This window comes from Lagenorhynchus albirostris, chromosome 5 (genome assembly GCF_949774975.1).
Source record: "Lagenorhynchus albirostris chromosome 5, mLagAlb1.1, whole genome shotgun sequence".
NCBI classification, from domain to species: Eukaryota; Metazoa; Chordata; class Mammalia; order Artiodactyla; family Delphinidae; genus Lagenorhynchus; species Lagenorhynchus albirostris.
In genome coordinates this window covers 125,279,510-125,351,598 of record NC_083099.1, presented here as the reverse complement: position 1 = coordinate 125,351,598, position 72,089 = coordinate 125,279,510, and the positions used below count along the sequence as shown (strand labels likewise).

At 34.2% G+C, this 72,089-nt stretch overlaps 1 pseudogene; it reads left to right on the top strand.

Annotated features, from left to right (window-relative positions):
* Window positions 1-41,621: 41,621 nt before the first annotated feature.
* Window positions 41,622-43,208, top strand: LOC132520308 (elongation factor 1-alpha 1-like; annotated as a pseudogene).
* The last annotated feature ends 28,881 nt before the right edge of the window (window positions 43,209-72,089 follow it).

Sequence of the window (72,089 nt, the reverse complement as noted above, 5' to 3'; positions counted from 1 at the left end):
ACAGTATGTATTTGCATTAAAATTTATTATTGTCTTCCTGATCCAATATTTATTTTAGTGAGTTAACTGAATTTTTAGAGTGTCAATTTCACTAGACTCAATATTAGTGTTAAAAATTCAATTCTAACACATATTTGCCTCTGATATTTTCAAATAAGATTAGAAATATATTGTAAACAGTAGATTTTCTCCAGTATTGATCAACAGTTATGTGATACATTTTAACAGAATATAGGTCTTGGACACTCATTTCCATCATATGTTGAAAATAACCTCACAAACTCACAAAAGGAGGCTGATTATTATCCTGATACTATATAGCCAACAATAAATATATATATATATATGTGTGTGTATATATATATATATATATATTTTAATAAAAGCTGCTTTACCAAAGCTCTTGATAACATAGAGGATAATATTGTTTGCAGATACGTGTCCTTGTAAGTCTGAGAAGAAATTAAATGGTTCTATAATGAATTTTTGATGATTCAGAGATTGACAAATACTTCTAGTTATTTTTATCTCAGTTTGTCTTTATCTGGTTTTCTTTTTGATCAATAATATCTTCAATATCACGTGAGGGGAAATTAAAACATTATACTTAATGAGCATCTAACACATTAAAAAATTGTATAAAAGCTTTTGTGAAAGTTTGTTGAGACAATAAAATGAGATGAATTGACTTGACAAGAAAATACGGGCATTACATAGATGGAGTTCTTTATAGATTTACATTACAAATCCTATGTGTTTTTACAACTACAATAAAAAATGTATTTAAGCCAACTTTATTTTACAATTTACCCTATACTGATTTGCTTTGAACTACTCATAATACAACATCATGAAAGCAAAACTCATTACCAGTTTATACATCTTTAGGCATTATAACAATCTATACCAAATCCTATTTGATTGTTTTATTTTAAAACAGTAAAATTTTGGAATAGATCTTTAAATTACTATCCATTTAAAATTTAACTTGTTTAATTCCCCTGAATAAACACTGATTCCCTAATTAGTTAATTAAAAATGAATTATGTTATAGATTATTAATGTGATTAATAACTGAGTCATTATTGCTTATTGGGTAAATTTAGGTAATTTTGTAATCTCTCTGCCTCATTTTTCTCATCTCTAAAATGAAAAACATCACTGGACCTACCTCTGTCAGTTTTTCTAAGTGTTCAATATGATAATCAAGTTAACATGTATAGTGTAGGTTCTGATCTGTAGTAAGCATATCATTTCTTTTTCTCCAGAGATAAAGGTATATAAACACACACACTTTTTTTTAGATATAAAATACACTGGATTTTTTGAAATTCAGTTTCATATTAATTTATGTTGAGTCATTATTTTTACCTTACATTGACTAGAACTAATGATTATTTATGAGGTTTTGGTAGCAATTGAGGGTTTATTCTTTAAAAATCAGTTTGTAGAACATATTTAACCTTCAGTTTTCATAGATGGCAACCCAAACAAGAAATTTTTCTCAGCTAGTAAGTTAGAACAAACAGAGAGGCAGGTAGATATCATAATGTGGATGTTTTATTCTCTGTCCTAATTCAATTATTTTCCTGTGACAGCTTTTCTGACTAAGTACATAAACAAAACTTTAACAGAGTTTGACATTCCTTTATTTCAACTAAAACAGGAGCTAGAAGCACCCTTTCTGAAGGCTATTTTTGCAGCTCTATTTACAATAGCCAGGACATGGAAGCAACCTAACTGTCCATCACCAGATGAATGGATAAAGAAGATGTGGCACATATATACAATGGAGTATTACTCAGCCATAAAAAGAAACAAAACTGAGTTATTTGTAGTGAGGTGGATGGACCCAGAGTCTGTCATACAGAGTGAAGAAAGTCAGAAAGGAAAAACAAATACCATATGCTAACACATATCTATGGAATCTAAAAAAAGAAAAAAATGGTCATGAAGAACCTAGGGGTAAGACAGGAATAAAGACACAGACCTACTAGATAATGGACTTGAGGATACAGGGAGGGGGAAGGGTAAAATGGGACAAAGCGAGAGAGTGACATGGACATATATACACTACCGAATGTAAAATAGATAGCTAGTGGGAAGCAGCCGCATAGAACAGGGAGATCAGCTCGGTGCTTTGTGACCACCTAGAGGGGTGGGATAGGGAGGATGGGAGGGAGATGCAAGAGGGAGGGGATATGGGGACATATGTATATGTATAACTGATTCACTTTGTTATAAAGCAGAAACTAACACACCATTGTAAAGCAATTATGCTCCAATAAAGATGTTTAAAAAATAAATAAAATAAAATAAGTATATGCCATTCATCTTGATTTTTGAATTTATAAATAGATGCCTAGTTAATTTATTATGTTGATACAGCACTATTTAGTGTGTCATGAGATGTAGTGGAAAATGCATGGCAAAATTAGAAAGAGTTAAAGCCAGAAAGGTGATGACTTGTCGAATATGATAAATAAGTAGTTGAGTTAGGAAATAAAAACAGGTGAGCTAAGTTTTCAGTCAACAGCTATATCAAAATTAATATTTCCTCTAATAAACCAGTTGTATTCTATTCTATTCATCTGTCATTCATTTATTCATTCATTTATCAAACATTTACAGAAAACACAGTGGTGAACAAAATACTTGCAATGTCCTCCTCTGGAATTTAAAAAGTAACAAAGAACAAAGAAAATGAACAAAGATGAGAATCCTATGAGAATCAGAAGGTTTCTTAGAGAGAATGTAACAGAGAAACCAAATAGAATCTGTGGGCCCAAGGGAAAGGCCCCCAGTTTTTCTGAACCTCAGTTTGCTGATCTGAATCTGAGAGAGCTGATTCTTTGAGATAATTATTTATAAAATCATTAGCAATCTTGATAATTATAAACATATAAAGAAAACCATGAGATATCTTAGATTTAGAAACATATAGCATTCGGATCTTCCTAATTTGGTGGCAGATTTTAATCTTTTTTCTATTATCATAATTTACTCAAATGCTTCATGTTCCATGTCAAGATTTATTTATTTAAAGTTTATTAAAATTTATTATTAAAGTTTAAATAGCGAACTCACCCTTACCTCAGCAACTCGTGGACTTTTTCTTCTTTACGTGTTTTTAAGTGTTTCTCAACTAGGGAGATTTTATCCCCCAGGAGATATTTGTCAATATCTGGAGATATTTTTGCTTGTCACAACTTGGAGATCAATGCTTTTAGCATCTAATGGGTAGAAGGCAGTGATGTTGCTAAGCATCCTATAATATATAAAATATTGTGTCAGAGCAAAATAATTATCTGCCCCAAATGTTGAAAGTGCCAAGGATAAGAAAACCTGCTTTAGAAAACATAATATTTTTTTGCTCCTTGTTTTACCACTGTATGTTATCAGACTCTAATATATTAATAATTAAATTCATTAATCTGTTTCCTTACTCAGGTCATGCAACTGTATAACCCTGACAAATTCATTTATTTATCCATACATTTATCATAAATTCAACAAATATTTATTGAAGGTTTACTGAGTCTTAGGCATTCTGCTTTTAATACAAAGATAAAAGAAACTTCAGACTCTTCCATCACAATGGAGAAAATTCATTTAAATAATTAGCAATATGTAATGTTTAAACTGTTTCTGGTTTGAATATATTTCAAAGTCTAGTGTTATGGCATTGAGTAAATTTCAGTATATACACATAGATATAAATAACTAGGAAATGTTATCTCAACAATTACATTTAATTTTGTTTATAATCTTAAAAACATTTTAAATTGTTTTTCAATCTCTTATTACCCCTATATATTATGCAACATACCCTACTACAAGTAAATTAAGGTCAATTAAGTTTTAAAAACCATGCCACAAACACAATTGCTAATCCCTGTAGTATTTTCCTCTTAATTGATTTTAAACTACCAATTTTCTTTACTTCGTTTTTTTGTTAAAAAAAAATTAACATCTTTATTGGAGTATAATTGCTTTACAATGCTGCGTTAGTTTAGCTTTATAACAAAGTGAATCAGCTATACGTATACATATGTTCCCATACCCTTTCCCTCTTGTGTCTCCCTCCCTCCCACCCTCCCTATCCCATCCCTCTAGGTGGTCACAAAGCACCAAGCTGATCTCCCTGTGCTATGCGGCTGATTCCCACTAGCTATCTATCTTACGTTTGGTAGTGTATATATGTCCATGTCACTCTCCCACTTTGTCACAGCTTACCCTTCCACCTACCCATATCCTCAAGTCCATTATCTAGTAGGTCTGTGTCTTTATTCCTGTCTTACCCCTAGGTTCTTCATGACATTATTTTTCTTATATTCCATATATATGTGTTAGCATACGGTATTGTCTTTCTCTTTTTGACTTACTTCACTCCGTATGACAGATTCTAGGTCCATCCATCACACTACAAATAACTCAATTTTGTTTCTTTTTATGGCTGAGTAATATTCCATTGTATATATGTGCCACATCTTCTTTATCCATTCATCTGTCTATGGACACGTAGGTTGCTTCCATTTCCTGGTTATTGTAAATAGAGCTGCAATGAACATTTTGGTACATGACTCTTTTTGAATTATGGTTTTCTCAGGGTATATGCCCAGTAGTGGGATTGCTGGGTCATATGGTAGTTCTATTTGTAGTTTTTTAAGGAACCTCCATACTGTTCTCTATAGTGGCTGTACCAATTCACACTCCCACCAGCAGTGCAAGAGTGTTCCCTTTTCCCCACATCCTCTCCAGCATTTATTGTTTCTAGATTTTTTGATGATGGCCATTCTGACCTGTGTGAGATGATATCCCATTGTAGTTTTGATTTGCATTTCTCTAATGATTAATGATGTTGAGCATTCTTTCATATGTTTGTTGGCAATCTGCATATCTTCTTTGTAGGAATGTCTATTTATGTCTTCTGCCCATTTTTGGTTTGGGTTGTTTTTTTGTTATTGAGCTGCATGAGCTGCTTGTAAATTTTGGAGATTAATCCTTTGTCAGTTGCTTCATTTGCAAATATTTTCTCCCATTCTGAGGGTTGTCTTTTGGTTTTGTTTATGATTTCCTTTGCTGTGCAAAAACTGTTAAGTTTCATTAGGTCCCATTTGTTTATTTTTGTTTTTATTTCCATTTCTCTAAGAGGTGGGTCAAAAAGGATCTTGCTGTGATTTATGTCATAGAGTGTTCTGCCTATGTTTTCCTCTAAGAGTTTGATAGTTTCTGGCTTTACATTTAGATCAATATAACAGGATAGAAAGCACAGAGATAAACCCATGCACATATGGTCACCTTATCTTTGATAAAGGAGGCAGGAATGTACAGTGGAGAAAGGACAGCCTCTTCAATTAGTGGTGCTGGGAAAACTGGACAGGTACATGTAAAAGTATGAGATTAGAACACTCCCTAACACCATACACAAAAATAAGCTCAAAATGGATCTTTACTTCTTCTTAGCTCCGAAAACTTACTTAATGTGCCAAGACTAATATAGTACCATTGCTATCATCAAATTAAAAAGAATTTAATTTCTTAAAAATATAAGGAAAGGGGGTCTTCCCTGGTGGCGCAGTGGTTGAGAGTCCGCCTGCCGATGCAGGGGACATGGGTTCATGACCCGGTCCGGGAAGATCCCACATGCCGCGGAGTGGCTAGTCCCGTGCGCCATGGCCACTGAACCTGTGCATCTGGAGCCTGTGCTCCGCAACGGGAGAGACCACAACAGTGAGAGGCCTGTGTACCGCAAAAAAAAAAAAATATATATATATATATAAGGAAGGAAATACATCCAAAACTATTCATTAAAATATATGTGGCTACATTCACAGTAAAGTACAAAGTAGATTAAAACAGTCTACTTTTAAAATAATTTAAAATGATTTCATACATTTTTCCATACACAATGACATTTTTATACTCATTTCAATTATCCTATTCTCCAAGTGCATGTTTAATTTCATTGACTCCTGTTACCTCAGTTTCCACCAAAGGTCTACAGAGGCCTGCAATTTACTGTTTCATATTACCTCATGTTGTTTTCTGAATGTGTAGGTGAATGGAGTCACATACCACGTCTAGAGAACAGTGGATGAAAATGTGCTTCCAGACCCATCATCTACGGAATCATAATAATTTTTCTCATAAGACATAGCCAGTTCCTGACTAATTCTCAATGATGCCCAGGCCCAAATTACTGTCAGGTCTGCCAGGAATCAATGCCAGCAAGAGTAATGTACTATCTTAATTTTATGTTCCTGGTATATACAACACATAGCCCTACTATAGCAGGAATACATGTACCCAGGGGAAGATGAAGGATAGAATTAAAAAACTATAAGCAAAAGAAAAAAAACTATAAGCAAGTAAAAACTTTATAAGCTTTCCTTACCTTTTGTTTTCCCCTAAATTTTCTTTATCCAAGTGTGTAAATTGTATAAACTCATTCAGCATAGAGCATAAAAAATATGACATGACATGGGAATCATATAACAAATAACAAGTGGTCAAGAACTTTTTTTGAAATTGTTTTCAAAATGTCAAGTTTAAACATAGACATATGCTACCATAAACATTTAGTAGCAAATCACACTGAAAATGGAAAACATAATCTCTTCAGAAAAAATGTAAAGAGAAATATTTCACTCTTGGTTAGATTATCATGTGACCCCATTATTATAACTTGTTATTGGATCAAGGACATTTCTGATTGGATCTGCCGAGAAACAAGCTGGAAAAACGAAGTTGGTGAAGTTCTCAGAAGTGAAAAATGACACAGACATTCAAATATCAAGTCATTGGCATTCTGGGAAATTTTCTTCAGATAAAAAGAGAAAATGAGAATCCCATAGAGAAAAAAAATAGTAGGAGTAAGCAGAATTCTGCAGAGCATTTCAATAATTGGAGACAGAGGGCAGAACAGCAGGTATCGTGGAAAAGGAAGAGAGCAGACGTGACTGTATATATTTGGAAGCACGGGAGTTTGCCATTTGAGGTAAGATGGGAGATAGAGGTGGATCTAAAGTACAGAGACAGATTCCTACTGAGTCATGGCCACAGCAAAACAGTGTTAAAATTAAAACTATGCTTTCTGAGACCTATGAAGATGTAGGAAACTGTGTCATGTTTTTGTTGTGGTTAATAACAGGCAATTCTTCAAAGGCTAGAATATTTTCTTTCTTTGGATATCCTTAAAAATCCAAAGGGCAGGGAGGTAACTTTATACACGTGCTACACTTGCTTTTAATGGCTAAAACTGTCCAACTAGAATTTTATTTCTTTGTATATGCACACTGCCCTGCTAAAATGCTAGTAGCCTAGAGAGAGGTAATATACTGATTCATTTTTAGAGAAATAATTTACTCTGAACTAATAAAACAATTTCCATTGTGACGTGTTTGAGAGAAAATTTCTTAGAAACTGTTGGTGGACGGTGATGATAGAAGGAGGGAAATGAGGGTGGGAGAAAAGGTGAGAAAAGAAAAAGGTGGAATTTAGAAAGAACTAAGTCCTAGTATTGAGAGAGTAGACTTGGGTGTTGGGTATGTAAGAGGCAGCATTAAAGCACTATCAGTCATTAGTTGTGGGGAGAAGAGAGGAACAGCAATAAAATAGAAGTTCATCTAAGATAACCATTGTCTGGTTCAAAATCTTAATTAAGGCTCAGTTTATATTTCAGATTATTCTATATCTGTTATGTAGTAAGGTAAAATTTAGTGATCAACTTTATATGAACTTAAGATTTACTAGATTTATCATACTAATTACCTCTATTATGTACTCTAGCATTATGTTTCCTTTCTGAATGCAGATATTAAATAACCCCAGACAATTTTTTTCATAAAGAAATTGTAATAGCTAGTTTGTGCATGTGAAAAAGTGTTATCTCATGATCAGTTCTAAAATGTGATCTACTTTTTGCTATATGTAGTCACAGAATTGACCAGTATTGTCAGTCCTGTTACATGAAATTAATTAACGTGGATGACACTACCTAAGGAATATTTGAAATGTATGAAGACTTTTTTGTTGTCACAAGAACAGAAAGGCTCTACCAGGATAGAATGGGTGGCAATGAAAGATGCTAAACAACAAACAATGGATGGTAGGTTTTGCACAACCAAAATGTTTCCATTCAAAATGCAATATTTCTTACTGAGTTACATTGGATTTGTAACAGATAAACTTTAAGGTAACATAAATAATTAGAAAATGGCAGACATCATTAACTCTCTAATCTAAGCTTTTCTTACAATCTCCTTTTCTCTAGGCACATTGCATGTAGGGCAGGAATGTGTGACATGGCTCCTACTAAGGAGACAGATTGGAAATCAGCTGTCTGGGAATGTTTCATTTTCTTTATAAAAAATAGAAAAAGAGATAAGGCATAGTTTTGATTCTCTCATCCCTTCCACCATCTTCACATCATGAATATGGATACATGGCAACCATCTTAGAAAAATGAGGTCATGAGCATGAGGAAATAAATATGCCATAAATAGCAGGAGATGAAGGTAGAACAAAGTATGGTGACTAATAGCATTGCTTAATGCCTTCTGGGCTCTGGACTTCCCAACTCCAAACTTCTATTTTAAGAAGGGAAAAAGCAATATCTATGTATTTAAACCACTACATCCATGCTTTCTATATTTCAGTATTGCGTGAGTGTGTGTATTCAGTTTAGATTCATCTGTGGTTACAATTTGCTTAAAAATTACTGAAAATTTCTGGAAACACTAAGACATTTCCCTTAAACAACTTTATACTGTTACCCTTTGGCTTTTTCCTTTGAGAAAAATTCATCTAAATTATGATATGAGTGGTCATATTCCTATCAGTTACTGAAATCCACTACTGGAACATCGAAAATAGAAACACAAATGCAAAAAAGGTGCAACATTCCTAAAATATATTAATTCTCATCACTAATTTTCCTTACAAATGAAGAAAAGATGAGAAACAAAGTTTATGCATTACTAATAATTTAAATAAATAATGATTGTTGATTTGAATATAATATTTATGTCACTTCAGTTTATCATTGCCAGCTCTTTAGAAAGACTAGGTTAAGAAATATGTTTCTGGTACAGGAAAAGGCTTTGTAGGAAAATGTTTGAAATAATTATCACATTTTTCTGTGCCTTATATTACTGCATTAAAATTTTAGGGATTTCTTGCAAACTCTTACCACCTAACTAATTTATGTATTAATCATTCTGTATGCAAAATGCTTGAAGGGCCTATTGGCATTTTCTTATGTTTTGCAGCTCAAAATTTAAACAGGTTAGGTCTCTATCTCTTCTAGAGATTCTGTCTTTTCTATAGAACTTTCAGCTGGGCTTTTCAGAATGTCCAGGACACTTGGCTTGAGAAACAGGAAACTATCAGGTTCACTGGAAAATTATGAGGTCTTTTGGAAGTGTCTTAGGGTCTCCAAAGAATATATCATTGTCAATGTGAAAACCTGCAAGAATTTTTTAGAGAATAGTCATCAAAAGGATGCACTGAAATATAATTACAGAAATCAAATATTCCAAATTAGTTTTCATATTTTTCCTCCATCTTAAAAGGTAGAAATCTGATTTTAAAAGCCTTAAAATAAAAGTTTAGAAAATTGTGGAAAACAATTCTATAGATCAGTTATTATTTAAGCATGCAATTTTAAAATTACAAAAATCCCTTTGCTTAAAAAGTTACCTTATACAGAATTTTTAAAATTCAGTCACCATAAATATAAAACTGACTCTGTTTATAAGGATACTTATCAACATAGAAAAGTAAATATTACCTAACTTCTGTTTAAAGTGAGTTTCATTTTTAACAAGTTTCACAGTAAACAATACAGAGTGGTACTTTGACAGCTCAAAGAAAAGTGGCAAATTCTGTCAAACTACTTCATGCATAAGGGCAATCTGTTGGCTTCCTTCAACCCTCACCATACCTCTTGAGTTCCAAGTGCCTCTCTGGCTCTTCAAACTTACTCTATGGTTATCTAAATCCTCTTTCTCTTTGTTGTAGTTCTTTCTAGCTAGTGTTGCTTAAACTCCACGTATACTACTCTTTCTTCCTCAAGTCCAGCTGAGATCCTGATATTCTCAGTGTGACTATTCTCTCTTTTGTGTTCATGATAAAAGCCAACTTCTTTGTTTACTAAAGTAATTCATTCTGAGGTTTGATTTACTAATAATCCTGGCCAGATAACTGCAATTTATGTATACTATTGTATCTAATGTATTGCAATTAATTTATTTTCTTGTTTATCATCTCTCTTCCCCACTGGAATAGAAGCTTGGTGAGAGCAGGTATCTCTGTTATTATGATTCCTCTGTAGTATTTATTTCAGACTCAGCTGTATTCACTCATGTTTCTTAAAGAGTAGCAAATGTTAGTTCATTGAAGAAGCAGAACACTGTGAGTGATGATGGTTGGGGAGAATGAAGAGAAGATCCCTTAAGCTGGATTTTGAAGGATGGACAGGATTTGTATGAATCAAGTAACTAGGTGTAAAAATCAGCCCGAAGTTCCTATGTATGGTTACCTCTCAGTCTATACACAGAAACATTACACATACAGTTAGGTGTCTGATATCAGAGTGGTGCACAAATTCTATGGGCGCTTATCTCATCTGAAGGAAGAAACAGAAAATGGGATACATACTGGGGACACGGACTGAATTTGGAAGAAACACATAACTGCTGGGGGTGGTACAGTGAAATTCTGGCAGAGGGCAGGCAAAGATGGAGCGTTAATGCTGGGAAGCCCAAAGAAATAAGTTAAGTCTGTCTTTCCCATACGTGGTCAATGTCAGGGTCCAACTTACTTACATACAATAGGAATGAATATTGATAGATCATATAATAACAACTATACACTTACACTCAAATCATTTTTTGATTTTTAATAACAGGCTATTAAAGGAAATGTTATTTCCTTTGAAGTATATTTCAACATTCTCAAGTAAGTTCAGTTTGCTGGACAATATCTCAGAAAAGGGAAGTTACACGTTTAAGGCTGCAATACTTAATTATTCTCTTGTGGCCACTATTTTAATAGATTAATTTATTGGTTCCATTTTCTCATACTTAGTGGCTAATTTATCAGCTAAAAGCAATAGTCATGCCAAATTAAAGTAATAGAATATTGGGCATGTTACATAGACAATTTCCCATTATCACACAGAATGAATTCTCAACACTACAATCCATTTAATCAGAATATGATTAAGTAGGGCACCGTCTTTATTGAAACGATTTCTTGAGATAAATTTTTCTCTAAGTATTTCAATACAATACACTTTTTTTCCCCTTGGTTCAGAGCAAAATTATTTCTTGTACTCTGAGATGTCATAGTCATCCAAAACCACTTCAAGATAGATAAAAGTAACAATAAAAACTGAACATCTACCTACATTTTAAAATTGTTTTTTAAAAAATGGCAAGAGAATGATAAGCATAAAGCATGAGAATATTTTTTCAATCTTGCATTAGTACAATATGACATGATTATTTGCAGAATGTTTACATTTGGAAGATTTTATTCTTATTACTTTCTTCTTTTCCATTTATATCTGTAACACTGATTTCATGGTTTGAGTTTGGTTCTAAGTTGCTCAAAACAAATCTTTGATAAAAATATATATGCAATATATAAGTTACACCTAAGGAGTTTTATTAAGAAAAGCAATATCAAGCCAGCATAATTCTGAAAAAATAATTTAATCATAAAACGTTTCAGAAAATTTCTTGTAAAAGAAGAAAATGAACAAATTCTTTTCACAATACCTGTAACAACAAAGCACAAATTAAAATACTTTATTTCATCTTTATGGTTCCAAGAAATTAAGAGTGACAATAAAACATATTTTCCTTATTTATTTTCTGTTTACTCTAAGTGGATTTTTTTCTTTAGAATTTAATGGAAATATGACTTTGAATATAGAACATTGGCTTATAGTTAAATGCATGTCAGACACATTAAAGAATTGTAGCAAAAATTTACCTGCATCCAAACAAGGTTTTTCATATGATAAATTCAAATTCTAATTAAATGAAATTACATTTAATAATAGCATACAGGTTAACTGACCTGGATTTAACAAGAATAAGTACGATTTGTCAAAAGAAAATATACAGTCATGGTAAGTACAGGAAATTCAAAGTCAGCAGGAAAATCTTCACAAAATCATGTCAATGTTTTGCAATATTTTAGAGCTGTGCAGTACTACAAAGAACTATGATATGAGACTTAAATGTGGGTCACATACGTCTTTTAAAATTTTCTAATAAAAATTTAAAAAGAAAGAGGAAATTAATTTTAAAAATAAATATACCCCAAACATAATCATTTCCATATCTAATCAATTTAAAAATCTTAAGAGACACTTTATGGTCTTTTTTTCATACTAAGTCTTTGAAATCTGGTGTGTATTTTACAATTACCACACTTCTTAATTTGGACTAAACCACATTTCAAATGTTTATTAGCCACATGTGGCTAGTGGACACCATTTCGGAAAGTAGGCTCCTAAAGTATTTCAATATACAAAGCCAGCTTTCAAAATATTTCATATTCACAAATTAGTCTTACAGCCATCTCAATTCTGTTGTTTCTTATGTCTCTTCTATTTTGTCAAAGCAAAACAGTGTAAAAGTTTTCTAGTAGTAATGTTACTGGTCTTTGTTGAGCCAGCTATAGGAAATGATATGGTTTTCATTAAACAATCAATTTTAAAGAATCAATTTATATTAGAGTATTAGAAGTAGAAGCTTTAACCAACACACACACACACACACACACACACATATATATATATATATATATAAAATGTGTTACAAAAATTTTATATCTGTAATACTATATAATATTATATAAACAATGTCCCGGTGCATGGGATTAAACTTGGTCTGTATTTTGATTAACGTATATAAATGTATAATATTATCATTACAATATATTATATTATAAATAATCATATTACAGAACAAGTTTAATCATGTGTACAGGGACACATTTGCATGAATAACAAAGTGTAATATATTCAACATTCTGAAATAATTACTTTTTCTAAGGTAAATAATTCTAAATAGATAATTCTAAATAATATTAAATAAATAAATTCTAAAATAATCTATTTCTGATTAGAAAGTATTTTGAAGTATTTTATAAAATAGACTCATGTGGAACAGTATTTCATTCTAGACCATACGATTGTTTTTAAGGAATTCATTTTTATTCTTTCTTTTGTTGTACTTGTTTCCAATATTGACATTTGTGACATTTAGTTAGCTTGTATTGTTACAATTATTTATTTTCCAAAAAATAAAAATCTGCTGGATAGGCTGTAATGTTGTTTTCCTTAGGGTGCAGAATCCAAAAGAACTAAAATATTCAATGCTATATAAATGTTAATGACAATAATATAAGATCTAAAATCTAGATGCCATTTTGATAACATCCATACCTTACTTAATTCAGTACAGATGCTTTAAATCAGCTGGAAATATATACTTTTGATGGGCAAAATGCCTTCTTAGATTTCTCAGTTTTGTTCTCTACTTTGTAAGAAAACTAAACTTTAGTTTTAAGAGTATAATACCAGGCCAAAGCCTCAGATTATAACACAGTGTGAGAGCTAAGTAAGATCAACTGGGAAAAGATTGATTGGCAGAGAAAACTGATTGATTAGAAGCTGCAGGATTTATGGAAAACCAAGGCTTAAATCCAGGGATTTCAGGCAGGCTAACAACCTAGGAGCTTTTTCAGAAAGACCAGACTAAGTTGCTGACCTGGAATCAATGGATATGTAACATTGTTCCAACACAATCAGAGATATCAACATATAGTTTTGTACACACTGTTATATTTTAAATAGATAACACACAAGGGCCTGCTGTATAGCACAGGGAACTCTGCCCAATATTCTGTAATAACCTAAATGGAAAAATAATTTGAAAAAGAATAGACACATGTATATGTATAACTGAGTCACTTTGCTGTATACCTGAAACTAACACAACATTGTTACTCAACTATATTCCAATATAAAATAAAAGTTTTTTAAAAAGTTATGCAGATAATCCATACAGTGAATTTGCCTCCCAGGATAGCTGAGAATTTGCAGCATATGTTCAGAGCACTTCATGCTACATATGCTTATGTACAGAAATTGCTTGCATTGCTGCAAATGACTGATATTAAACGCTGTTAACTGCAAGGACTAATTTTTCCTTATTTAAACAATGTGCATGTGTAAAGAAAATGATAATTAATAATATGTATATCCACTTGTTTTCCTTGGTAAAATTCAAGATGGAAAACTATACAATTTAAACCACATATATTTGAAATATTATGGATATTAGGGTAAATAAAATTATTCAGTAACAACATAAATGGGAAAATAATTTGAAAAAGAATAGATACATGTATATGTATAACTGAATCACTTTGCTGTACACCTGAACTAACACAACATTGTTAATCAACTATACTCCAAAATAAAATAAAAGTTAAAAAAATGTATTCACAAAGCAGAGGTGAGAGAAATCTCAGATTAAGTATGCTTTCAATATTCTTAATTAAGAAATAACTATATATCTCTAGTCATAGACAAAATTATTAGAGACACATCTACGGAATAACAAGCAAAATTATAATTACATAAATATATAGTTAAAACCCAAGAAAAATAAAGGTAAAAACATATTTTACTTGAATGATCTGAATATTTTAGGCAAAAGCTTGCTTTTTTTCCTGTTAAATTAGGTCTATTCTAAAATTTCAAATGCTGATTCTAAGGAGGTGTATGTGTTTCTCCCTTTCTGTCAAGGAAAAATCTACTTCTTCTGTTACATTCTGATCCATTAGAAAGAATAAAATTTTTGCGTAAATTTGCATTTTTCTGTCCTTAGATTCAAGACTTCCCCACAAAAAGTTTCACATCAAGGCAATTTGTGAAGGAAAAGAGCAAACATCATATGGAGTTTACTAAGAAAGTTTCTATAACCTGGCTAAGACAGTATTAACATGGAAGAGATGAGGTATTGTTGAGGTCATTCAAATATATTTGGGAAAAGGCCTGAAATGTCAACTCTGTCATTGAATTTTCACAAAGCCTCTAAAAAAGTAGAAGTTAGTCTGTTTCTGGACTCTGAATACAAAAATTTTTGTGTAATAACTCCTATGATGCTTATTAACATTTTATGAATATAGGTTATAGCTTTAGCAAAACAGAAATAGCTCTTTAAATAGGGACAAAATTAGAGAAGGAATCCAAAAATTCAGGACAGTAAAAGCCATGAATCGGATACACCTTTCTGAAAGAAATGAATACATTTTGAGTAGATATTATAATATTAAAATATTCACAATTCACTGACATGTTACTAAAACCAATCACTTAGATTGACCAAGGAGGGACTGAAAGTAAACTGCCCTTGAAAAGTAAAAAGATGGTATTTTAAGGCAGATGAAATGTCATCAAATTATAAAAATAAGTAATAGAAAAATGGCATCATATATAGAAGTTCTTCTTTGACTTGGCAGGAATGACAGGTCCCATAAAGAGTCCGGTTTTCCTCATAATTTAATGTTTCTGTGTGATCCAAATATAACTGAATTTTGTATAGAATCCTTTAGTTTCTGGCTTTAAACCCAAAAACTTCAGTTTAACATGCAGATTAAAACTAGTTAAAATAATTTTTAAACTGGCAAATAATGACATTAAAAAATAAACATTTTGTATATTTTTTGGTCAATGTGGAAGTAATAGTGTTACAGAGAACAATTTGATAATTAGAAATTGTAGCTTCTTTTTAAGGGAATCTGACTTAATGAATTGGAAACTGTGAAGAAAATCTTATTTATTTTTTTAATCAACTAATATATTGCAAATCCCTTCCCTTTTTCAGACAAAAGGAATTAGAGGATATAGAATACTTGTGACCCCAGGAGTGAAAGAAATTAAATATTTGCTAACAAATTAAGCTGAACAAGGTTCAAAGTGTGATTCAATTTAGCCATGCTCTCTCTTTGATCTTAATCTATTCCCCCTAAAATGGAACCATTCATGTTTGTCAAGAAAACTGAAGTGTGTCCAATAACGAGGTGGAATCGTAAGGCCTATTTAAGACAGAAAAACATAATTATTCAAAACTACACTTGCTGTTAATCTCATCAGATAAATCTGAAAATACAGGGAAGTCACTGAAATTTCTTACTCAAAGCAAACTTAGTCTTCACTCTCTCTAAAAAAAAATAGTTGAAATGTTTTGGGTTGTTCAATTCTGAGAGAATTCTTTGACTCCTTTGTGATAGGGTATATAGCAAGCTAGAATAATAATAAACATGATTGTTTCTTCATAATGAGGACTTCCCCGGTGGTCCAATGGTTAGGACTCAGTGCTTTCATGGCTGTGGCCCTGGGTTCAATCCCTTTTGGAGAACTGGGATCCCACAAGCCGCATGGCAGGGCCAAAAAGTAAAAATCTCTTCATATTGCACAAATATTATAATTTGCTTACTCGACACATATATAGTGATGACAATGGTTATTTCAGTTATTAATGCAATGAATGTATCTTTAAATTACCTTAAGAGGTTTATATGCAATCATCTCAATTCAATAATTTTCCCTTTTCATAATTTAAATTTTCTTCTTCTTTTTTTTTTTTTAATTTCTGTACGCGGGTCTCTCTCTGTTGTGGCCTCTCCCGTTGTGGAGCACAGGCTCTGGACACGCAGGCTCAGTGGCCATGGCTCACGGGCCCAGCTGCTCCGCGGCATGTGGGATCCTCCCGGACTGGGGCACGAACCCGTGTCCCCTGCATCAGCAGGAGGACTCTCAACCACTATGCCACCAAGGAAACCCTAAATTTTCATTTTTATCCAAGTTATATTATTTCCTGTATTTATATTTGTTGCTTAAGAATATTATCTCATATTTTACACTTTAGTAATGAGAGATATTAATCCTAAAGAAATTGAATCAATAATGTGTATGAGTATAAACATAAATAAATGATAAATATTCAAATTATTAGGTCTTAAGGAATATTCTCATTTGTTTATGTGTCTCTCCTACTTCAAGTCCTATGTTGATGAGACTATTTTTAGAGCATGTTCATCACTTTGCTCTTCAGTAATTTTTTCTATCCACTATTACTTTAGATGCTCTTTCCCTTTACAAATACAAAACACTGTTAAAATAAATACAGTTTGGCAAATAAATGTTTTAAATGATTCAGGATTTTATGTAAAACTACATATCATTATCCCTTGAAACAGGTTTCTTTCCCTTCAAATATACCCAGTATTTAAACTCCATATTTAAAATACAAAGGAAAGATCAGTTGTGCTCAAAACAAAATTATTTACCCAGTAAATGGTGCAAACTATATCATATTTCAAAAATAAAATCCCTTAATGTATATAAACTATTATTCACCTAAGAATACTTCAACCTGATGCACTTGAAAGGCATCTATTCTATAATGTATGACACAAGTGTAATTAACAGGTAAAGATATTTTATATCCCAAACTGCACGTTCTAAACATACGTTCATGAAATTTTTGTTGATTAAAGTAATTATTTCTCACTCAGATAATTGTTAACTTTTCAGCATTTCAGAAGAGTATATATTTATAAATACTTCTTTGATTAAAAACCCATTTCTGTTTGAGCTTTGGAAATCCAATTATTCCATTATGTCACAGAAACTCTTAAGCATAATTTAAACTATTTAACTTCCTAACGACTTCTTCTATTCATCATAGTACAGATAGTTATTGATTATACCCCTGTTTTTAATTTGAATGTGTTCTTTCATTTATGCCCTTTAATTGCTGTATGAATATAAATTGTACGCCTAATCTGATCACAAATTTTCTTTGAGCAGGAAGCACATCGTAGGTATGATTTCCTGCCCTTTCAAAAACTAGCTTATTTCTGAATGCAAAGTACCCTCCATTAAAAAATGATGAATTGCTATTTTAAAAATAAATACCATTTTTAAAGAACCTCACATGTAGTAGAAACCTGGCAAACCTTCATGCTATCCTTTATCATTTATTTGCTCTATGGTTTTGCTCTATGTAAAGTACTTTTACTACTCTAAATAAAACATTTTTTTTAATTTCTAGGAAAAAATATCTGTTGTTCATGTAACATACAAGGAATATTATTTAATCCTTAAACTAACCTTGAGATATTACTTTTTCCATCTTAAAGAGCAGGATATTGAGAATTGGTAAAACACTATGGGCCAGATCTTGAATTTGGACATGCTGCTCTCTGACAGTATCTTTTTATCAATTGCAACACAGTGTCTATCTATAAAACCCAAGCACAAAAGATCTAGTTTAAAAAAGAAATATGCTTGGGGCTTCCCTGGTGGCGCAGTGGTTGAGAGTCCGCCTGCCGATGCAGGGGACACGGGTTCGTGCCGCGGTCCGGGAAGATCCCACATGCCGCGGAGCGGCCGGAGTCTGTGCTCCGCAACGGGAGAAGCCACAACAGTGAGAGGCCCGCGTACCGCAAAAAAAAAAAAAAAAAAAAAAAAAAAAAAAAAAAAAGAAATATGCAAAATCAGATTAACTGAGTATACATTTTCTTTTCCAATGGCTATGATATTAATTGAATGCTAAAAATTATGTAATAAAGTAAGAATGTTATATCTGCTTTTTAAATTTAATTATACCCTGTGAAAATTAAATTTAATTATAACCTGTGAAGGGACACAGTACCTCTATTTTACTTAATATTTTGATTCTGGATTCATTGGACACATTACAAAATAAATGCATGCTCATGATCTTTGTAGATTCCAAATATTTTAAGATAAATAGCATTGAAAGATTCTCCTATCTATATCCCAAATATACATACATGATTATCAAAATGAAAATGAGTGATCAGAAATTCAAGGCAAATTCAGATCAGACTATCTGGTTGATAAGGTTTTAGATTTTATTTTTCTAGGCTAGAAGAGGGACACTTAACAGACACAATCCCCTATATTTTGTCTTAGCCAAACTACTTTTTTACTTAACATTAAAAAAAAATCACTTTATTTCATGTACTCCATCCAAGCTTTCCAACTGTTACTGAAAGTGGGGACTGGCTGCTCACCAATAAAGAGGCAAGTTTGGTGGAAAGGAAAATTTACTTTATTTCAGTGACTAGCAACTGGTGGGCAGGGGTGGGATGGGTAAACTCATGTCCAAAGGCAAACTCCCCCCTGACAATTTGTGGGCAAGAGGAGCTTTTATAGGTGGAAGGAGGGTCTACATGCAGAAACAGCACAGTCAGCTCTGATACTCATCTTGAAATTGGTCATGCTGTGGTCTGATCAGCATCATCTTTATTGTTTTAAGTGCAGTTAGTCTTCAGTTCCAGGGTCAGTTTGTTCCTTTTTCTTTGAGGCCACTTCTCAGAACTGTGACAGCTTATGTCAGGGCTACAGTCTAGTCATCATGCAGTTAACTTCTTCCACCTGGCGGGGGTTTCAGCATCTATAAAACAGCTCAAAGGATATGGCTCAGAATATTATCTATAGCCCTTGAGGAGGAACTAAACGTCCTTGACTTTATTTAATAACTAAACTATTATTATTTTGTCCTGTTCGACTGTTTTCCTTTGCTTCTGCATCTTCTCACTTATCTGATTAAACTTATTCTTTGACTAAAGTTTTTGCACAGACAAAAGGCAGGTGGAGGAAATGGGGCGGGAGGTGGACCATGAGGTCCTGCTCCATTTCACAACCACATCTCCAAATACTCCAAATAATGGAAAAGAAACAAGTCCTGTTCTTTCATACATGTACTCTACTGTACAGCATCTGAAATACAGATTGCCTGGAGATATTTTAGTGATTCTCCTGGATTCTGGCTTAACATGCTGAGGGGGACACATGCATCCCTAATTTCAGAAGGGATGATGCTAATATCATTGGAAATCTTAGAATGTATATCAAAGTTTCTTTAGAGAAATCATTCTTTCCTATAGCAGAATAAAAGTTTCTTCATCTGTTTTAAGAAAAAGACTTTTTATTTTCAATACAATTTTGGGAAAGGGGACAGTCCTCTCTCTTTGCACATTTGAAAATATTTATTGAACATGTATAAATTATCTTGAAAGAAATCACTTTGGAAATACCTTGTTTTAAAAGCTAAACCAAATGGCCAAAAATGCATTTTTAAAGTATCTGTGTTTATTACAAACTTTTCTTATACTTATCTAAGATTTTCATCTATAACTTCCCCTAAAATTCATCTTGAAATGAAAATCTTTGGAATCTTGAGTTTTAAAGCCCTAAAAACTGAACAACTACAAATTTAAGTTTCAATGATTAACAGGGACTAAAGTTTAAAAAACAAGAAATTTGACACTGGTAACTTATATAATATTGTACAGCAACTATACTTTAATAAAAAAGGATCTTTCACTTTTTCACTTAAAAAAATAAGAAATGTGAAATGGATGACTTCTATGGCTCTTGAATTGAGACTTTCTGACTATGCTTAATTTTCAGCAGCAAAAGATAAGAAAAAAAAAGATTTTTAAAAGGCCAATAAGTTTACATTTAAAAATATACTAAATGAAGTAGTACTTATCACTCTGTTAGAATTTTGAGGAAGCTCTCATGTAATCCAATTTGTGAGAAATCGTAAGAGTTAAAAATTATAATCCTTTTCTTATGACATCTATTTGAGTTTGGCAAAAGCTCAATAAAACGCATGGAGAATAAATTACTGTTCTTAATTGTTCTTTCCAAGACTACTTATAATAATTTCCCCCAATATCTGGAGAAGGAAAATGCATATTACACCTGTGAAATTGCAGAATTGTGCTAACCATCTGCTTAATGACAAAAGCAAGTTTCCATAATCTGTTAAGAAGTTCCAAAACCTGTTTCAATAATCCCTTTGCTATTGATTAAGATCTTTAAGTGTTGAACATATTCCACAAAAACCACGGAGCAGGGCTTATTCTCCATAAACCCCTGTAATTTATGAGCATGCTGTATTTGCATCAATTGAATAGGCCATCACATGTAGTGAATCAAGACCCATTTGTATTACACAAATTTTGAACCTATCTGGAATAATTTTCTAACATAGAATCATAAAACTTTTGCATTATTTAATATTGCCAATTTTCAAGAGAGGGACACATTCTGTTGATGAATTTTTGCACTTTCCAGGATGCAATATGTGTTCTGTTGAATACTATCGTTGATATATGACAAATGAGGTTTGTGTTCATTAGCTCAATTTATGGATAAATTGAGGAAATCTTGAAGAAAATATATTACTTGTACATAATATATAATTATATAACTATATTATGTGAAATATGTTATATATCCTCTTCACAAAAAAAAATGTTCCAGTATATTTTGTTTTTGTGTTTGCGGTACGCGGGCCTCTCACTGTTGTGGCCTCTCCCGTTGCGGAGCACAGGCTCTGGACGCGCAGTCTCAGCGGCCATGGCTCACGGGCACAGCCGCTCCGCGGCATGTGTGATCTTCCCGGACTGGGGCACGAACCCGTGTCCCCTGCATCGGCAGGTGGGCTCTCAACCACTGCGCCAGCAGCGAAGCCCTCCAGTACATTTTGGAGTATAAAATATGTAAACTCTATGAGGGAATTTGTTGTCCTTGTTTTTCACTGTTTCCCTGGCACCTAGAAGAGTGCTTGCAACATAGTAAATATCTAATAAAAAGTGATTAATAAGTGAAATACCTAGTTCCATTCTGAAGTTTACTTTTAAACAAAATAAAACTGGCGTTTCTGAGAACACAGGTTGTGTAGGAGTATAAATTTTATACATTTGGAAAAGAGTGGACTGTCCTGTCTCTAAAAAGCAAGTTCTATAAATCTCCCAGTTGCTGTGGCTGGGATTCTAGTCATGAAAATCATAAGTTAGCTTTAACATAACCCTTAAATTTTCAACAAATAATGAATTTTTATCATAGTTCCGTGTGGAAGAATGAAAAGCTATGTTTTAAGAAAAACCAATAATAAAAATTAATTTTATCAGCACCAAATATTTCCTACCTTTAAAAAATAAATTCAAGAAAGCATAAAAGAAGACAAAAGCCAAACCAAAAAGAGGAAAACATAATTTGAAACACTTCAAATAAGACACATTTATATAAAAAAACGGTCAATATGCTGAGGAAGTATTTTCCAGGTAAATTGGCCTGAAACAGAAGAAAACAATGTTAAATTTCAGCAAGTAGATTTTGTGTTTAAAGTGATAAAAAGGAGTTTGGTAACTTCTTTTTTCTTGTCATGACTTTGTTAAGTAACCACAAGACTTGAAAATAACTCTGAATTAAATCTAATGCTGCTTTAGTAATATTGTTTATGATATGTCCTCTGGTTTCTTATCATATTTGGGAAAAAATCCTATTTATTTTGTCGTATTTAAGCATAATCCTTTCTGTGGTCTATAAGTGGTCCTGTATCTGTGATACAGACCTTGGCTATTTCTCTAGTCTTGCCTTTTCCTCTCTAACTCTGTCTGTACCCCTCCTTCCTGGCTTGCTGCTTGCTAACCTCTGCCCAGGACATACTTCCCCCAGTTATGTGAATGATTCACTCTACTTGATTCAAGTTTCTGTTCAAATGTCACCTTTGCAGAGAGGCCTTCTTTCATCACCCTTGCTAAAGTGGTGCCCCACTCACCATCTCCTTGCTCTACTTTAGTTTTCAATTGTAATCTTGACCTAACATACACTCAGGCAAAAGTCTCTGCTATTAGGATGTAAACTGCAGGAGTTCAAAAGTTTGTTCACTGATTACTCCTCAGCAACAAAGATCATTTCTGGCACAAAGTATTCTAAAACTGCTTGCTGAATTAAATGGTTTGGTATGTTTGAATGAAGATTGTCAAGTACTAAGTATTGTGTATCAGTGTGCGTATATACATCCACACATACATGTAAGGTCTCTAACTTTTGATGATTTGACTTATCATTTTTCACTTTCAAATGATGGGAAAGCATACACATTCAGTATAAACCATACTTCAAATTTTGAATTATGATCTTTTCCAGAGCTAGCGATATGCTGTAAATTATACTCTCATGATTCTGGGCAGAGTCATCCAACTATAGCTCCCAGTCAGACATCGGATCATGAGGGTGAACAACCAATACACTTACAACCATCTTTTACCCATATAACCAGTCTGTTTTTCACTTTCAGTACAGTATTCAATTAATTACAAGAACTATTCACCACTTTATTACAAAATAGGTTTTGTGTTAGATGACTTTTCCCTATTGTAGGCTTAACATTAGTAAGTGTTCTGAGCATGTTTAAGGTAGCCTAGGCTAAGCTATGATGTTCGGGAGGTTAAGTGTATTAAATTCATTTTCGACTTACATTTTCAACTTCCTATGGATTTATCAGGATGTAATCCCATCATAAGTCGAAGATCTGTATACATATTTTGTCTCTGTATTTCAAAGAGGAAAAGTAACTCACCTAAGATAGCTTAGTCAATAAGAGATGGAATCACTATGCTACACTCTCTCCTGAGATCATGACAAAGGAACATTACTAAAACTGTCTATTCATTGAGAGCTAAGAATGAACATAGAGGAAATTATCTTCAGAATTAAGTGAGAATCATTGATTAAGTCTTAGAGAAATGGAATCTGCCATCTCCATTTTACTTTAAAGATATTCATGAATTAGGAAAAAAATGCTGCAAAGTACGTCAAGAAACGAGTAATTTAAATAAATTTTAATAAAATTCAATATAATTAACTGCTGAAGAGCAGTTAGCTTCATAGCACTAATTTCCAGCAAACCTGCTGAATTTGTTTCTAGGGTTTCTAAAGAACAGAGGAAGTCTTAGAAGGTTGAATTGAGTGACACACGCAGATATAATGATAACTACAAAATGTTTAAAAACAGTGATTAACTCTATAATTTGATATGATTACAAGAAAACCTAGAAACTAAATATTTAATTCATTCATATTAAGTAATACAGAAATTGCAATGATCCACCCATTGGATCATTGTTTCTGAAACTTGCAGCCTCACTAGAGCAAGATAATTCATATCATGATGCTTTAAAGTGAGCGACTACAACTTCCTAAAAACCATAGGCAACAAGTATGATTGCAGAAGTCAGAAGTTCAAATTTAGATTGTGCTTATGACAGAAAGAAAAGGGTATTTTGTAAAGGGGAATAATATAAACTAAGTATAGTATTTAAAAGAATAAAATGAAAATTTAACATAGAGAGTGGGCTAATTTGTCTGTGAGGACAACTTATCTAGACAAATATTTAGAGATAGAGTTAAAAACAAAAGAAAATATTTGCACTTGGTCTTATGAACTGTTTTCAAACTTTTAAATTATATATTCTTGTTAATAAATATGAAAATATAATTTATTAAATATGAGTAAAGTTAATTATTTATTTTAGTGAATATACATTTAAAATATTATTTTTATGCCTTCAGTGGGTGAGCTTTGCCATATCCTGAAGGATGCCCATCCTTTTTTTAAGAGCCCATTGCTCTATGCAATGGTGCAAGTGGGACAGAAACTGATATATTTACATATGACAGTGACAAGATCAAAACAGGATTTTAGAAGATGAATCATCCATTCAATGCAGAAACAGATAGAACAAGTGAGATGGAGACTGTAAGACAAGTAAAAAGGCTATCTCTATAGTCCATACATAAAATAATAAGAAAGAGATCCAGGGTGGAGACTGTCTATGAAATCATTTCTGATCCAGACAGCTGCAGTGATTTCCATTCTCTAGCCCATTAGTATTAAAAAAAAAAAAAAAGACATTGACTTTCCCACATCCAGGAGTTGGAAGCTCTTGAGTAAATGGGGTAATGTTACTTACTTCTCCTTTGCCTCTGATAATATGTCTAGTATAATAGAAAAAAATAATGTTCATAATAATTATTTTAATAGAACAAGTTAATTATGTTTCACATGGGATGTAGCGACATATGTTGACCATGATTTCAAATTATTTTGATGAATAAAACTTTAACTATATCTTCTGAAATTTGTCCTACAGACATTTCTCACAGCAATTAAGTACTTTCTGTAGTCTGTGTTATAGTACACATTGTATTTACATTAAAATGTGAAATGTCCAGATGTGAGTAGGTTTGGGCACTAAGATTGTTTCTATTATTTTAAAAGTTTTCCGGACACTTTTTATCCATGCTTGAAATCGGAAGCTATGAATATTATAATCCTTCTGTGAATTAAATTTCCATAAAATGCTCATGAAATATTCATCTGCATTTTCCCATATTTTAAAATAAATCGACAGCATAAATTAATGCAATATGTGCAGTGCATTTATTTGTCTGACATAAAATTATATACATGGATAAGCTTATTAATATTTTTTTAATATTAAAAATATATTGCACGTAATCTACTCTATTTTGTAGCCAGAAATTCTATATTTATAACAGATAGAATTCTATACAATTTTGCCTCTTGGTTTTGGAAAACATGGGAGAGTTTCCAGGAGACAATTTCTATTCAAAACTGACATTTTGCTCAATTTCTCTAAGTTTAACTCACTGTATAATTTTATCTGTGGAGTTATGTTCATTAGGACTTCAGTTAGAAATAATATTCTAATTTAACTATACAGTAGTTCTTTATATGAGCAAAAGGAAAACAACACAAGAAATTCATGGTTTGAAATTTTACATGAATAACCTTTAATTACATGTAAATCACATGTCTTTCAATCTAACATCTAAATCTTTTTAACATTTAATATTTGTCTTTCTCTTAAGTCAGACAAAGACAAATATATGATATCACTTATATGTGGAATCTAAAAAAATGATACAAATGAACTTATTTACAAAACAGAAATAGAGTCACAGATCTAGAAAACGACTGATGGTTACCAGGGAGGGGAAAGAGGGATAAAATGGGAGATTGGGATTGACATATACACACTACTATATATAAAATAGATTACTAATAAGGGCCTACTTTATAACACAGGGAACTCTACTCAATAATCTGTAATGACCTATATTGGAGAAGAATCTAAAAAAGAGTGGATATGTGTATATGTATAACTGATTCACTTTGCTGTACATCTGAAAGTAACACAACATTATAAATCAACTATCCCCCAATAATTTTTTTTTAAAAATCAGAAAACATTTAATGTTAATCATTTAAGTGATATTTAAATATTTTTTCTCAAAACATTTTCCATGAGTATTTTCTGAATTATATATTTACTTATCCAAAGTATAAATTTAAGCTATATTAATATATAAGTAAATTTACTCTCAATTCATTCATTCTATTCCATAATCAACACTAATACTATTTTGAAATAACTGAGCTATTCCTCTAACTGAGACAGAGTTGTTAAGGATTTAAACTAATAATAAGGGGTGATAGCAGGTTTACGGTAGGACTTATTTTAGTAATAGTATTAAATGAAATAAATAATTTAAATCTTTGATACTGACAACAACCTAAGAAGTATTTACTGTCAATATTATTTATTTACAGATGGGAAAAGTGAGGCTAAGTATTCACAGAGGGCAAAGTATATCTAAGAACTGAAGCAATGTCTCCTAGGTTGAGTAGCAAGATAATGGAGACACTAAGATTCTAATCAGGCAGGCAGTCTGTTCCCAGAGCCAGTGCCATCAACAATTTTGCAATTCTCACCCTCTAGTCAGTTTGGGTGGAGAGACTGGAGTGAAGTTTAACTAAAGACCCTTTGTATGTGTGTGCTGATTTCAAAATGTATTCAACAGCTAGAGAGAAATGGTTTGATAGGTCCTTTTTCCATACTGAGTTATATATGAACCAAAAAGTTAAAGAACACTCTTCCTTATGCTTTTTTTAAAAAATGAAACTTTAGAAATTTATATTTTAGAATAGGAAAAGGTATCAGTAGTAACAGAAGAGAACAAACAGATAATCCATTCCCTCAAAACCAGTAATTTTGGGACTTCCCTGGTGGTGCAGTGGTTAAGACTCCGTACTCCCAATGCAGGGGGCTGGGGTTCGATCCCTGGTCAGGGAACTAGATCCCACATGCACGGCACAAATAAGAGTTTGCATGCCACAAATAAGAGTTTCCATGCCACAACTAAGGATCCTGCGTGCTGCAACTAAGGAGCAAGTGAGCTGCAACTAAGGACCCAACTGCTGCAACTAAGACCTAGTGAAACCAAATTAAAAAAACAAAACAAAACAGAAACAAACAGTACTTTTATAGTCTGGCTTCCAAAGAGTATGTTTTTGCATGTCTGCCTAAGAATCTAGATCAGACATTCTATGAGTTAGTGGAACTTTAGAGTGTCAGTGAATCACCCGAAAAATGTACGAAAAATAGTGTGAGTTGTGTTAGCATATGTGCGATGTAATAGATGCTACTTTTAACAAAAGCAGCTCAGTTGATTAAAAAACCAAAAAGGCACTATATACTATAAAGGAAAATGTGTGGCATAGGTGCTCAGCCCTTTGCAGTAGCTTGATTCACAGGTAAAGAGTACACTCTCTAAGACAGAGCAGAGATATCAGAGAGTATACAAATCTAAAGTTTTACATAAATCTTGCATATATATGTATTATCCAAAGTAGAAGTTCATACCTTTCATTAGAATCTCTCAAGCATCCATATAGCAACAAATTTGAAATAACTTCCTCCTTGTAGGTAATCAGTCTTCTTTCTGTTATGTTTAAGATGTTGTTGTCTAATTATTTTGGGATTTGTGGGGCATCATTTTCAGTTTTTTTCTTGCCTGGAAATCATGCTTCTGGACTCTAAAGATCCATGTCTTTTACCAGTTCAGAACAAATTTTCAGTCATTACCTTCTGTGAAACTGCTTCATTCTCAATTTTCTTCTTCTGGAAATATCTTAGAGTCAAACATAGAATGCCGTGATTTCACCTAATTTTCCATATTTTTATTTATCTGTTCTTATTTTAAGATAATTTATTCAACTCTATCATCTAGTGCATGTCTTTTTCTTGTCTGTATTATGCTTTTTAACATGTCATGTTTTTCATTTCAATGATTGCAGTTTCAGTTATCATTTGATTAGAATGACAGGGTAAACTCCAACACAAAAATTAACTTGATAGATGATTCTGTTTCTTAGAAATTTGTCAATTAGTTGCATAACACTTTCACTTGCACATTCTTTCCCAGGTCCTATATGTTTAAACTTAAATTTTCAAGTCTCAGCTGAAGCCTAACTGTTGTTCTGATGATTGATATTATAGAAAACTAATTTTCAAAATACAGTAAATTGCAAACAATTCATAAATGAGCAACTTCATCTAAGTATAAAAAGTGAGACATTTTGACATATTTTGTACATCAGCACAAATATAACAAGTTTTCTGGGTTAGGGCAACACGACATTTTCTTCACTTTTTCATGTTAGATTTTATGATTGTGTATTTCACTGTGATTTCAGTGAAGAGAAAATAATAATCTTACCAAACAACTACTCCCCTTTTTAGTTCTTCTAATGGAAATGACAATTTAATGTTTTCTACATATAAATTTCCTTTTATGGGATATACAATTTTTCTTTCAAAAAAGGACATTTATTTTTCATTTGAATTGGAAATGATTGATCAGCTAAAATTCATACCTAGTTTATTCTCTTTATGGACACAAATTATTACAAATATTATGTGATTTGGTTTACCAAAAGCTTAGTTTATGCTTAAAATACAGTTATTCTTTAATTCTGAAATTAAGGAAGAAAAGCATCAATTTGAAAATAACAACATATTATAAATGAAACATGTTGTAAAATAAAATTATTCTAATACCTTCTATCCTTACTATTGAAAGGATGCAATGATAAAATACAATTTGGAAATAGCTACCCAGGTGGATCTACCCAGTGGCCTCACAGGATATAATTACAATGTATAAATATTAGTATGTAGATGGTAATTTGAATATGATTGAGCTTAGTTTGTAAACACTGTAATTAAGGTCATGTACAGACTCCATTATTATGTTTCTAAAATCTTACTAAAGTTCTAATCTCAGCAAAAGCATTTATTTATTTCAATTGAAGTTTGCACCAAACAAATCCATTTTCGTATAGTAGAAGTCATTTTCAGTCTTATGAAAAAACATCATTTTGTTAATTTTAGTTCCATTGACATTTCTGCTTCTGTTATTTACATTATGTTAGGATGAAGTTTTGTAGTGGCAAAATATAGTAACCTGATATGTTAGCAAATTAATTTTAAATGGAAGTGTGAATAAGAATGCAGTAGATAAAATTAAGATATTCTATGTATATTCTTCCTTATAAACAAAAATGCTATATATCGTCAATAAGTACAACCAGTACCAGAATAAATTAACTTTCCTGCAGTTTCATAAACTAAATATTTTAGAAAACTTTTGAAAGCACATATTTCATAGGATAACAACAATAATAAAAACTGTTCATACAATATATAACTTAGGAATAGGCATTTCCAAAGACACAGAGGTCTGAGTTGTTAAAATAACTCTAGAAACTGACACAAATGTAGGCCTGACTTGAAGGATCCAGAACATCACCTTAAAGAAAACTGTAGTATCGCATTGAAAGTACATGTAAGTTAGAAGTTATTTAAAATTAACTTACATACATTTTCAAACAACCAATTTTGGTTGTGATACAAATACACATTCACACACAAATATGTGTGGCATACCTAAAAATATTTGGGTATATTCAGTTTATGTGAAAATTCTGTGATCGTATAATAGAAATTACATGGAATTTAAAACCACAGTTTTTCCTCACCTTCTTCTTTGAGGTACATTCTAACCTACCAGATTACCAGATTTCATCCAAATCAAGTAGTAGCTGTTAGATTTGTGACAAAGGTGTAATTAAATCACTTTATTAAAATGAAATCATTGGAAGCATCTGTGCCTGAGAGGAATATGTGATATTTTAAAGTGTTCCTAGTGGATTATTACATTGTTGACCTGAATCACCTCCCACCCTCCAAAAAAAGTAATGGCTTCATTTAACAAACCCCAAAACTCAGAGGCAAGTATTAAATAACAAAAATTTATTACATATCCCTAGCCTCTGAATCAGGAATTCAGGCAGGGCTTGAATTGAGGATTCTTCTCTTCCGAATGGCACCAGTAGAGGTCGCTCTTTAGATTCACGTGGCACAAGGGCTGGTCTGGGTGATGAGGTGTGCACCATGCTGGCAGTTGGAAGTCTTAGGGTAATTGGAATCCACAAATTTCCAGAGACCCAGTCCCAAGCAGCAAGGTCACTTTTGGCTCAGCCTTGCACTTCCTGAAAGGTCTTTTCCACTACTTTCCTTTCAACAAATGATTCACTAAAAACCTTCCGAGATTCAAGAGGAGAAAAATTTTATTCCACCTCTCACTTGGAGGAGAAACTTAGCATTTACAACACCTGTAATCCACCATGCAGTTGAAAGTGAAAGGTTTGAAAAACATTTTTTTTCATTTTAATGTTTTTTCTTCATATTAATTAGAGGAAAGCAATTTGTTTAAGTTTCTCCCCAGTTCAGTCCTTATGATTACTATACTAGGTGTAAAATATAAAAATTGTTGCTGCACTTAGAATCAATTATAACAAAGTAGTTATCTTTTTTGTGTGTCAACACCTTAAATTTAATAGAGTAAGGATACAAGCAAGGTAATAAAACAAATTGTTAAATCACAAATAAAATATGTTCTCTCTATAAATAAGATGTTATTCTAATTTTTATCTTAAGCCTTTGTTACTATAATTTTCTTTTTTATATTAAAAACATTACATCTTAACTCATTCCATACATGCAGGTTCTACCATTATAATGGATTTCTAAATACTTATTTCATCCCTCAGGAAAAATCGTATTTTGGGCTCTCACCTCTGAACAGAAAAGAATGTAGGTGCAGAGAACTCAATGGAGAAAAATATAAAAAGGACAATTTGATGTCTCATATCATGATTTGTTGTCTTGTAACTGTTAAATTTAATTTATCTCATATAATAATGAAGTATAATAAATAGGTAATATATAATGACTACCTTGTTACAAATGATATTCTAATTTTAATTAGATGTGCTATACAATCTCTGCTTATTTTGTTAAACCCAATACAGAATGCCTGTTACCTCCTGTGTTATATACGTTGAAATTAGGAAGCATAATATCTTTGAAATGTTGAAAATAAATGGGCAGGTCTCTACTTAAACTGAAAAAGAAAAGTTTTTTTGAACATTAAATGGGAGGGCCTAATCTATGTTTCTTATGGTTGATGATATTAGTGAGTTTGGCTTCAAATTATGAATGGCTGGAGGCTTTTCTTCACTTTCACAGTAAATGTTAAAAATTATGGATTGGGTTCAAAGGTAAACAGTTTACTCTTGCAGATTTTGTATTACAGGCAATCATTTCATTTTCCTAATATCTATACTTTTTGTTGATAAAATTTTAAGCCAGTTGTAGATCAAACAAATAAAAATAGGAAACAGTTTCACAATAAAAGAAATCAACATATTTGTAATGTTAAATATTTTATAGTCAACATTCGTTAGCTTTCCATGGCCTGCTTAGATGAAAATTACCAAAAATTTTATTACTAAGATAAACATGTCACTGATTAAAGTACTTATCAGAACACCTAATGGCCCAGGTTTCAAATACAAGGAATAAGAATATTAGAAAAGTTCAGTTTTTTATCATTGTCATTATGTGCAATTTTCAACTAGAATTTCCACAAATCCTCATACTAAAAGCAGATAAAAAAGTGTTATTTCTCAACCATTAAGATATAATTCCACTAATTTGCAAAACAATAACTAAATCAGAGGAGCAGTCTAAATTTTAAATAAAAATTCTTTTTTTTTAACATCTTAATTGGAGTATAATTGTTTTACAATGTTGTGTTAGTTTCTGCTGTATAACAAAGTAAATCAGCTATATGTATACATATATCCTCATATCCCCTAACCTTTACGTCTCCCTCCACCTTCCATATCCCATCCCTCTATGTGGACACAAAGTACCGAGCTGATCACCCTGTGCTATGTGGCTGCTTCCCACTAGTATCTATTTTACATTTGGAAGTGTATATATGTCCATGCCACTCTATCAATTTGTCCCAGCTTACTCTTCCCCCTCCCCATGTCCTCAAATCCATTCTCTGTATCTGCGATTTTATTCCTGTCCTGCCCCTATGTTATTCAGAATGTTTTTTTTTTTTTTTGATTCCATATATACGTGTTAGCATTCGGTATTTTTTTTTTCTTTTTCGGACTTACTTCACTCTGTATGACAGTCTCTGTGTCCCTCCACCTCACTACAAATAACTCAATTCTGTTTCTTTTTATGGCTGAGTAATATTCCATTGTATATATGTGCCACATCTTCTTTATCCATTCATCTGTCAATGGACACTTAGGTTAATTCCATGTCCTGGCTATAGTAAATAGTGCTGCAATGAACATTTTGGTACATGACTCTTTTTGAACTACGGTTTTCTCAGGGTATACGTCCAGTAGTGGGATTGCTGGGTCATATGGTAGTTCTATTTTAGTTTTTTGAGGAGCCACCATACTGTTCTCCATAGTGGCTGTATCAGTTTACATTCCCACCAACAGTGCAAGAGGGTTCCCTTTTCTCCACAATGTCTCGAGCACTTATTGTTTGCAGATTTTTGTTTATTGTTTTTTTAATTTTTTAAAATTTTTATTTCTTATTTATTTAGTTAGTTAGTTAGTTAATTTTTGGCTGCATTGGGTCTTTGTTGCTGCCCATGGGCTTTCTCTAGTTGCAGTGAGTGGGGGCCACTGTTCGGTGTGGTGTATGGGCTTCTCATTGTGGTGGCTTCACTTGTTGTGGAGCACAGGCTCTAGGCACGCAGGCTTCAGTAGTTGTGGCACGTGGGCTCAGTAGTTGTGGTTCGTGAGCTCTAGAGCACAGGCTCCGTAATTGTGGCACACGGGCTTAGTTGTTCCACAGCATATGGGATCTTCCTGGACCAGGGCTCGAACCCGAGTCCTCTGCATTGGTAGGCAGATTTTTAACCACTGCACCACTGGGTAAATCCTGTTTATAGATTTTAGATGATGGCCATTCAGACCTGTGTGAGATGATACCTCATTGCAGTTTTGATTTGCATTTCTTTCATGATTAGTGATGTTGAGCATCCTTTCACATGTTTGTTGGCAATCTGCATATCTTCTCTGGAGAATGCCTATTTAGGTCTTCAGCCCCTTTTTGGACTGGGTTGTTTGGTTTTTGATATTGAACTGAATGTTCTGTTTGTATACTTTGGAGATTAATCCTTTGTCAGTTGCTTCATTTGCAAATATTTTCTCCCATTCTGAGGGCTGGCTTTTTGTCTTGTTTATGGTTTCCCTAGCTATCCAAAGACTTAAGTTTCATTAGGTCCCATTAGCTTATTTTTGTTTTATTTCCATTTGTCTAGGAGGTGGGTCAAAAAGGATCTTGCTGTGATTTATGTCATAGAGGGTTCTGCCTATGTTTTCCTCTAAGAGTTTTATACTTGCTGGCCTTACATTTAGGTCTTTAATCCATTTTGAGCTTATTTTTGTGTATGGTATTAAGGAGTGTTCTAATTTCATTCTTTTATATGTAGCTGTCCAGTTTTCTTAGTACCACCTATTGAAGAAGCTGTCTTTTCTCCATTGTATATTCTTGCCTCCTTTATCAAAAATAAGGTGACCATGTGTGTGGGGGTTTATCTCTGGGCTTTCTATCCTGTTCCATTGATCTATATTTCTGTTTTTGTGCCAGTACCATACTGTCTTGATTACTGTCGTTTTGTAGTATAGTGTGAAGTCAGGGAGCCTGATTGCTCCAGCTCCATTTTTCTTTCTCAAGATTGCTTTGGCTATTTGGGGTCTTTTGCGTTTCTATATAAATTGTGAAATTTTTGTTCTATTTCTGCGAAAAATGCCATTGGTTGTTTAATAGGCATTGCGTTGAATGTGTAGATTGCTTTGGATACGATAGTCATTTTCACAAGGTTGATTCTTCAAATCCAAGAACATGGTATATCTCTCCATCTGTTTGTATCATCATTAATTTCATCAGTGTCTTATAGTTTTCTGCATACAGGTCTTTTGTCTCCTTAGGTAGGTTTATTCCTAAGTATTTTGTTCTTTTTGTTGCAATGGTAAATGAAAGTGTTTCCTTAATTTCTCTTTCAGATTTGAAATCATTAGCGTATAGGAATGCAAGTGAGTTCTGTGCATTAATTTTGTATCATGCTACTTTAGATTTGTCATCATTAGTGTATAGGAATGCAAGAGATTTCTGTGCATTAATTTTCTATCATGCTACTTCACCAAATTCATTGATTAGCTCTAGTAGTTTTCTGGTAGTATCTTTAGGATTCTCTATGTATATTATCATGTCATCTGCAAACAGTGACAGTTTTCCTTCTTCTTTTCAAATTTTTATTCCTTTTATTTCTTTTTCTTCTCTGATTATTGTTGCTAAAACTTCTAAAACTATGTTGAATAATAGTGGTGAGAGTCTTATTTTGTTCCTGAACTTAGTGGAAATGGTTTTAGTTTTTCACCATTGAGAATGAGATTGGCTGTGGGTTTGTCATATATAGCCTTTATTATGTTGAGGTAAGTTCCCTCTATGCCTACATTCTGGAGGGTTTTTACCATAAATGGCTGTTGAATTTTGTCAAAAGCTTTTTCTGCATCTATTGAAGGTTTTTTATCTTTCAGTTTGATAGTATGGTGTGTCACATTTTTTGATTTGCATATATTGAAGAATCCTTGAATTCCTGGAATAAACCCCACTTGATCCTGGTGTATGATCTTTTAAATGTGCTGTTGGATTCTGTTTGCTAGTATTTTGTGGAGGATTTTTGCATTTATGTTCATCACTAAACATAGTTTTCTTTTTTTGTGACATCTTTGTGTTGTTTTGGTATCAGGGTGATGGTGGCTGCTTAGAATGAAAATGGGAGTGTTCCTCCCTCTGCTGTATTTTGGAAGAGTTTGAGAAGGATAGGTGTTAGCTCTTCTCTAAATGTTTGATAGAATTGGCCTGTGAAGCCATCTGGTCCTGGGCTTTTGTTTGTTGGAACATTTGTAATCACAGTTTCAATTCCAGTGCTTGTGATTGGTCAGTTTATATTTTCTATTTGTTTCTGGTTCAGTCCCAGAAGATTGTGCTTTACTAAGAATTTGTCCATTTCTTCCAGGTTGTCCATTTTCTTGGCATGTAGTTGCTTGTAGTAATATCTTATGATCCTTTGCTTTTGTGCCATGTCAGTTGTTACTTCTCCTTTTTCATTTCTAATTCTGTTGATTTGTGTCTTTTTCCTTTTTTTCTTGATGTGTCTAGCAAATAGTTTATCAATTTTGTTTATCTTCTCAAAGAACCATCTTTTAGTTTTATTGATCTTTGCTATTGTTTTCTTAATTTCTTTTTCATTTAATTCTGATCTGATTTTTATAATTTCTTTCCTTCTGCTAACTTTGGGTCTTTTTCTTCTTCTTTCTCTAATTGCTGTAGGTGTAAGGTTAGGTTGTTTATTTGAGATTTTTTTTGGTTTCTTAAGGTAGGATTGTATTGCTATAAACTTCCCTGTTAGAACTGCTTTTGCTGCATCTCATAGGATTTGGGTTCTCATGTTTTCATTGTCATTTGTTTCTAGGTATTTTTTGATTTCCTCTTTGATTTCTTCAGTGATCTCTTGGTTATTTAATAGTGTATTGTTTAGCCTCCATGTATTCGTATTTTTTACAGTTTTTTTTTTCCTGTAATTGATATGTAGTCGCATAGTGTTGTGGTCAGAAAAGATACGTGATATGGTTTCAATTTTCTTAACTTTACCAAGGCTTGATTTGTGACCCATGATATGATCTATCCTGGAAAATTTTCCATGAACACTTGAGAACAAAGTGTATTCTGTGGTTTTTGGATGGAATATCCTATAAATATCAATTAAGTCCATCTTGTGTAATGTGTCATTTAAAGCTTGTGTTTACTTTTTTATTTTCATTTTGTATGATTGTCCATTAGTGAAAGTGGGGTTTTATAGTCCCCCACTATTATTATATTACTGTTGATTTCCCCTTTTATGGCTGTTAGCATTTACCTTATTTATTAAGGAGCTCCTATGTTGGGTATATAAATATTTATAATTTTTTAATCTTCTTCTTGTATTGACCCCTTGATCATTATGTAGTGTCCTTCTTTGTCTCTTGTAATAGTTTTTATTTTAAAGTGTATTTTTTCTGATATGTGTATTGCTACTCCAGCTTTCTTTTGATTTCCATTTTCATGGAATATCTTTTTCTATCCCCTCACATCCAGAATGTATGTGTCCCTAGGTCTGAAGTGGGTCTCTTTTAGCCAGCTTATATACGGGTCTTCTTTTTGTATCCATTCAGCCAGTCTATGTCTGTTGGTTGGAGGATTTCATCCATTTACCTTTTCATCCATTTACCTTTAAGGTAATTATCAATATGTATGTTCCTATTACCATTTTCTTAATTGTAGGTCTTTTCCTTCTCTTGTGTTTCCTGCCTAAAGAAGTTCCTTTAGCATTTGTTGTAAAGCTGGTTTGGTGCTTCTGAATTCTCTTAGCTTTTGCTTATCTGTAAAGTTTTTAGTTTCTCCATCAAATCTGAATGAGATTCTTGTTGGGAGAGTAATATTTGTTGTAGGTTTTCCCCTTTCATCACTTTAAATGTGTCCTCCCACTCCCTTCTGGCTTGCAGAGTTTCTGCTGAAAAATCAGCTTTTAACTTTATGGGAATTCCCTTGTATGTTATTTGTTGCTTTTCCCTTCCTGTTTTCAATATTTTTTCTTTGTATTTAATTTTTGTTAGTTGGATTAATATGTGTCTTGGCGTGTTTCTCCTTGGATATATCCTGTATGGGACTCTGTGCTTCCTGGACTTGATTGACTATTTCCTTTCCCATATTAAGGAAGTTTTCAAGTATAAACTCTTCAAATATTTTCTCAGTCGCTTTCTTTTTCTCTTCTTCTTCTGGGACCCCTATATTTCGAATATTGGTGTGTTTAATGTTGTTCTAGAGGTCTCTGAGACTGTTCTCAATTCTTTTCATCATCTTTTCTTTTATTCTGCTCTACAGTTGTTATTTCCACTATTTTATCTTCCAGATCACTTATCCGTTGTTCTGCCTCAGTTATTCTGCTATTGATGGCTTCTAGAGAATTTTTAATTTCATTTATTGTTTTAGTCATCATTGTTTGTTTGCTCTTTAGTTCTTCTACATCCTTATTAAACATTTCTTGTATTTTCTCCATTCTATTTCCAAGATTTTTGATCATCTTTACTCTCATTACTCTGAATTATTTTTCAATTAGACTACCTATTTCCCCTTCATTTGTTTGGTCTGGTGGGTTTTTACTTTGCTCCTTCATCTGCTGTGTATTTCTCTGTCTTCTCATTTTTCTTAACTTACTGTTTTGGGGGTCTCCTTTTTTCAGGCTTCTGGTTCATAGTTCTCATTGTTTTTGGTGTGTGCCCTGAGTAGGTAAGGTTGGTTCAGTGGGTTGTGTAGGATTCCTGGTGGAGGAATTTGTGCCTGTCTTCTGTTGGATGAGGCTGGATCTGTTCTTTTTGGTGGGCACACCACATCCAGTCATGTGTTTTGGGGTGTCTGTGAACTTATTATGATTTTAGGCAGCCTCTCTGCTAATGGGTAGTTTTGTGTTCCTATCTTGCTAGTTGTTTGGCATGGAGTGTCCAACACTGGAGCTTGCTAGTCATTGAAGCAAGCTGGGTCCTAGCATTGAGACAGAGATCTCTGGGAGAGCTCTCACTGATTGATATTATGTAGGGCCAGGAGGTATCTGGTGCCCCAATGTCCTTAACTTGGCTCTCCCACCTCAGAGGCTAAGGCCTGTCAGTGGGCTGGAACACCAAGACACTGTCAACCACATGGCTCAGAAAAAAAGGGAGAAAAATAAATAAATAAAAAATACATATGTAATATAATAAAATAATGTTATTAAAAATTTTTGAAGTTATAATAATAATCCTAAAGAAAAAAGGAAGAGAGCAACCAAACCAACAAACAAATCCATCAATGATAGCAAGTGCTAAAACTATACTATGATAACATAAAAATTAGAAACTAGTCAGTCACATACAGCAAACCCCAAGTCTACAGTTGCTCCCAATTTCCACTGCCTCAATTTGGGGATGATTTGTTGTCTATTCAGGTGTTCCACAGATGCAGGGTACATCAAGTTGATTGTGGAGATTTAATCTGATGCTCTTGAGGCCACATGGAAAAATTTCCCTTTCTCTTCTGTGATCACACAGCTCCTGGGGTTCAGCTTTGCTTTAGGCCCTGCTTCTGCATGTAGGTCACCCTGTGGCATCTGTTCTTTTCCCAGACTGGAGGGGATTAAAGGTGCAGCTGATTCGGCTCTGGCTCACTCAGCCCAGGGAGAGGAAGGGGTATGGAATGCAGGGCTGGCCTGCGCATCTGGAGCCTGTGCTCCGCAACGTGAGAGGCCGCAACAGTGAGGGGCCTGCGTACCGGAAAAAAAAAATCATCTATTTCCCTAGTACTTCTCTAAAAAGGGACTAATAAAATTCTCAGATGTGATATGTGATTTTTCCAGAAACCAACAACTCAATCAATCTTCATGCTTTACTTTCATCTTTGAGCTGGCAAAGAAAATAACTTATTTTTGGTTGTTTAAGGTACATCTTTAGTGTCTCTGGTCCAGGTAATTTTTAAGAATATTATCATTTATTTCCTGTCTCTGTAGTTTAGCTGTGTTAATCTACGACCCTCTGATCATAAGATTAACCAGCATTTAGTTCAGTCCATTTGATCTTCAGATTGAGTTGTCAACACCATATCATTGATATGTTGAATTTTTGGTATTTTTTTTCACTTAGTCAAATCTAAGTCTCTTCAGAGCAGGTTTTGCCAATAATCAGCAGGATCTCTATATATCTGTGTGAATGTACGGTAAGTATGTTTTGGGTTCCACTCCATATGTATACAAATTACTTTGGCTTCCTCTTGAAAAAGGAACTGGGAAATATAACCAAATTGTTCACAGAATATGGATTTCTTTTAGCACGTTGCACAGTTTGAACTGTTAAGACCATATTGGATATAGAATACTATTAAGGCAACACTTTATTTAATCCCTTTTAGCCTATGATTAAACTTCAGGATTCATCAGCTTTCCTCACATATAACACTGGAATATTAAACAAGACTTTTGGGGTACTAATACAGGTGAAACTGAAACATCCTTAAATAAAGCCAAATTTTCTTGATGATACCCAAACATCCTATAATGTTTTAAATTAGCCACTTGAGTGGGTTTAGATAATTTTAAAGCTTTCCATCAAGGACACCACATTAAAACAAGTGAAGAGCAGATTCTCAGGGCTTTCTTTTTCTCAATGTTTTAGGAGTGGGGAAAATATTCCCCGTTCAGACATCACATCCATTCTTATAATACTTTCTGGTAGAGAATGCACTAGTATAGAGTACTTCCATTTATAAATTTCTACTTTGAGTCATATTTTTGTATATAAGCTTCCAGAGTTGCATCAACACATCCCCTAACATAAACACATCATCCTTTAACTTTTATTTTATTTTATTTATTTTATTTTTTTAAGAATTTAGTGTTTACTAAACATGTTTAATTGCAAACAAAATTACCACATTAAAAGGAAACAATAATTGAATATACTAGGCAAGATTGTCATAATAGTTACACAAGGCTTTCATGTGTTTTTTCTACTTTAATCCTTTTAACAGCCTCTATCTCCCCTATCTTCTTTTTTTAAAACTTTTTATTTTATATTAGAGTAGAGTTGATTAACAATGCTATACTAGTTGCAGGTGTACAGCAAAGTGATTCAGTTATATATATATATATATATATATATATATATATATATATACACATGTATTTATACTTTTTCAAATTCATTTCCCATTTAGGTTGTTACATGATATGAAGCAGAGTTCCCTGTGCTATACAGTAGGTCCTTGTTGGTCATCCTTTAACCTTTAATTAGCAACTTCATTAGCAAACTTGGGTATAAGAGGACATTGTGCACTAGTATCTGATAGTTATCTCCCTCAGGCCATTTAACCCATATCAATAAAAAGGTTCTCCAGCCCCTTCTACTCCTAGCTCCTCAAGAGACTTTGACCAGCCCATCTCTCAGAATCATAATTCTCTCTTTTTTTCACACCGTTTTAATCAGCACTTATCCTGAAGAGACCAAAGTTTTCACATTTGTGTCATTATTACATTTTAAAAATTCATTTAAGCTAGGAAAAATTAAGTGAATATGTTCTCTTCTGTTATTTTCATAGTCCAAGGAGTTGATAGACCAGCCAGACCACCTAGTATTTACTATAATCTATTAAAATTTTTATAACTACTTCATCTATCTCCAACTTTATTTCATTTTAAGTAAACTATACAAACCCTCCCACTGGTTTAATTGTACTAAAGTTATTCAGTGTTTTCGTTTTCCTTTCTCTTTCCAAAATAATTTAAAATATTTCTCATAATTTAATTGCATTTGGTTTACCTGAGCTAACAGCCTCCCTCAAATTATCCTACCCCTCCTCAACAGGAGGGTCAGCAAGAGCCCAGACAGTTAGAGTTGCTTTTATCAGAGCATGAATAACAATGAGCTGAAGATCTAAATTTAGGGGATACTTTGTTACCATCACACAATGAATACAAATATACTAGCATGTTTAATATTTTTAAAGCCTAAGAAGAATTCTACTTAGTATCAAAGGGTGGTGTGTCTTCCTGACTCCCCTTTGGAATCATGTCTCTTCGTTTTTAAGAGAATCTCTGGCAGCCATTGATTTTTTTAAAACTTCCTTTTATTTTCACTAAAACAGCCCAAGCAATCCACAATACAGAATTCTTGATCAATTCCACCTTTTAAAAAGCCAACTTAGCTATTGTTAGATCTACTAGTTTCATTCATACATTCTCTTCTTATCGACTTGTGTGACCTCAAACCAGGCATGGCCTAGGAGCCAAATTTGCATCAAAGGACAATTTCATTTATCTTTCCCACATCACCAACTGCAGCTGTTACACACGACTGGATATGGAAAGGACTCATAAAGGACTGCATAAAGGCAACGCAGAGTACTAAAATGTACCATCAAAATATGTGTGAGATACTAAGTTTGCAGCTAAAACCAGGCTATATAAACTAAAAACAAACAAAAACAAACAAACAAAAATAACATCTATGTTTTTTTAATAACAATGTAGGAAGCTAGTACAGGGTGACCTCTGTGGGGATAATTTGTCAGATAAGTTGTCCTACTATTTAGTATATTCTTGGTCAAGTTTAGTACCATGGTTCCAGACTTCTCAGGTAATAAGACTGAACAGCCACAGACAAGGTAAAAGCTAATTTCATGTTTATGTGTAAAATCATGTGTTACATATATCATTTGAAGACTGTGGGTGGAATCCAAGATTGTAAAGATTTCCTTCACAGCTTTTTTACAACAATTTTATCACCAGACAGATGTTGTGAAATCACCACTAAATCTAAGCTAAAATGGGAAAGAAAAAAATTCATATCAACATCATTATAGTTGGACACTTACATTGGGGCAAGTAGACCACTGCTGGACATCGGATCTACAAATGTGGTGGATCAACAAAAGAACCATCAATAAGTTTGAGAAGGATGCTGCTGAGATGGGAAATGGCTCCTTCAAGGATACCTGCATCTTGGATAAACTGAAGGCTGAACATGAATGTCATATCACCATTGATATCTCCCTGTGGGAATTTGAGACCTAAAAGTATTTTTTGAACATCACTGATGTCCCAGGACACAGAGACTTAATCAAAAACATGATCACAGGCACATCACAGGCTGATTGTACTGTTTTGATTGTTGCTGCTGGTATTAGTGAATTTGAAACAGGTTTGTCCAGGAACAAGCAGACCTGGAAACATGCCCTTCTGACCTACACATTGGGTATGAAACAACTAAATGTTGATATTAACAAAATAGATTCTTTCAGCCAGAAGTTGTACAAGGGTATTGTTAAAAAGTCAGTGGGGCTTCCCTGGTGGTGCAGTGGTTGAGAGTCAGCCTGCCGATGCAGGGGAGATGGGTTTGTGCCCCAGTCCGGGAAGATCCCACATGCCGCAGAGCAGCTGGGCCCGTGAGCCATGGCCTCTGAGCCTGCGCGTCTGGAGCCTGTGATCCACAACGGAAGAGGCCACAACAGTGAGAGGCCCGTGTACAGCAAAAAAAAAAAAAAAAAAAATGTCAGCACCTACATTAAAAAATTGGCTCAACCCTAACATAGTAGCATTTGTGTTAATTTTGGGTTGAAACAATGACAGCATGCTGGAGCCAAATGCTAAACTGTCGTGGTTTAAGGGATCGAAATTAACCCATAAAGATGGCAATGCCCATGGAACCATGCTGCTTGAAGCTCTGGGTTGCATTTTGCTACCAACTCATCTAACTGATCAGCCCTTTGGCTGTCCTCTAGGACATCTACAAAATTGTTTATGTTGGTATTATCCCTGTGGGACAGGTGGAGACTGGTGTTCTCAAACCAGGCATGGTGGTCACCTATGCTCCAGTCAATGTTACAACTGAAGTCAAGTTTGTTAAAATGCACCATGAAGTTTTGAGTGAAGCTCTTCCATATGGGCTTCAATGTCAAGAATGTGTCTCTCAAATATATTCATTCTGGCAATGTGGCTGGTGACAGCAACGGTGACACAGCAATGGAAGCAGCTGACTTCAAGCCTCAGGTGATTATCCTGAACCACCCAGGGCAAATCAATGCTGGCTATGGACCTGTGAAGGATGTCACACAGCTCACACTACTTGCAGGTTTGCTGAGCTGAAGGAAAAGATTGATTGCTATTTGGAAAGAAACTGGAAGATGGCCCCCAATTTTTGTGACCTGGTGATGCTGCCACCATAGAAATAGTTCCTGGTAAGCCCATGTGTGTTGAGAGCTTCTCTGATAATCCTCCTCTGGATCGTTTTGCTGTTCATGACATGAGATGGGCAGTTGCTGTGGGTGTCATCAAAATAGTGGAAAAGGAGGCTGCTGGAGCTGGCAAGGTCACCGTGTCTGCCCAGAAAGCTCAGGATGAATACTATCCGTAATACCTGCCACCCTAATCTAGAAGATTAGGGTGGCAGGTAGAAGACCCATCTCAGAACTGTCTGTATCAACTGGCGATTTAAGTTGAATAGTAAATGACTAGTTAATGAAATAATAACAATACATTGAAAAACCTTCAGAAGGAAAGAGGAACATTTTGTCGATCATTTGTGTGTGTATGTGTGTGTGTGTGTGTGGTGGCTTTAAGTTATTAGTCTTTAAAATCAATACTTTTTAATAAAAACATGATCAAAAATCTGTCACAGAATTTTGAAACCCTTTGAAACAAAATTTAGTGAGAAACCTGTGTCTTCTTTCGGCCAACACTGTAACTTCCTATACTATGTAGTTAGGTGAATGATTTAAGAGTTGCCCATAATCCATTTCTGGTGTCCATCTGCCTAAACTTCAGGATTTGATAATTCTGAGTTAACATTTATTTTCTAGGTGGGAATTTCAGGTTTGTTCACCTTTCATGAAGGGAGGTATCAAGTATGCTTTAAATACACAGTGAAAACCTGTGGGATGGGGTCTGTTGATTACAACACTTCATAGATTAGGACAGACAAGGAATAAGCAACTTTCTTTTTATGTAAGCTACCTTATAAAAAGGCCAAAAACTGTAATGTTAATGGCCATGTGTTGCATATAATAAGTTGTGTGGTTTTGGTATAAGTAAATTTTTGAAATTCCTAAACTATTTCACTAATATACATTTATTTTATTTATATACAAGATACAAATTAATAAATATCATAAAATGGATTTTGGATTTAAAATATCACACCTAAAATACAGAGTGTGAACTACATATTGACAAAACATAAAAATTTAAAAGTTTGCTTTTAAAATATTAAACTATCATTGACCTGATTAATAAATATTTTTTTGTTTGTTTTATTATTTACACATTTAAGAGGGTAGTAAACTGTCCATCTTGGAAGTAACCTAACTATCCTGCAGAAGTTTGGTAAATGATATAAATGATATAAAAAAGACTTAAACTTACCTTCATTATTAAATATCCCTTTCTAATTCCTTTTTGGGAAACTTTAAATAGTTTACAAGTATTTAAAATAGTATGGATTACATATGTATGTTTTTAAGAAAATATTTGCTTTCTGAAGACATTTTTAAATAAGCAAATGTATTTTATTTCACATTTAAAATAACATTCCTATCAATTCAGCAATGCCAGGAATTCTTCAACAGAGAAGTTTTATCAATGTAGTATCTTTTTCTTTCCCAATGTTACAGTTTAGGGAAAGCCATCAAAATATTGTCTTCAGATAGGTCATGAAAGCATCTTATTTATTAGAAAAATTATTTAGACCAATACCAATGCACAAACTACTTCTTAATGCTCAATGACTATATATATATATATATATATATATATATATATATTTACAATGAATTTCAAAGTCTAGGTCTTAGAACTGAAAACCTTGTATTTAGCTCTCTGATTAGTTTCAGTTTACCTGACACATGGGAAATAATGAAATGGAAGAATAATCTTAGCGTCTTATCTTTGGCCATGGTCAATACAAATATCATTTAATACTTGGATTACACAGAAAAAAGTCCCATGTAATTGTGACTTAATTGTTGACCATATAGTTAATAAAATAAGCCACTTACAATTAACATGTTATTTAAGATGTTACTTTAAGTCCCTCTTTCCTTTTTTATTTCTCCTTCCTCCTTTCCTGCTTTGTTTGCTTATAAAATCTTAAAGAAGATTTCAATTTCACTTAATTTTGTCAATGATTCTGTAAAGGATTTTTGTTACATTAGAAAAGAGAGTTTAGATTTTTTGAATTACTGTGTAGGCTATCATATTTACCCCAAATTTAAATAAGTATTTTAAATTAGTTTAGAATAAATGTAGCCCTGAATCCAGTCACTGAATACTATTTTTAACTACATGACATTTCCTAAGTCACAGGAGATTTTGTGTGGAAGTCACCAACCTCCCATTTATTTTCCAAGGACACTTAGAACTCCCCTGAGTACTTGTTATTGTTGAGCAGGAGGTACTGGAGAAATTGTTAATTTACATTTCCTGAATTTTGTGAACTCTAGACATTTTGTCTCAGTGCAGGTCTGAAAACTGAAGCATTATTTCACACAGCAATGAGTTTGTTTTTTCCAGGCAGGCATTTTGATGAATAGCATGGGCAGCTAAACATCTATACCCTTCTCTCAGGTTCAATTCTGGTCATACCAGTGAGCAGGGACAAGGAAATAAATAACGTGTTTGCAATTTGTACTGTGATCTGCGAACGGTGTGAGTGAAAAATAAACCCAATGTTTTTATGTGTAGATCAATTGCATTTAGGAGCCATTACAGAGAGCAGCCAAAGAATTCCATCTCGGAGACCAGCTCTTGTCCAAGAGACATAGAATAGAAGGTCCCACCATTCCTTCACTTTTCGAAACATTGAAAATTTCCAGGAAGCTTGATTATTTTTAGGAGTGACAAGATGGAAAATATTATATAAATATAAGAATTTAGACCACAGGTAAAATAGCATCTGGCAAGCAATTTCGTGCCGTTTTTTGTTTGTTTGTTTTTTAACATCTTTATTGGAGTATAATTGCTTTACAATGGTGTTAGTTTCTGCTTTATAACAAAGTGAATCAGTTATACATATACATATATCCCCATATCTCTTCCCTCTTGTGTCTCCCTCCCTCCCATCCTCCCTATCCCACCCCTCTAGGTGGTTACAAAGCACCGAGCTGATCTCCCTGTGCTATGCGGCTGTTTCCCACTAGCTATCTATTTTATATTTGGTAGTGTATATATGTCCATGCCACTCTCTCACTTTCTCCCAGCTTATCCTTCCCCCTCCCCATATCTTCAAGTCCATTCTCTAGTAGGTCTGCATCTTTATTCCTGTCTTGCCCCTATAACCCATATATATGTGTTAGCATATGGTATTTATTTTTATTTATTTATTTTTATTTATTTTTATTTATTTATTCATTTTTATTTTATTTATTTTTCTCTTTCTGACTTATTTCACTCTGTATGACAGACTCTAGGTCCATTCATCTTACTACAAATAACTCAATTTTGCTTCTTTTTATGGCTGAGTAATATTCCATTGTATATGTGTGCCCCATCTTCTTTACCCATTCATCTGTTGATGGACACTTAGGTTGCTTCCATGTCCTTTTTATTGTAAATAGAGCTGCAATGAACACTGTGGTACATGACTCTTTTTGAATTATGGTTTTCTCAGGGTATATGCCCAGTAGTGGGATTGCTGGGTTGTATGGTAGTTTTATTTTTAGTTTTCTAAGGAACCTCCATACTGTTCTCTGTAGTGGCTGTATCAATTTATAGTCTCACGAACAGTGCAAGAGGGTTCCCTTTTCTCCCCACCCTCTCCAGAATTGATTGTTTGTAGATGTTTTGTTGATGGCCATTCTGACCTCTGTGAGATGATATTTCATTGTAGTTTTGATTTGCATTTCTCTAATAATTAATGATGTTGAGAATTCTTTCATGTGTTCATTGGCAATCTGTATATATTCTTTGGAGAAATGTCTATTTTGGTCTTCTGCCCATTTTTGGATTGGGTTGTTTGGTTTTTTTTTGATATTGAGCTGCATGAGCTGCTTGTAAATTTTGGAGATTAATCCTTTGTCAGTTGCTTCATTTGAAAATATTTTGTCCCATTCTGAGGGTTGTCTTTTGGTCTTGTTTATGGTTTCCTTTGCTGTGCAAAAGCTTTGAAGTTTCATTAGGTGCCATTTGTCTATTTTTGTTTTTATTTCCATTTCTCTAGGAGGTGGGTCAAAAAGGATCTTGTTGTGATTTATGTCATAGAGTGTTCTGTCTATGTTTTCCTCTAAGAGTTTGATAGTGTCTGGCCTTATATTTTTCATCCCTTTTTAAGAATAGGAAAGGATTTTTGAGGTCACTGTGTTATGATGGCATTGACCTCTCACCTGATGACCAAGACTTGCCCAGAAAGGATGAGTTACTGATAAAGGTTTTCATACAGAGCTTATAAATATATGTTCCTGAGTCCCATGGCCTGAGCAAGATTTGAGCCACTAACCTAAACACTTTAAGTTCTTTATGGTCAGCCTATCAGACTTCATTAAGAGACATTATTATGTCTAATGATGAGACCATGCTTCAGTATGCCGTGACTCCTGTCTTGTATAACTGATTTTACATAGTTTTCAAATGACACCTTTGAAAATATGAACTAAATGACTAGCAGAGGTGAAAATGCTCTATTACCTGCCTCAGAAGAGATAAGCTCTGAGTAGAGAAATATGGAAGTTAAGTCCTTGAAGTTAGTTTTGAGGACAGATTGCAGAGGATCCTCAGTGCAATGATGGGGAGTTTGGATGTTATTTGTTTTACTGTAGGAAACAAGTATTCTTAATGGCTTAAGACATTAAACACTTTATCAAAGAAGTGTAAAGATGCAGAGGCATAAAAGATGCAATGACTGGGGAATGCTTGGAATAGAGATGTTAATTAAGAATCTATTTCATTTGTCAAAGCTTTGCCAAGAGTCTGGCTTTCATAACTGTTCACAGATATGAGAAAAGGTTGAAACTGGGGAGAATAATATTAAAACAAATAACTAAACAAAACCAAAACACTAGAGGAAATTATAATCTATTCAGAACTGGAAGAAGATACCATATACTACATTCTCAATCAGACATAAGGATATCAAGAAAGATTTGGTAAAAATGAAAGTAAATCTATTTGTATGGCTATAAGAGACTCCTTTAAGAGACTGGGAGATAGAAAACTTTCTGTTCCAGGAATTAATATGGGAAATGTTCCAACATGTACCAGAACAATGACCGTAACCAGACTCCTATTGGAGCGATAAAAAACACTGGTAGTGAACTCTGGTGTCCTCTTAAACACAGACTCTAGCTTCTGCATTAGTTCAGATCACAGCACTTGTTTACAGCACACCTCCCCAACTTGACCTTGATATGCAGGTGAGAGAGAGGGAGAGAAAGAGAGAGACAAATATTTGAAGATTTACACTGATGGCTCTGAAGATGGAGAAAGAGTCTATGACTCAAGTAATGTAGGCTGCCTCTAGAAGCTGGAAAAGGCAAGCAAATAGATTCTCTCCCAGATCCTCTGGAAGAAAAACATATTGATTCTAGAATTTCTGGCCTCTAATAGTGTAAGATAATAAACATGTTTTGTTCTAATACATACAGTTATTGGTAATTTTTTATAAAAGCAAAAGGAAACTGTTACAACAAGGAAGAAAACTCTATGAGCTACTCTGTCTCCAGATCCTCAGGTTGTTTTCTTGAATGTTCACTGGCAGGATATCTTTCTCTTATACCTGAAACTGCAGCAGTAATTCATGGGGAGGTCCATGGGTATGGCTCAAATTGGGAACAGTGTCAAAAGAAAAGAAGGTTTGTATTTGTGGGATACTGAAGAGATTGAATTGACAAAATTTGGAAATAAGCAAAAAAAATTATGGAGGAAAAGAAAAAAAAGAAAGTATGAGTGTAGACCATTGGTTTTTAAACTCTTTTGCAGGACAAAGCCATCAACCTCATACTGAGAAACATATATTAACATACAATTTAACCTACAATTGCTGAGTTCACAGATGCTTTGGCCAGAGGGCAAATTTATAGTGGAGATTTATACATCCTGAGGAATGGCTTGGATGATCTATTAGATTTCTTTTAATTCTACAATTCTATAATAATCATAAAACCTAAGAGTTAAGATATTGGTGGAGTCAATGATGGATACAAGGAAGGTATGAAGAGAAGATGATATTTTTGTGAAGTAATAGGTGAAGGGGATGGGTACATGAGAAACCATTTTTCTTTTAAATATGATTAATATGAGGTACTGTTAGAGCCCTCATGAGGAGATGCTGACTGGAGCATTAAAAACACACAGGGGGCATTTGGGCAAGTGTTTAAGGTTCTAGGTTATATCCATGGGTATTAATCAATAGCAGTTTGGCATCAGTTGAGCTCTCTATGGGAATAGGTATAAAAGGAAAAGTGTTGATAGAGGGATCAGAATGGTGGTGAATACACATTCCATATTTATAGACTCAAGGGAATGAGACTGAGAAAGAGCTAGAGAATAAACAGAGAAATAGGTGACATCACAGGAACCAAATGAAAAACGTAATTCATAAAAGATTTCATGAAAATGTGAAATTTTAGCCTTAGCCAATTAATGTTAGAGAGTCTATGGAGACTGAACTCTAAAGTAAAATAATCAAATCTACTTACTTATGAAGATAACGTTGACATTGTAAGAGGGTAGACTGAATTTGAAGAGAAATTGAAGTCAAGGAGGCTAGAAGATCAGAAAACAATGGAAAAATATTTTACATCTTAAAACCTAGCAGAAAAGCTAACTTAAAATCGAACTTTCTTCTTTACTTTCTTTCTGTTATGAATGCTGTCTTTTTGAAAAACATGGTTTAGTTTGGTTTAATTTTGCTTTGTTTTTGGTAACTTAACACATATGTAATCTGTTTATTGCATTCAGAAAAATGGGTTACAATGAAAATCAATGTCACGGCCAGATGGTAAAAGATGCTTTGTGTGGAAAGAATGCAAAGACACAGAAAAATTAAGGAAACAAAATTTATAGGATTTTTCTAAAAAAAACAAAGGCTGTCTTTTTGTTTAATTGTTCCTGGTAAGAAAATGAGAAAGAACATTATTCTCCACCCCTGAGAACTCTTATTTAGAAGAATAACTTCTAAAAATAGTTTTCCTTGAGGCTCCATAACTTACATCCATTTCAGATGCGTTTAAGTATCTGCCAACTTAGCACACAACTTTGTAGAATATTCTTTACAGCAGAAATGTTGATACTTAAAATGATTTATCTGGAGTTGTGTTTAGAGTGAAGAATACATGAAAATTTATGAAAGTACAGTGTTAAGATATCCAAAAAGATAAATGGAAAGATTTGAGAATATTCAGATGGCCATGATCACTTTAAGAAGAAAGGAAAAAATAATAAAGAAATGGCTAGATATGGATGAGTAGAATTAAATATTAAAATGAAGCCACTGATTTATCAAAATATTTGGAAAGTGAACTCACCTGGACACCAGAAAAGTCTGATATACTGATTGACACTTTATAATTTTTTTAAAGACACTAATATATTAAAAAAAAGACACTAATGTATATAAAATAATTTATGTGGGAAAACTGAGGTTCAATTGTTTAAAGAAATTATGCCAGATCGTAAATCTAGTAAATGGTAGAAATGGGAAATTGGGATTGAACTGCTGTCTGTGAAATAGGGGTAGGACTAGTAATAGTACAGTAGCAATGGTGGTGGTGTTGGCAGAAACTTCTCGAAAGCATTCCTTATTTTCCAGGTAACCTTTAGAGTGTTTTACATGTTTGAATTCATTTGTTTATGATAACGACCATATGAAATAGATCTCATTCTTATTCTATTTTACAGAGGAGACACGGGATATAAAGAAATTGGCCCAAGAACACACAGGCAGACTACATCATAATGAAACCCCACAGTTGACCAGTGAAAGCAAAGTGAATCAGTCAATAGGCTAGGTCAGTCTTCGGTAGCAAACACCTCAAAATATGTCAATGGCTCAAACAATGAAAATGTATTTCTACCTCACACTTATCTATTGCAAGGCAGCTGTGCATGTTTTTGTTGTTTGTATGTTTTTTCTATCTTTTTTCTTTATTTCTCATACAGCCTCTATTTGAACCTCTATCATTTATTAGTCTTGTCGAAGAGAAGAAAATATAATTTAAAGAGTAATAGTGAAACTGTGTGATAGCTTTGAAAATATTTTTTCAACGGTACTTCTTATCACTTCCTTTCATAGAGTACTGGCTAGAGTAAGCCATATGACCAAGCCTGGTGTCAATGGATGGGAAGTACAATATTTCCATATAAAGGAGCTCTGGAATAAAAGTTATATAATGTTGCGTAGTGAATAGTTTAAACTATATTACACTCTACCACAAAGGGCTACCGGAGATGTATTTTTCATTGTTTTAATTTTAGTTTCTCATGGAAGGTGCCCAGTGGATAGCTTGATTTAGTTTCACACCAAAATGTTAATGGTATCACCCTAAAGGTTGATTCTTGGTTTGTCAATGTTAAACAAGTAATCATTCAAGTGAATAAAACCCAGTAAATTGAAAGAGCTACCAATTTCTAGGACTAGTATGAGTGTAATGTGGCTATAGATTTGAGAGACAGAGCTCTGGAATGAACTAAAAACAACACTGAGCAGAGCACCTGAGGAGAATGAATGTAAGCAATGCACCAAATCATACAGGACAGAAGTCTAAGCTGACCTGGTATGGTACCAGGGGGTGTGCCACTGGGATCCTTCTTCTACAAAGTAATTGCTCTTCAGCTTCAGTGACTGCAGTTATCTGACACTGCTATCATCCTTAGGATCTACCTCAGTTTTCAAGCCAAGATCATTGTACTTCATCTGGACAGTCCAAGATTCGGTATGGTAGAGGTACTATGGTCTAGCCATTTTTATTCTGTGCAAGACTCCTCCAATGGGTGATCCTTGCTCTGGAGTTCCTAATTGGGTTGTTTGTACTTTGTCAGATCTGCATCACAGTCTGAGTTCTCTCTGCACAATCATCTTCATCCCCCTTCCCTTTCATAGATTTCTGATCTCCACTGTGGTCTGGTGACCTTCTCCAGCCATTTCTGCTTCCTGCTCCTTTTAGCTTTCACAAGTGAATTTTCACTTCTTTTCAATATCTCTTTTCTAGAGGACCCCAAGTCACACATCGGGTGGGAGCGCTTCTAGGGAAAGATAGGTAAAGCAATAAGACAGAAGTTGAAGATGGCTGAAGTAAACACTGAGATTGTTTAACTTATCAGTGTATGAAGACCACTTCATAAGTGAGAGCATCATATCCTGACCTGGTTGATCTGAAATGGCCCCATGATGAGTTGACTAGAGAGGGCTCTAAAAACAGATGGGTCCATGAGATGTAATTCAGAAATAGTTGGAAGGGAAGACCAGAATGACCGTATATATGACTATGTTTTTTAGAAGTCTAGAACCTGGAAAACTATTGGCAAGAGAAAGTGAAGAGTAAGGGAGGTGTTATAGGAGTCCAGGTAACAAAATCCAGATGGTCTGATTTAGCCCAGTAACACAAGAATTGAGAGAATGAGTAGTTTTTATGAGATGGTTGAAAAACAGAATTGAAAAATCTCAGAGATTTAATGGAGGGGGATATGTAGTGGAGCAAAGGAAAGAAGATTGATGATTTCTTGATGACATACTTCACTCATTAAATTAAAGTGTTCTATTGATGTCCATAAAAATAATCAATATAAATATCCTTATGAAAAATATAAATGTTAATATTAGTTTGGCAACCACTCTGTTACTTTGGAAAATTATTTCTTCAAGCCTGGATGAGTAACATGTATTTGTGTAGCTTCTGCAGTAAATATTATTGGCATGAATAATGAAGTGAATGTCTTAAAAACTAAGAATGAATATGTATAAAGTTAATGGCTATCAAGTAAATGATAATGAATTCTAGCAGTATAAGGAGCATTGCATCTTTCTTGGAAGATGCTTGCATAAGGTCCCAGTGAGATGCAAGCAGATTCTAAAGTCTGGAGATTGGGCTGGCTCCAAGTTTTCTGGCTGAACAAAGCAGCTGCAAAAAAAGGCTGGAGGCATTTGATGTAGATGAACAGGAGAAAATTCTTGGGAAAAGCTGACTGCTTTCTGGGAAGGATAAGAAAGGAAAGATAACTCCTTGGAAGGATTTCAGTAGAGATTCTTGGTGAAGACAGAAAAGTCCACTAAGGTTTAATTAAATTCTGTTATTGGGTTATTTGTTACAAAATGCTCTTTTATCCTCTCCTAAAAAGTTTTAGTAATATCTAAAAGCACACACAGGCACATACACACACACACACCCTCAAAATGTTGAAAGTGACTAAAGTTGTTCTCCCTAACAGTGATAAGGTTGAGATTTGCTTACTTTTTGGCACAGTGTAGAGAATTCTAGGAGAAGGGAAAACCTAAAAGCTGAATTATGAAGGTTATAAACAGTGCTTGACCTCCTTAGGTCAAGTCTATTTGTCTTAACATTAGGCAATGTACTATATTTCTTTACTGTCTTTCAAAGGATAATTTTAAAAAGAGGGCATACTCATGAATATGATACAAATATGAAATGAACATGTCAATGATTTTATTTAATTTATGCATTAATAAAGAAACCGGTAAGATGTTACAGCTGGTTCAAACAAAATTTAAAAATTCACACATTTGTATGCAGTGAGGGAATGCTGAAATGAAGTTATAAATATGTACAAAAATTGGTCTATCCACAAGACAATCATCAGTTGCATTCCACAGAACACAACTGCTTAACATTTCTGTGAACAAAATTCATTTGTATGATTATCAGTTTTCTACACTTTACAGAGCTGTAAAGCAGCTTAAGACATAAAAGGCACAAATTATCTGGATGTGTGACACAGACAGAACACCAATTAATCTCTTTTTTAAAAATATTTTTGTCCATTTTAAAGTCTTCCTAACACTTCAAATTTGCAAGTAGCAGAATTTAAAACAAACAGAAAACCTTGGAGTTAGATCTCCAAGGTGATAAGCAATAATTATATGAGTAAAAGCGCTCACCTTCACGTCTAAATATGATACCATAAATATAAGTAGACACTGTTTTTCTTGTGTATTCCTTCTCTATCTACATCAGTGACAAAGTTACTGACTTTAAATGCTACATTTTTGTCCCTCTTTGCCTCTTCTGTGAAAGAATGTAAGATTAATTTATGCCTGACAGAAGGTTAATAGGTAAATCACAATAAAACTCTAACAGAGAAAGCTGAGAAGAATGGTTATTTGGAAATGATTAATATCTTAAAGGAATAAAAAATAATAAAAATAATAGGTGGGAAATTATCAGGGCACTTACAGTGTTATACACTTAAAATGGAAAATTTGATTTTAAGTTGTGAAAGCACTGGTACAATATCACATCATGAAATATGAAGAAACCATTCACTTCAGAGAATTCGAGCATGAAAATCAAATAGTTGAGTGAAAGTGTATGCAATATAAAGAGAAGTGGAGATTATAGGGCTAGAATGATAGGATTGGAGATAAATACATAAATGAAAAAAAAATGTAAAAGGATCCCAATGGGGTTTATATTGAAGATGGATGAGGAAGTAAGAGAGAAAAAAGTTGGTAAAACATGGTCTGAACTGCTCAATTTTTTCACTATCAAAGGAGTTTCATACAGATCCCATGTACTTTTCTGCTTTTCAGAAAACAATTACCAATTAGTTGATGAAAAAAGGTTTGAAAACTTATCTCTATATGGCCAATTCATTAAGTGCCAAATTTAAAAATGAAGGAACTTGGAAAAACTTATTTTCTTTAACATAACTATATATAATCTAGCAATTTCTGGATTTCATATATAGAATATGGAGCTGTATTATTTTTATTTCTATGAATAATAATCATATATGTCAATTTCAGAAATTTAAGAAAATCATTTTTAGTAAGTTTTCTTCAATGGACAGGTATTGTAACTTTGTTACATTGACACTTGTTAAGTAGGTCCCAGGGTTGTCTTATGGTAAGCCACCTTTCACCTGAGAAATAGAAAAGTTTATTACTCATTGAATTTGGCATACCACAAGAGGCCACAGAGGTAGGTCAAGGCAGGGTGCAGGCAGAGAGTATGGAAGGGGGTGGGAAACCTGCCTTTATTAGGGTTCACAAGTCAAGTATTTTGGGGTTCCTGGGCTAAAGTCAGATTGGTCAATTCAAACCAAAACAGTGGTTTTGGTGAGCTTCCTAGGAGTCTTATCTAAGGGGCACACAAGAGGAAGACCCTGGAATCTGGGGGAGAATCCTTATCACAGGGTTTTGGGGAGACATATCAGGAACTTACATTTACTTGTGACTCTGTAGGCTGTTATCTAAGCCGTCTGCTCAGGGAAGGGCTAGGGTCAGTTCAAAACTACTGTGTGCCTTGTGGCCACACAAATGGATGCTGAGGCAGCAATATTATGGAACAGTTTAAACGTTCAGCAACAGGAAATAGTGAAATGGAGAATAATTTCACCAAAATACTCTTTACACACATGATTAGCCAGTTTGATTACCAACTGAATTTTAAATGATATAATCATATTTAATACTTAAAATTGTTTTATCTGTCAAGAACAATGTGTTAGTTTGTTAGGGCTACTGTAATAAAGTACTGCAAACTGGGTAACTTAAACAACAGAAATTTATTCTCTCACAGTCTGGAGGCTCCAAGTCCAAAGTCACAGTGTTGGCAGGGCTGGTACCTTCTGAGGGCTGTGAGGAAGGATCTGTCCTTGGTTTGTAGATGACTATTGTCTCCTTTTGTCTCTTCACATTGTTTTCTCTCTTTGTGTGTCTGCCGCTGTGTCCAAATTCCCTGTTTTTATAAGGCTATCAGTCTTATTGAATTAGAAGCTACCTTAATGCTTTCATTTAAACATGGTTACCTCTGTAAAGACCCTGTCTCCAAATAAGATCATATTCTGAGATATTGGGGTTAGGACTCTAAAAAACCTTTTTTGGGGGGAGGGGGGTACACAATAATAAATAATGTTTGCATTCAGCTTTGTGCCTAGTGTTTTCTCTATATGGCCAAATTCATTAAGTGCCAAATTTAAAAATGAAGTTAAACAATATTTTGTGGTATTGGTACAAATTTTTATATACAAATTTTATAACAGGCCAAATTAGATATGTGATGAAATGGAAAACAGCATATTTTTATCAATTATTAAATTAACTTTAACATTTTTAATCAGTTAATCAAATCATTCTGAATCTAGCCCAAACATCACTTTGAATAACAGCAATAATGCTATGGCTAAATATGTGTATTATTTTACTTTTTAACATATGATAGTCAAATTAATAAAGGTCACAGCATGAAACTTTGTGCATTTAACTATAAAACCCTAGTAAATCAAGATTTGTGTGATGGATTATATTATAGAGAGGTTACATAGTTTTGATTTCATGATCCCCTAAATAAGCTTTGTGGTATATTTTCCTTGAAAAAAGTCAACATCAGGAACTAACTCTTTAATGACATTTCTTTTTCCTGGAAAAAAGTCAAGATTGTTTTAAATCATTTTATATTCCAACATATTTTTCTGCCACACATGTAAAGATTATTTATATAAATCATCAACTGGGCACGAAGTATACTTTTTTAAAGAAAATATTCACATATATATGTATAACTGAATCACTGTGCTGTACACTTGAAAATAACATGATATAAATCAAATATACATCAATGATTTTTTTTAATTTCAATTTTGGCTTTTGAGTTGTGTTACATATGTAGAAAATCCTCCTTTATCCCATGATTGTAAATAAAATAATCATATACTTTCTCCTTAAATAGGATGAACAGAAGTTCTGGAAACCTAAGTAAATATGCATAATGAAAGGCTAAAAAGAAAAAAAGGAACAAAGTCACACCAGACAAGACAAGAAAGTAGAAATTGATTTAATTCCAATACTATTGCTGGAAACTGAGAGAGGACAGACCAAGTGGTGACCTCACACTCAGCTGTGTTGAAGCAAAGGGTGGGAATATTTTTAAGAGCTGGGGGAGGGGAGAAGGGGGGATATTAGGGCATCTTTGTTTGCTAAGTGGCTTACCCAAAGGCAAAGTAAACTTTCTCCTATCTTCAAGATGCAGTTTTTACAACTTGGAGTAAGATGCCCTTCTAAGTTAAGCTTCTACCCTCCTACAGACTGGGAGATGGGGGCCCTATGTTCCTTGATGATTATGTTTCAAAGAGATGTCTCCCAGTTTCTTGAGAAAGGCAGTCCTGGGTTGTAAATCTAGCCCAGAGACTTTTAGAAGGATTTACACATCAAAGAGGCAGAGAGAGAATTGACAAGCTTTCTGAAGTAAATACTCTAAGAAAAGGAAAGTCAGGGACCCACAGTCTGGAATAAGTCTGTCTAAAGTTACTCAAGTTGAGGGGAACATTAAGGCCATCTTGGTCAACTCTAAATAAATATTTCTTGAATGAATGAATACATGAATGAGTGAATGAACATTGTATAAAGCAGGGTATTGAGAACAAAGGATGTTGGGAATTCCCTGGTGGTCCAGTGGTTAGGACTCTACACTCTCACTGGCCTGGGTTTGATCCCTGGTCAGGGAATTAATATCCACAAGCCGAGAGGCACGGCCAAAAAACAAACAAACAACAAAAGAACAATGGGCTCTATATATATGAAAAAATAATACATAGAGTCACAGTGTTTAGTGAAACAATTTTAAATATTGCTTACATTTTCAGTTGTAGTGATACCGGTTGTATTCTTTAAGTTTTTTGAGAAAAATATAATTTATACTACTCTACCTGTTTTTGTAGTATATGGATCTGCTTTTAATCAACTATACAGTAAACATACAGTTATTTATTTTAGTTTCAATCATCAAAAAAGGCAACTTGGAGAATTGTTTTGCAAAAGGATTCAGTTACTCTTTGCAGGCATATTTCATATTTATTGATCACATTCAATGAGCCAGCCACTGTTCTAGACTAAAAGACAAAGTCCTCGCTCACAGAGAACTTACATTCTAAATGGGCAAATAGTTATAAAAAATACAAAAGAAAGTATTGGAGTATTATGAGGAAAAAATAAATTAGGGTAAAGAAGATAGGGAGTGCCAGAGTGTGTAAAGCAGTGGTGTTGAATTTAAACTTGATCACCACAAATGTGATATTTGAGTAAAGATTTAAAAAAGGTACACCCATGCAAATCTTTAGGGAAAGATAATTTCAGGAAGTCCAAAGACACTGAGGCCGGAGCATGCTGATATCTTTGAAGAACAGTGAGGCAGTTATTGAGGCTGGAACAGAGGAGTCTAGAGGTCAGGGGTTTAAGTTATCAAATAAATAATGGAGGAGTGTGTGAATGGGAAAAGAGTGCTAGGGAGATGATCAGATCATAAAGAGCACTGTAGGCTTTTGTGTAAGGACTTTGGGATTTTCAAAATGAAGCCATTAAACATATTGGATAGAGTGACTCGATCTGGTTTTCTATTTAAAATAATTGTTCTGGATACTGTGCTGAGAATGAATTCCAAAGAAGAAAAAGTCGAGAGATTAGGAGACCAGTTAGAAGGCTGTCTAAGTAACCCAACTGATAGTCGGTTGCATCAGAAAGATTGTAGTAAAGCAGGTGAAAAGTCAAGATTCTGGATATATTTTGATCTTAAAATCAGTAAGATTTACTGATAGATTGATGAGCTTTGTGAGAAGAAGAGAGAGGCGATATTGTGCAGAGAATTCTGGCCAAATAGGATAATGGAGTTCCCATGAATTAAATAGGAAGACTATTGGAAGAGTAGGTTTGGAAAGTAAGATCAGGAATTTAGTTTTAATTATTATTTATTTCATGTTTGAGCTAATGTTTTAAGATAGCATGAAGGGAATTAATGGAAACAAGTATAGACTCTCCTCCAGAGGAATTTTTCCAGTAAAGATCAAGAAGAAAATATGAAATAGCTAGAGGGAGCAGTGGGGTATTGAGAGGCTTTTCAAATCTCAGTAGAGAGAGAAAGACTATTGATGCAGATGGGGTAACTCCTGGAACAGTGTCTGAAAAGATACAGAAAGAGAGAAAGAAATGATTTACTTGCAAATAATTTGAACTTAAAGAAAAATTGAAAGAATAAGAAATAGAATGTTTCCCAGCTTTATCTGTTGTAATCATTGGACCCATTTGTTTATCATTAACCATTTCTCTCTCATTTTTTGGAAAGTAAAGGTATTACCATAAAATTAATTATAAGTATAGCTATAAATTATAGATATAGGTATACATACAGATATTTTTTCTGAACTATTTGAGAATAATCACATTTATTTATTTATTTAATTTATTTATTAGTGAGTATGATATTTTAAGGAATTGACACTGAGAACAAAAATGTTCAAAATGCTCCTTCAAAAACTCTCGCCTCAAATATTAAATTAGGTCTATGGATAACACAGAAAACCCACAAGGTGGCAGGAGTGCCACATATATGTAAGTTTCTTGATTACTTTCCTTTTTATCAACTCCCCCATTTCTTCATCTAATGTAATTTTACATTTAATATTTTGTTAGTTTGAAATATATATAACTTAAGACACTTAAAGATAGATGATAATACAAATAGCTAAAAGGGCTTAAGAAAAAAACAAATAGCAAAAACATCACGCCTGGAGGATCATAATAGTAAACTAATCAAAATTAAATCCATTAAATATGTCTTGTGTTTAGATTAAGGAAAAACGTGTTCATGTAATAAGACTATATGTCAAGAGGTCAGGAAGCTGTTGTAAGAACAATACTTTTTAGTGTACAATAAGCTAGGTTTTTAGAATTGCGACCATACACATAGGTTTTAAAAACATAATATTAACATATGTGTATATATAAATAGTAAATAATATAATATATGATATATGTATATATTATATACCAGGATCCATATATGTACACATATAATATATTAATATTTTGTCTATAAAATGAATGCCTTATGATTGTAACTTTAAGAAAAGTTATTTATATGAAGTCCCTAAGGAACACTTGCATCTTTTTTTTCAAAAAGATGAAAACTGTAATGGTAATGTTTTTGCAGCAATTCTACTAGTAGTGGGCTGCAGTTTAACAACACAAGAGCTATTAGATTTTATAGACTTTGAATCCAGGTTCCATCTCTTACTTGATGAGTCACTTTCTAGTTCTGAGTTTCAGCTGCAAAAGGAAATGATTATACCATTCCCATGGGATTTGTTATAAGTCAATCACAAGTAAAGAATCTCATGTATAATAGTGAGAACAAATCCCTCCCAACATTCACAGGTTTTTTTGTTTATTTTGTTTTGTTTTTATGTCTCCATAAAAATGTATTCAGTCAACACTATCAGTTTCCCCCTTCCAGAGCCAGTGGTATTCTTTAGGCATTCTGGATATCTGGAACAAACTTAGACGGGACCCCATACAGCCACATCCTTAAGTCCCTTAGGGAGCGCCACTTGGGTTTCAGCTTGGGAACTGGGCTCAGCTTCTTTTTCTTTGCTATACTCCAGAGTCCAAGTTTTAAAAGGTTACCAGAGTCCAACTAGGTAAACATAGGATTTAAAGAGCTAACCAACATTTTTTAAGTGATTTTCTTAGGAGGGCAGCAACTTTTCTCCCCATATTTAGAGTTCACTTCCAAGTGATATACTTGGAATTTAATTTCAAAGAATAACTTTTGTAAAGGCACCCTTACCCATTTAGCTTTGAGCCCTAGAGGAAAGAGAGGCATCACACCTTGTATGAGTCTGTAGTACTTATCACACATTTCTCTTTTTTTGAGCTAAGTAAACTAGACTTTATTTTCTCAGCATTTGTCCTTTCAATGCATTATTTCTGTCTACTTGTTAGTTTCTTTACTTTTTACTTCTTACTTTTTTAAAACTGAGGTATAGTTGATGTACAAATTATATGTTTCCGGTGTACAACACAATGATTCACAATTTTTAAATGTTATACTCCTTTAATGCTGTTGCAAGCTGTGTTTCCCTGCAGGACAGAAAACTTTGTTCATTGTTGTGAAATCTTTCTCTTCTGTTATAAAGCATAATGGTCTTTGTAAAGGCTTGTTTTTTTGGTCTTATGTGTTTAATTATGCACTTCTTGTATTAGACATATGATGATTTATGTCCTATGGTGTTATCCAATATATCATAGAAAAAAAGAGAATAAAGAAGGTGTTTTATCAGAAAGCAAGATGTCCTCTTTATCCCTGCATGTAATTTACTAAAGATCTGACAAAGTCACAGTACAGGCTGCCTCTTACCATATTACCCTGCAGACAGTGAAGAGGCTGACACTGAGACTGCTTTCTAACTTGGGTCCAAGTGTGAAATTTGGTGAGGTTATGTACAGATTACTTATTAGCACACCAGGAAGGAATAAGTTTGCCTATATGAAAACAGGCTCAATGGACATATGCTCTGGACAAAGTCCGGTGGCAAAGATGCTACAAGGGTGATTAATAACTAAATATGTGAACACTATAATGACTTCAGAATCATCTACATTCAACGTCAGGAAAGAAATACATTGCAACACATGGAGAACACTGTGGTTGTAGGATGTGAATAGAAAACAATAAAGAAAAATGAATCTTATAGTAAAGATAGGAATATCATTGGTACATGAAATTTGTTTGTTTGTTTGTTTGTTTGTTTTGCGGTACGTGGGCCTCTCACTGTTGTGGCCTCTCCCGTTGCGGAGCACAGGCTCCGGACGCGCAGGCTCAGCGGCCACGGCTCACGGGCCCAGCCGCTCCGCCGCATGTGGGATACTCCTGGACCGGGGCACGAACCTGTGTCCCCTGCATCGGCAGGCAGACTCTCAACCACTGCGCCACCAGGGAAGTCCGGTACATGGGATTTGTAAAGAAAAAAATAAAAGAAGCAACGTTCAGAAGAGAAATATATTTTATGAAAGTTAAAAGAGGATAGAGAGTAAAAAAGAAAATAATTGGTGAATATACTGAAGAAAGAGCTGTCCGCATGTGCTAAATGACAGTAATGCTGATAAATATGACTTAGTTATAAATAAATTTTATAAGGAACATTTTTGATCTCATGAGTATTAAACCATAAAAGGATTTCAAGCATAATTTAGTTGGTTAATTGTTCAGCTGGTTTCAGCAACCCAGACTTGAGAATTTTAGGGCTCTTTAATCCCAATTGATGAATACAATTTTCCTATACTCAATCATCTTCTGTGTGTAGAAATTCATGTAGGGTCAAAAAGGTATAGACGTTCTTAAGATATATCAGTTTGCTATTAAAGTTGATTTAGTACTTCTGAAGAACAGTATCTATTGTTCCTCTTCAAAGCCCTTTGAGTATCAATAATGGTTTGAAAATAATCACTTTTGGTTTTCCATTCCTTATTTCCAACTCAGTTCAGTTATGTTTGGTGAGACGGTCTCATTCAAACACATTGGGTTAGGTTGTACTACTTGACAGCACCATCTGCATGGAATATGTAAAAGAAAGGGGACTAAAGTTCAAGGTTTGAGGCTAACAGAAGGAATCAGTGAGGAGTTGGGAAAGAGAATACAAAGCTGGGGACACTTTGAGAGGGCCAGCAGGTAGAGACCAAGTTACAAAAGAATTCGACATATCCAATCAAGACATTAAGAATCCATTGTTAGCTAATCTGGAAAGTGGTCCACGCATGGGGCTTCAAATATGTAGGTAAGCAGAGGTGTAAGTTTCAGGTGGAGTCTCAGGCCAATTTAGCCTATTCCAGGAATTTCATACATGCAAGGGGAAAAGAAAATGAAGATTCATAAAAGTAAGAAGTGAGCCAAGGAATTGATCAAGTTGATCAATTGATCAAGTCCAAACCCCAGGCTTTAATAGTCTGGAGTACAGCATAAAACAGATCTTCTACAACCAGAGGATTATGAAGTAGGTTATTTGAATTGCAGACATCCAAGAAACACAGACAAGGGTTAAACTGGGCAAACAGGAAACTCCTAAAGTGAGACAGATTCCCAATAGTAGCTCCGAGATAACTGATTCATCTATGCTTCAGCACAAAGAAAACGTTTTCTCCCATACTTACATGATGCACTATGCAATTTCTTAAATTCTAAGGGGCTTTCATTTCCTTGGCTTAGGAGAGGTATTGGGCAGCCCAGAGATAACTCAGACCTTGGTCTAAACAGATGTATTTGGCCAGGTAGACGAAGCACTGATAATGCTTCTGTAACCCTATTGATGCTATGGTCCACAAGGTTTGTGCTCATAGTTTCTGATGCCTTTAAAAAGCATGCCCGAGACAATAATTCATATCTTTACTTGCTTGTGTTAAAAGTCCCACAACATATTTAAACACTTAGTTCATGGAAAATATTATTAAAATCTGTCTTCTTTGCCATTCTCTAAATGCTCCTAACTGTTGGGAAGAAATTTCCAGCTTCCTTACCCATTCACTTCGGTCTCTGCCTTCACCACACCTCATCCATATATCATGCTCATCCATGATGTAGAGTCTGTTCGGCTCTCACAGTTTGCAGTAATCTTAGGTGTATGATTTATCTTCTCTGATGGCTTTTCTCAAAGATAAAATCTCCATGGCTTTTGTGCATTGTGTGTTTATTTATTTTTTCTATTCCTTCATTGTCCCAATTCCATAGTATCAGATCCTACTAGTCTAAAAGTAGCAGAGCTTTCCTCAGTTGGGGTGGAAGGGGCACAGCAAGAAAAGCCAAAGCCCATTTTCCTAAGTGAGGGAGAGGCATGATTAGAAGCTCCATATATTTATTTTTGTCATATCTCATTTTTAAACATTCATTTCAATTTCTACCTTAAAATTACTTCTTCCAGTTACATTTCTTCATTTAGAATAGAAAACATTTCCTTTGGGCATCCAACTATCCAATTCATATTTTCCAAACCTCACAAAATCATCTTTAAAGATAATCAACATTAATAAGTTTAAAAAAGTTTTCTCAGGATAGATGAGTCTTCAGAATCCATGTTCTCTAAAGTGTCTGCCTTCTCGCTATTTCCAACTCTGTTCCCTTCACCCCCCCAGAGGTTTTATTTTCTTTCATAACATTTATTATCTGAAATTAACCTTCTGTCATGAGAAAAACAACTTTTGTTTTTCTGTGTTGTTGCCTAGGCATTTTACAGTGTGATAACCCTGCTCACTCCCAGAATCTGGACATTGAGATAAAGATGTGAATTTAGGACACCAGCCATAAGCTCCTGCTCTATTTTTCTTAGGGCATCTTTTAAAATAATTACTTAGAATAAGCCCGCAAAAGGTTAGTGACCTGTGCTTCAGCCACATTAGAAGTAACAGGTGCTTGCTACCCTCCTCTCTATCTCCTGCTGGCTGGTGACCTGCGATGGAGGACCGCCCTTCCGCTGGCTCCTGGGGCTCTCCTGCTTCTGGGATCTCTAAGTCTTGTGCTCTACTTCCTTTGTGTGGATGTATTGAAACTGCATCATCAGTCAAAAACACCTGTGGGTTTCACTTCCCCAAAATGGGAGCTTCTGCGCTGAGGGAGCTACCTGATGCCCCCATGTGGGTGGCTGGTGTGTCTGCATTCAGTAGGTCATATTCTGCATATTTTTAATTCCTTGCACACCTTCTTCCTTTGATTCACTTGTTTGAAGTTTAATGGTTCTTTCAAATAGAAGATAATCTCCATTAATGGCAATTATATTATTTGTCATTCTGTATTGTGCTCCAAACTCCTAATATAGTTCCTGCTATATATAATTCCTACTATTTTGTTCCTGCTAAATAAATATTTATGAAGTAAATAAGTTAATGTCAGATTAGATATATTTGCTTGGAATACAAGTGTTTTATAGAATTTATATACTATTTTATAGTATTAATAAATACTTATATTTGCTGAGTACTTACAACATTTTAACTGTATTATATGCACTGACCCATTTAATCTCACAAAAGTTCTAAAAAGTAGACACTATTATTATAATTCCAATTTTATATATGCATAATTTGAGATTTAAAGAATTAAGATATTTGTACAGAATCATGGAGCTGATGGCTAATATGACTAGTATTTAAGTCCAAATCTTTCAGAGACCAAGTCTGTCTCAATCACTTTGATATAATTCTTCAATTCATTCTTTGAAATACCAAGGTAGAAAGACTATAATATTTTGTATTAGTTTCCTAGGGCTGCCATAACAAAGTACCACAATCTGAGTAACTTGAAATGATATTTATTATGTCACAGTTTTAGAAGTTAAAGTCCACGAGTGTGTAGATTACTTATGAAGGCTCTGAGGGAGAATCTCCTCCATGACTCCATCCTGGCTTCTGGAGATGGCCAGAAATCCTCGGAGTTTTGTAGTTTTAGGTGCATTACTCTAATTTTGCCTGCATGTTCACATGGTAGTCTCCCTTTATCTCTGTTTTCACATAGCTGTCTTCTTATAAAGACATCAGGTATGTTGGATTAGGGGTCTACCTGACTTCAGTATACAATAAGTCCCCTACATACAAATGAGTTCCCTTCCGAGAGCTCATTTGTAAGTCCAATTTGTTTGTAAGTCCAACAAAGTTAGCCTAGGTACCTAACTAACACAATCAGCTATATAGTACTGTACTGTAAGAGGTTTACGATACTCTTCACACAAATAGTACATAAAAATCACACACACACACAAAAATAAAGAAAACATTTTTAATCTTACCGTACAGTACCTTGGAAAGTTCAGTACAGTACAGTACAACAGCTGGCATACAGGGGCTGGCATCGAGTGAAGAGGCAGGAAGAATTACTGACTGGAGGAGGGAGAGGAGGTGGGAGATGGTAGAGCTGAAGGATCCTCAGCAATAGGAGATGAAGGGTAGGTTGCACGTGACAATGTATGCCAGATACGTGAACTAAGTTACGTGATTGGACATGCAAACTCATGTTCTCATCTTTGAAAGTTCGCAACTTGAAGATATGTAGAGGACTTACTGTAACTTTGTTTTAACTAGATCGAATCTGCAAACTCCTTATTTCCAAATAAGGTCATATTCACAGGTACTGGCAGTTAAAACTTCAATGTAATTTTTTTGTGTGGGGGGAAATTCGACCCATGACCCTTTCCAAAACTGTAAATTGCAACCAAATACCTCTATTCCTATCACTTCAAAAGACAGTAAAGGCCAACTGTGTGAAACATACCACAGCAATATCTCTAGAACACTGGTGTAAGGTTGAACATTGTGCTGGTCTAAATACTGGCTCATTAGAATGAAGGAAACACTACAGGTTTTCCAGGAGTGGAATTCAACTCTGTAGAAACATTAGCTTCCTAGAATTGTTTATACAGAGGTTAGATAACTACTTGCAAGACATGTTATGGAAGAGATTCCTCTTCTGGGTAGTTGGATATGCTAGGGGTCTTTGCTCCTTCAAAGTGTTTTCTAATTGTATTTTTCAGAGTGGTAGGTTTCTACCACATAACTGCCAGGGTAGACCTAGCCCTAGCTCCAATTTAAGCCGAGTATCTCCACCTTACCTGTTTTATACATTAGATTTTTAGTGTTCCAAAGGTAAATACTTTAGAAAGCTCTTGGTCTTGTGAGAATGTCCTAGTGAACAGTAGATAACATGGGTTTTTCTGTCCATGTTATAAGCAGGATTGGTGTTTGTATGTGAACATTTACCCTTTTTTTAAACAAGAGTAGATCAAAGCACAGATATTGTGCTGAATGTGGGATTTTTACCAGAACAGATCAATATAACCTCTGGCACTTTGTAATTGGTCTAGTGAATTCTTGCATATCCACATTAGCAAGGAAAATCAAAAGCAGTTTGAATTTATGTAAGAATACCATAGTCCATTTTTCTGTCTTGCTCCAGGGCTATGTTAACCTTCCTGCTCTTTGTAACAATATAGTCCAAAGGGAATTCTAACATTTTGAGATTCTGTAAAACATCATAATGATCAACTCTATTGATGACATCTTGCTAACTAGGTGCGTTGCAGTAGATATGTGGTCTAAATACCTAATAAGACACCACATACATGCCAAAGCATAGGAGACAAAATTCTGTGATTTCAGAGTGACATTTAGAGGATTATATTATTTCAGGACATGCCATTCCTTAAGAGATAGAATATATTCTTCCTTTTTTATCCTCTCCCATTAATAAAGAGGCATAGCATTTGGAATTTCAAGACAGTACACATTAACCTGCATTTGGTAATATTGTTCTTATTCGTTAATCATGATTTAGATAACAACCAGTTTTGATTCTAGACTGTGGCACAAATTTCTGTGTTGATTAGGCCATACAACATGTAAGATCCAGTGTGTTGGGATTCTGTGTGGAGTCTCTGACAAGTTCTAATAAGAGAGCCAAAGCAGAGATTTTTAGCTTTCTGGAACAAGGTGATGTATTTTATAGTATAAACTATTCGCCATCTGAAGAAGGACTCCTGGTGTGTGACTGGGCCTTAGTTGAGACTGAATGCTTGGACATGGGGCACCGAATAAGTGTGAGACCTGAGATTCCCATTGAGTCATACTTTTTTGATAAGTGGGGTACAATAGCAATCCATTGTACCATGGATTCATAACTGGGCCTGAGAAAATCCAAAAGGTACAAGTAAATTACATACACAGTGACCTAGACTACAATGGCATCTACGTATTTGCACTGATGCCTCTCCATAGGTTCATATCTATGGCTTCCTGAAAGGTTTCTATGACTCACTGATGGACAAAGAAAACAAATAGGGCTTTGTTCACAGCTAGTCATAAATCTAGTGCTGCTACACTACAGCCCCACTCAGGAATGGCCTCAGAAAACATAGTGAAGGAAAACTCCTCCCAAAGAGCAGAGTAGAACACTAGAAACTGACACCTACCAAATCCAAACACATACTTAGTACCCATTATTTTTTTTTAATATCACCATTAACTTAGTTCAGTGACATGATTGAGAGCTAAGTATACAGATTTTATTAAAGGTTAGAGGTTTGATATCATAGTATTTTAATGGTATTGATTTCAAGGCCAGAGAGTGCCTATAACTGTTATCTGAAGTAACTGTGAATTCAAGAATTGATAGCCAACCAAAGAATACAAAAACACTAATTCCAAAAGATACATGCAACAAGTGTTCATAGCAGCATTATTTACAATAGCCAAGATATAGAAGCAAACTATGTCCATCAACAGATGAATAGATAAAGTAGATATGACATATACATATATATACATAAAGAATTTTTAACAATTTCTTAAAAGCCTCTGTAAATTGGAGGTATCTTAATGTGGTGATTACATGTATCTCTATTTTATAATCTGAATGGGGGGGTGGTAATAGTAAATTCTGTCTTCCCATTTTTGCCCTCAAGAAATATTTTATTTTATACATATAATGGAATGTTACTCAACCTAATAAAAGGCCTTATAAAATGTTGCCATTTGCAACAACATGGATGGACATGAATGGTATTATCCTTAGTGAAATAAGACAGAGAAAGACAAATACTGTATGTTATCACTTACATGTGAAATCTAAAAAAAATTAAATGAATGAATATAACAAAGCAGAAACAGACTTACAGACATAGAAAACAAACTATTGGTTACCAGTGGGGAGAGGGAAGGAGGGAGGGGCAACACAGAAGTAGGGGATTAAGAGATACAATCTACTGTATATAAAATAAATAAGCTGCTATGATATATTAGCTTATCTAGCCAATATTTTCTAATAAATTTAATAGTATAATCTAAAAAACGTTGAATCACTATGCTGTACACCAAAAAGTAATACTGTAAATCAACTATATTTTTTGAAAATCAATAGCCAAAAGGGAAGTGCCATTTTGTTAATATTAAATTTTCAATTTATTATTTTCCTTCAACCAAGCTTTGATTAGGTAGTTTGTGACTGCAGACCCAACTGACATTTCCTTCTCTTTACTTATTTATTTTTGGGGGGAACCTGCTGTTAAGAGGCATGTTGTAATCTTGAGATTTCACACTAGCAGTTCACTAGCTATGTGACTTTGGACAACTTATATAGCATTTCTGAGCCTGGGCTTTCCATATTTCTCAAGTGAACATTAAATGACTACCTATGTCAGAGTGTTGCTATGAATATTGAATCGTGTATGTAAGATTACTTATAAATAGAAAATTGTCATCCACCACTAAGTCATAGTGTTTCGTCTACTTCTGGAGGAAACTCGGGGTCTCCATAGCTTGTAGTGCATGTTACAGATTGAAAAGTCACATTTCCTATGCTTGTTTCTTTGCCTGCCTTATTCATCTTTGTCCTATTTGGAGAGCAATGCCCTTCAACTGTTCATGGTTTTACATCTCAGTAGCAACTCTGCAGAAAATGAATGCCATGGAAGCTGTAGTGTGTGCTGGAAAATTAATGGAATGTGATGAGGAAAATGACAGTTCTGCCTCGATCCTGGTGAAAACAAGATGAGACAGTGATGCCTGTAAGTGAAGCCAAATAGCGGGTTAACATGGAAGACAGCCCCAGTAACTGGGAACTTCACAGGGACTACTTGCAGTCCATACTTTAGAAATTCACAAAAGTACTGAAGAACATGGAAAGATATTCAAAATCCAAGACATGTAAAGGAATTATTTTTTCTCTTTAGTTAAATAGAATTGGATCCAAAGGTTGTAGGCTTTGCTAATGTTTAAATTGTATATTTAAAGATTTACACCAAGGGTATGTAGGATATCAAGGCAAAGCAGGATGAAATACAGAACAATCACACTGGCAATTCTATGGGGTAAAAATACAAATGGAAAAAAGCAAAAAAATTGGTGATCAAAAATAATTGGGAAGAATTGTCCATTAGGTTTGCCACTAATTTAGAAGCTAACACACCAAATTCATCAACCTTTCATTTACTTCCATAAAAGGCATCTCTCCTGCCCAAGTATTTTTTTTCATTCATTCATTAATCCATTAAAAATGTTGGGGTTCTTCTATGTGTCATGTATAGAACTAGAAGTTTATGCATATGCTACCAATTTAATTCTCACATTAATTATTTTCAACGGGTACAATATTTCTATTTTACCTCTAAAGAATCTGATGTGTAAATAGCATGCAAATTGTGATACATTCACTAAGAATCATAAATGGGATTTGCACTTTTTTCACTTAAAAATCAAATTTCCTTTCTCTGACTCTCTGTCATACACTTTTTTGTTACAGTGCCTTGAATTGAACAATTTTAAATAATTTTTAGTAATTTCTTAAAAGCTTCTGAAAACTGGAGGTATCATAATGTGGTGATTATATGTATCTCTAATTTTATAACCTGAATGGGAGGGGTGGTAATAGTAAGTTCTGTCTTTCCATTTTTGCCCTCAAGAAGTATATTAGATTACATATCTCCAGGCTGGAGATAGACTTCGTAGATTCTTTTAACTCATGTTTTACCTCCTAAGCCACACTTTTTCTTTTTTTTTTTTTTGGCCACACCATGAGGCCTGCGGGATCTCAGTTCCCTGACCAAGGATTAAACCCCGGCCACAGTAGTGAAAGCCTGAAATCCTAACCACTAGACCACCAGGGAACTCCCTAAACCATACTTTCTAATCAGAAATCTCCATTAGAATTATCTTGGAAGCTTTCTAAAATACACATTCCTAGGTCACTTCAGACTGTATCAGAATCTTTAGGGTTGAGCCCGGGAAGCTACATTTTTAAGAAGCAGACCTAGGGAATTCCCTGGCAGTCCAGTGTTTAGGACTCCACGCTCTCACTGCCAAGGGCCAGGGTTCAATCCCTGGTTGGGGAATTAAGATCCCACAGGCCTTGTGGCATACCAAAAGAAAAAAATGCAGACCTATAATTTCTGACTCCTGCTAAAGTTTGAGAACCACTATCCTAGATGATTCTCTACACAAAGCCCATACACAGTGGTTGGTGGCAGAATAGCTGGCCCTCTCAGAGTCTGCAGAATTCAGCTAACAACTTCTGAGCTTCCAGCGTTAGTCAGGCCCTTCCACCAACCACATCACATGAAGTGGCATCACATCAAAACCCATCTATCCTGATCACATTCTGTGATAACTCCCAGTTCACCCAAGACCCTACTCTGATCCTGAGTCTTAACTTCCATGGACACTGGGAGCCCTGGCACACTTCTTACCATGACTTAATTAGAGCTGTGGTTTCTGCTTCTTTCTCTCAATACCCAGTCCTTTGCTATGTTCCTGATGCCAGATCTAGATTTTTCCCTGGTTGACCTCACTCCACTTCTCCACAAGAAGTCTCTTACATCAGAATGAATAAAATCATCTCTTTTTCTTGATTCAGGGACTGAAATTACACATGTAAAATATCTCTTTACTTGGTTAATGATGACTTAATGCCTTGCAGGAGTAAGAACCAATTAGACACCACCAGATGGGGTTATCATGACTCTGCTAATAGAAAGAGTGATCAGGTGAAATCAGTGATTGAGTTGAATATTTTTTACTAGAAGTTTCTGAATTTAATACTTGAATGACTGTATGGTCAGGCCCCATAAGATGACTGCTCTCTTGCTCTCTGTACATCCCCTGCCCTACCCAGCTCTGCCTCACCTTACCTTATGTAAGCGTGATCTCTGGACCCCCAGCTAATGACTGTTCTAGTCTTGAGACCAGAAGGGCTCCAGTATGTTGGGTCAATATAGGAAACAGCAACAATTGTTAACCCAAAGAGTTATGGGAGAAGGGGTGTTTCAACAGTGCCCCTGGCAACCAAGGAGCCTTTGTGACATCATGCCCCCTGTAACTGATGACCTCCTCCTCCCCTGTGTCCTGCCTGCTATCAGCCGTACATGGTCAGGTGTTGCTCCAGGACCTCTGCCTCTGACTTGTAAATTCCCCATCCAATAAATCGCTGATGATTCTGTCACTGATGCTGGGTTCTTTCTTCCATCTCACAGCTGAGCAGTTGCAAGGACTGCAGAAGTGTGGGGTGCAGCCCGACAATGACATACTGCCTCTCCATAGAAAGAAATGCTTGGATGTGTCTCTGAAATATACAGGATAAATCCAGAAAATAATTTGCACAAGCTAAGCAAAAGATAATGAAACTTTCTCTTAAAACATTTATTATTTCATGAGATATAAAACAACCTTAAAAATTAACATTTTGGAAAACCAAAGATTTAGTACTGCATGTATAAAGTATACAATATTAACTGAAACTTTTCTCTGCTTTTTTATATACTTCGAATGGTAAAACGTATC